A 72,089-nucleotide genomic window follows, 5' to 3' on the forward strand; every position below is an offset into this window, starting at 1 on the left:
ACTGGGGGGCAGCATTGCCGCGGAGGGGGACAGTACTGCTGAGGTGGGGGACAGCAATCCTTTGGTGAGGGGCAGCAATACTTTGGTGGGGTGCAGCATTGCTGGGATGGAGGGCAGCAATCCTTTGGTAGCGGGCAGCACAGCTTCTGCTTTGGATGATACATTCTGGTCTGGATGTGCACTGCAACGGAAAAGACACTGAAGTGAGGAACTCTAGAACCTTAGAGACACTCAACCCAGGAGAACCACTTGCCTCGTTCAAACCTGTGCCGTTTCAAACCTTTGCCTGGTGGCTTCACCGATTAAATGTGTGTGTGTGTGTCTGCAATGATGTGAGTCAGTACAAATTGTAGCTACAGTTTGTAAGCCATAGCAAGGTTTTAATTGAGACAAATAAAGAAATATAGAAGGAAGGAAGGAAAGAAGAAAGAGAGGAAAAATGGGTGAAAGGAGAAGAGAAATGGAGAGGGGTAGAAAAAACAAAAATATAAAAAATGAGAGAGAGACAGACAGACAGAGACAGGAGAGAGAAGGAAAGAATAAGAAGAAAGGTCAGGGGCAATGAGGACAAATGTATTATCCTTCCACAGCAGATACTGTGGAATTTAGAACATGATTTTCTTGGATGTGAGTCCAGTCTCAAAAATTAACCAGCTGTGTGACTTTGAGCAAGGTACTTAACTTCTCTGTACTCTTCTTAAAGTTGTTGTAAGGATTAATGAGCATATAAAACTCCACACAGACACATGTAAATACACAGGTAAATATGAGTGTAAAGATATATGTGTGTGTGTGCTCGCGTGGTCACACACACACACACACACGAGAACCAAAACACAATGAGTGCTCTTGTAAAGATTTTGACCTTTTATATAAATATCAAACAATTGTAATGGAGCTTGTTAACCACTCTGTAAGAGAATTCATAGAAAAGGCTCATCTAGAGACAAAAACGACCGTTTAGATCGAGACTAAATTCTAGGGGAGAATGCACATCTTAGAGAGGGAACTCATGGATCCCCAAACACTGAGCACACGGGGGTGGAACAATGGTCCCTTACTCCCAGAGCAGGACATGGCCGCTTTACCACCTCCTCATGTCCTTGCTGCTCTGAGCTCCCTGGGCCTCTGCCCCCTGCTCCCTGAGGAGCTCTCCTCCCTCGCTGCACTGGCCTTTCCCTTCAGGGCAGCCCTGCCCTAGACTTGGTGCCACCCTCTCCTTACCAGCTCCACTCAGATCATGGCCACAACAACAGCACCACCACACATGCCAGCAGGACCCTCAAGACAGGACTCTGGTCACACCCTGGACCCCCATCTCAGCCCACCCCACACTCTTCAGATGTTGACTTGTAGCCCAAGAGAGGTGGGTCCCAAATGATACGGACGAGAGAGGTGCCCACACGAGGCCTTTCTTTCTGACCAGTCAGTGCGCAAGTCCCAGCTGCCTGCAGAATTTTGAACCAGGTAAAACCAGGCTCACAGGAGAGGCGTTCCTTTGCCCGACATACCCTAGTTCACCAGTGGCTGGAACGAGGAGATGCTGAGGCCTTGGGGATGCTCTAAGACTGCACACATTTTACACGTCTCAAATCCCTCTTGGAAGCCATGAGGTGGCCTACGACTGGGGCGTGCTAGGCCCCAGTCACAATAGGATGCATCTGCCCTTCCTCAAGCTTCAGGTTTACTCATATCCTGGGCTGGCACACTCACTCTTGGTTTGATGGCGCTTGAGGACGCCAGTGCCTTCATGCGAGCTCTGGCCCCATTTCCCCATCACTTTACGAGCCGTGGCTTCCTCGTGTTTCGAAACCCACTCGTGATGTTTTCCCTAGAACCTTGACGTCTGGGATGGTGCTAAGCAAGCATGCAGGACACTGCTGGGTGTGGGAGCGGTGAGGGTAGTGTTCCAGGATATTCCGGTTGGTGTGGGATGGTGTGGGCAGCTCAGCGTGCACAGGGAGCCTTCTTGTAAGAGAATCAACTACTCAGGAGTGAGTGGTTCTTGGGGAGACTCAGTAAATTCAGCAAAGTTTGGGACCATGACTTAACCTAGATTCAGAGTCACATTCAGCCTGAACTGGAAACAAACTGGGCAACCCACTTTGATTTTTCACCTGCTGTAATATAAAGAAAAAATGGAGTCTGTAGCTGTCTCTGCTGCCTCTTGGTCAGCAAAACATTAGTCTTCATTCACAGAAACTGGGCGGATACAGTTGACAGTACGTATCTCTCTTACAGGTGTATAAGTCACGCAGACTGCATGCTTCTCAGGGAAATGATTATCATGGGGTGGAGAGGCTGGGGAGCTAAAAACTTTGACCTGGCGTGGGCTGCTGGCCCAGTCACTCAGTCTGGCTCCTGAAATCTGATCTCCCAGGGCTTAAGGGCTGATGCGTCCTTCCTGTTCCACTTAGAGCTTCCAGAACAAAGAAGGATGCCACAGGGCAGGAACCAGGATGAAAATGTTGAAACAACATCCACCAAAGGATGAAACATACCTTAAATAATTCCCCAATTAGTGTTCCGACTGGGGCTCTGATCTTCACCAGCTGGGTGACTTTGGGCACTATACATCTGTGAGCACCAGTTTCCTCATCTGCTAAACAGGATAACCCCATAGTGCATGTCAGCTGAAAGGCATACTTTGGACAACATGCGTAAGCATGTGCACACTGTTGGGCACAGAATAAGGGCTCAACGATGGTTGGGTGCTCCATGGAGTCAGGCTCTGAAAGCTGGGGCAAAGCCCACTCTTAGAAGTAGGGAGGAGGAGGTCATTGCCACATTTGAAGGCAAGTAGCGGCACTTGCCACAAGTGTCCTAAGACTTTGACTGACACAAATGGAAATGGGGAAGCTAGGTCCTGAGGATGGCACGTTTGATTCTCAGACCTGGAATTTAGCCACAGCTCAGCTGCAAGCACTACAGTAACCCTAGATCTTGGGAATTCACACTGCAGCATGAGAAGACAGACTTGGATATCAATGATGTCTCCTCTGGGACTCACCGTAAGGGCAGACTATGCATGGGCTCGGCCCGAGGGAAATCCAGAGGATCCCAGGCCTTCCCGGGAGAAGAACCCCTTCCGCCTGTTGTCACTCTGACAGAAGCAACCCTGATAGGCTTGGAGAGAGATTTCAGCTCAGGTCCCTAGTAGCAGAGAGGAAAGGCCACGTGGGCATGTGTTCTTGGATAACTAATAATTCATCAAGACGTAGTGAGCTCACACAACACACCAGGCCCTGGGGACGGTGGCCAGCAAGGAGGGCCAGAGCCTTCCTGGTCCCTATACTTCTTCACATCCTCTTCTCCGCATACTGCTTCCAACTCTGTAGATACTTTTCAATGGTTTGGCTTGGATTAGCTGAAGAACTCAAACCCACTTGTGGCCGTCGCAATGCCTGTCTAACTAGAGAAAATGTGAACGTCTGAAGATCCATGAGTTTGGGTGTTACATCCAGTCCATCTTTTCTGGCCTAAGGGCTCACTACCCAGAACAGATTTTGTGGGTGTGGAATCTGCTCTCTCAAGCATGCATTACGTAGTATTGCATCTAACAACAGAGGACATAGGAACATGTCCTCTAGGAGCCACAGGTACAACTAAACGCTTATCCTTGGAATGGTATTGTTCCCTGACATTCATTAGCAGCACTCTTTGTCTTCCTCCAAACCTCTGCCTCTCATATACAAACACACAGACAGACACACAGAGAGGGCAGAAGGGACAAATTGGGACCAAGGAGGTCACAGCAGAACCTGGCCACAGGCTCAGCCCACTGTATCTACGTGCCAGGCATCTGTGAATGAACACCAGGCCGGGGCCCGTGCACACATATGCAGGGGAAGGCCGAGCTGACCCTCTGGGGCCGGCCGCATCAACAGACAGGGTTCCGGACAAAGGACTCCTGGTGGCTGGAGCTAGAGGCTCTCTGCTGAAATCCATCGCCAGCTGGGCATCCCCTGGGGCACGGCAGGGTGTGTGCCATCATCTGGGCGGCTGAGAGACGCCCTCCCTGTTTAAGGGGTCTTGTCCTGGGAGGATGAGGGAGGGGCAGTCCTCCCCTGACTGTCACAATCTCTGCTCGAGTTTCTAATTCAGTCCATGAGGTCGGAGCTATTTTCATTTTACAGCTTCGAAAGTTTCTATTCGCTAAGGTTACCTAAGTAAAAAGTAGGGAACAGAGGATTAAACCCAGCCCTGCCAGGCTCCCGGATATGTGTGTGTGTGCTTTTTCTTGCACTATACTACCTTCTAGGGAATTTCTTTGTTTGGAAGATGTAACTATATTCTTCCCTGAGGAAGGCAGCCTTCTTTCAATGGCCTCAACATCATCCCCTTCATCCGGAGACCTTTCTGCTTGGAAATTCACTCAAGGTCAAGGGTCGATAATCTGCTGGAATGTTGCAGAATCCTGGGGAGGCTCAGAAATCTACGCTCTGGGGCGATGCACATGCACAAGAAAGACAATGTGAGCATGTGTGTTGGTGCATTGGAGTGTCTCTGAGTGTGTGTGGGTGAATGAAGACGTATTTCAGGTGAGAGACATCTTGTGATGGTTTGTCGGTGTGTGTTGTGTGTGACCTCACATGAGGGGTCAAGAATGGATCTATGAGGGAACATGAACTTGAGTGTGCGAGGGTGAGCATGCATAGGGCTGAAAGTCAAGTGGTATGCACAGGTGTTGCTGACTCCATGGTTAAAATGTGAAAAGAACATATGTAACAGGTGGCTCCTGGCTCTGCACTACGTGACCTGCAGGCCTGTGTGCCTGCACCCACCTGCCACGCAGCCAGCTCAGTCTTACAACATGGAGCAGCTGGGAGGCTGACGCCTGTCCCAGCGGGTCCTCTGGGACGCTGCTCCATCTTCTGTTCTCCATGGTCAGTGGAATTCTTCACACTTGGAGAATTTACACTGAATAACAACACCATGTGTGTCTTTCATACGAACGTGTAGCCCTGTATAAATACCTGTGAACGTGAGACTGTGTGAAAGTACTGCCTTTGCCTTCCCAACGGATCAGTGAGTTTTAAGTTCGGGAAAGACGGGATCCAGGCTTTATGCTTCCTGTAGCCACTAGCACGGTCAGAGCACTTGCCATGTTGCAAAGATAAAGACCACGGTTTGAATCTCACCTCCACCATGTGCAAGGTGTTGTTACACTGAACAGGTAAGGAGCTTCTCTTCACTCACCACTAGCTCTCATAGGAAGGGCAAGACCTGCTTCAATATGGTCGTATCTGTGTGTGTGTGCGCTTGGCACATGGCGTGCCCTTTCCATGCTTCCTCATCTTATCAGCCTCCTCTTGGGTGTAGGGTCTCCCTCCAAAAGACATGGCTCTGTCAGGAAGTGGAGAATAATAATAAAAGCAGGAGCTAACATTCATCCAACATTTACTATGTGTTACATCCTACTTACTATTTATTTACATTGTCTCATTGAAGACCCCTCCCCGTCAACCCCAGGTTGCAGGTATTATTCTGCCCACTATACACATGAGTAAAGTGAGGCTTAGGGAAGTATTGGATTCAGTCCATCATAGGCATGCATCTGGCACCCAAACCCACTATGACGGGATAAAGAAAAATTCCGCAAGATAGTCCACACATAACCCCGTGTGCACACAATCCTAGTGTGATAATTAGTGGAGGAGAAAATTAACTGAAGCCCAGAGAGGCAAAATTCAACCTTGTCTTAATCAACTGAGGGAGGGAGGGTGAGGAAATAGAGAATAAGAAACCAAATGAGAGTTCTGGGGCAAGGTCATGTATGTGAGGCAGGAGAGGAGCTACTTTGAGCCTGTGCGGACTGAGGTATCTGAGGGTGGGGAATTGGCTCAAAGAGCTCATCATTTTCAGGGAGTCCACTTAAGGTGTCTACAGCTTTTCAATTCATTTTGTGTGTCATCGTTGAGTTTTGTTGAATGCAACGCTGTGTTGGAAATATTTACGAAACATAGGTCTAGAAACTGGATGCGCCCCCAGCATTCCGTGGTGTCAAATAGTGAAGGTGGCTGCAGAGGCTATGTGCTCTCTCCACCACGGGACAGGAGCTGAGACTTTGAAGACTGGCCTCCTGGGAACAACTAGCACTCGCAACACTGGCTGCTGCTCTACGCAGTCCTGGAACGCACTGCTGCTTACTTACACACATCCCGCTGTCCTTCTGCTCTGAACCTCCCTGCTCCCGGTGTTCTTCGTGGAAAGACATTTTCTGGGAGCCCTGTGGTGAATGTCATTATGACACAGATGGCCAAGTTCTCCTTCCTCCCCTCAACAGCCCTCAGTGTTCTCTCTCTGTCTCCTCTGAATTCTGAGGGCAGGAATGACGTATCTGTGGCTTCCAAGTTGCCCATGAATTAGGACGTCTTCCGGTCAAACTGCTTTTTGTTGTCTTGATGGTCTGAGCTTGCTTTCATCACGGGGATTAAACCAAGAATACTGGAGCCTTGTGTGTGAGTTTGTGCTTCCACAGCATCCCTCACATTCTAAATGAAAGGAGGGGCAGGTATTTACGAAGGATGCGATGATGCATTGCTGCTTGGGATGTATGGACTGGTGATGGATAAATAGGTAGATGGATGGAGCCTAACTGGAGGGCATGAACAGTGGTGGTGGAGGACGAAGAGACCAGCCAAGCATGGAAGCAATGCTAAATTAAAACTAAACGTTTTGTCTTTAGCGTATTCTGAATTCTACAAATCTGCTATCTATGTTGGGGATAATTCACAAATTTAGTTTATGTTTTGTTCCTTTCTGATTCCTTTGGGAACTTCTGTGGATTTTCAGTGATTCCCTTGTAGCCCAGAAACGTGAAATGGGAGACAGGTACAGGAAAAGAGATGCAAAGACCTCAATGTGGGGACTCTTAGTGAGAGAAGGATTCGGTGGAAAGGTATGGGTGTAGTGGACGTAATAGAAAGAAGTTTGGATTACCTGTGGGCCTGAGGTTACCACCGTTTACTCAGGTTACCCTGATACCGCAAGGAGTTAGGGTATGGAAAGTAACAGGGCAGTGAGGGAAAAATAGCCCAGGAGAAACCCCAAGCTAGAGAATCAATGGGTGCTATGACTTTAAAAATTATTCACAGTGGATACGTGTGTGTGATGGATGTATGATATTATTTTAACATCTTTATTGTGGTATAATTGCTTTACAATGGTGTGTTAGTTTCTGCTTTATAACAAAGTGAATCAGCTATACATATACATATGTTCCCATATCTCTTCCCTCTTGCATCTCCCTCCCTCTCACCCTCCCTATCCCACCCATCCTGGCGGTCACAAAACACTGAGCCGATAATTCCTGTGCCATGTCGCTGTTTCCCACTAGCTATCTACCTTACATTTGTTACTGTATATATGTCCATGCCTCTCTCTCGCCCTGTCACAGCTCACCCTTCCCCCTCCCCATATCCTCAAGTCCGTTCTCCAGTAGGTCTGTGTCTTACTCCTGGCTTACCCCTAGGTTCTTCATGACATTTTTTCCCATAAAATTCCATATATATGTGTTAGCATACGCTATTTGTCTTTCTCTTTCTGGACTTACTTCACTCTGTATGACAGACTCTAGGTCTATCCACCTCATTACAGAGAGCTCAATTTCATTTCTTTTTATGGCTGAGTAATATTCCATTGTATATATGTGCCACATCTCCTTTATCCATTCATCCGATGATGGGCACTTAGGTTCTTTCCATCTCCGGGCTATTGTGAATAGAGCTGCAATGAACATTTTGGTACATGACTCTTTTTGAATTTTGGTTGTCTCAGGGTATATGCCCAGTAGTGGGATTGCTGGGTCATATGGTAGTTCTATTTGTAGTTTTTTAAGGAACCTCCATACTGTTCTCCATAGTGGCTGAACCAATTCACATTCCCACCAGCAGTGCAAGAGTGTTCCCTTTCCTCCACACCCTCTCCAGCATTTATTGTTTCTAGATTTTTTGAGGATGGCCGTTCTGACTGCTGTGAGATGATATCTCATTGAAGTTTTGATTTGCATTTCTCTAATTATTAATGATGTTGAGCATTCTTTCATGTGTTTGTTGGCAGTCTGTATATCCTGTTTGGAGAAATGTCTATTTAGGTCTTCTGACCATTTTTGGACTGGGTTGTTTGTATTTTGTTACTGAGCTGCATGAGCTGCTTGTAAATTTTGGAAATTAATCCTTTGTCAGTTGCTTCATTTGCAAATATTTTCTCCCATGATATATGATCTTTACATAGACTGTCTCTTACACATTTTGTTAGCTTGAACAAAATCTCGTCTTTTCCTTTACCAGTGGGAGAGTTTTTGAGGCCAGGTTCTCAATTCATTTTCACCCACATGGCCTTGGAGTATTCTCTGAATTTCCATTTATTTGCCTCTACTCTACTCTTGAGCTCCTGGCTGGGTTTCCCTTACTCTTTCTGTGCCTCCGTTTTTGAGACGGGTATCATCTCCCTTGGGTCCAAAGGCTGTTCTTATTTTGAAAGTATGGGGGGATGTGTCTCCATGCGGCTGAAGTGCCCATCTCTCCTCCTCACCCTGGCAGGACCATGGAAAATGTCCTTCAGCTCAGAAGTGCATCTCCCCATGCCTTCTGCTCAACCTGCACCCACATGCCCAGCCCTCCTAGGGCTCATATTTAGGCAGCAGGATACAAAATCTGCAGGAGTTAACGACTGTAAGATGACGAAATAATCAAACCGACACATTCATGGCAGCGAAATTGTGTTTAATTGTTTGAAAAACTGGAGCAGAGACCAAGTGTGCTAGGAAAGGATGGTCGGGCATGTTGCTTAAGTTTCCAAGAAGCCAAAAGGGCGAAGTATACAAGTCTGCAAAGAAGATTAGACGGTTTAGAACCGGATCCTTTGCTAAATGGAAATTGCAGCTGCTAATTCATAAGAAATGTTGATCCAGGAAGCTGCCATCTTGGTGCTGCCTTTTCCACAAATGTGGCTGCTTCCAGAAGCCGGGGGTGGGAGGTGCTGACAGCTAGCTGGCTGAGAGAGGGGAGTGGGCTTCATGTTCTCTGTTCTGCAGGGAGCTTGGCCTCTGGCCCATGCCTGCGGTTTACTTCTGCTTGGACTTCTGGCACTGCTGAGGGTCTGGGCACTTTGGGATAGAGGGCTCCTTGCCCTTGGGTGGAGGTTGGCAAGGCTGCTTGCTGTGCTGAGGTGGAGTTTAGCAGTGTTTTGGTGGGGGGAAACAGTACTTTACTGGGGGGCAGCATTGCCGCGGAGGGGGACAGTACTGCTGAGGTGGGGGACAGCAATCCTTTGGTGAGGGGCAGCAATACTTTGGTGGGGTGCAGCATTGCTGGGATGGAGGGCAGCAATCCTTTGGTAGCGGGCAGCACAGCTTCTGCTTTGGATGATACATTCTGGTCTGGATGTGCACTGCAACGGAAAAGACACTGAAGTGAGGAACTCTAGAACCTTAGAGACACTCAACCCAGGAGAACCACTTGCCTCGTTCAAACCTGTGCCGTTTCAACCTTTGCCTGGTGGCTTCACCGATTAAATGTGTGTGTGTGTGTCTGCAATGATGTGAGTCAGTACAAATTGTAGCTACAGTTTGTAAGCCATAGCAAGGTTTTAATTGAGACAAATAAAGAAATATAGAAGGAAGGAAGGAAAGAAGAAAGAGAGGAAAAATGGGTGAAAGGAGAAGAGAAATGGAGAGGGGTAGAAAAAACAAAAATATAAAAAATGAGAGAGAGACAGACAGACAGAGACAGGAGAGAGAAGGAAAGAATAAGAAGAAAGGTCAGGGGCAATGAGGACAAATGTATTATCCTTCCACAGCAGATACTGTGGAATTTAGAACATGATTTTCTTGGATGTGAGTCCAGTCTCAAAAATTAACCAGCTGTGTGACTTTGAGCAAGGTACTTAACTTCTCTGTACTCTTCTTAAAGTTGTTGTAAGGATTAATGAGCATATAAAACTCCACACAGACACATGTAAATACACAGGTAAATATGAGTGTAAAGATATATGTGTGTGTGTGCTCGCGTGGTCACACACACACACACACGAGAACCAAAACACAATGAGTGCTCTTGTAAAGATTTTGACCTTTTATATAAATATCAAACAATTGTAATGGAGCTTGTTAACCACTCTGTAAGAGAATTCATAGAAAAGGCTCATCTAGAGACAAAACGACCGTTTAGATCGAGACTAAATTCTAGGGGAGAATGCACATCTTAGAGAGGGAACTCATGGATCCCCAAACACTGAGCACACGGGGGTGGAACAATGGTCCCTTACTCCCAGAGCAGGACATGGCCGCTTTACCACCTCCTCATGTCCTTGCTGCTCTGAGCTCCCTGGGCCTCTGCCCCCTGCTCCCTGAGGAGCTCTCCTCCCTCGCTGCACTGGCCTTTCCCTTCAGGGCAGCCCTGCCCTAGAGTTGGTGCTACCCTCTCCTAATCAGCTCCGCTCAGCTCCTGGCCACGACAACAGCGCCACCACAGACGCCAGCAGGACCCTCAAGACAGGACTCTTGTCAAACCCTGGACCCCCATCTCAGCCCCCACCCCACACACTTCAGATGTTGACTTGTAGCCCAAGAGAGGTGGGTCCCACATGATACGGATGAGAGAGGTGCCCACACGAGGCCATTCTTTCTGACCAGCCAGCCAGTTAGCCAGCCCCAGCTGCCCGCAGAGTTTTGGACCAGGTAGAACCAAGCTCCCAAGAGCTGCGTTCCTTTGCCCGACATACCTGATTTCACCAGTGGCTGGAACGTGGAGATGCTGAGGCTTTTGAGATGCTCTAAGACTGCACACCTTTTATACGTCTCAAATCCCTCTTGGAAGCAATGAGGTGGCCTACGATTGGGGCGTGCTAGACCCTAGTCACAATAGGATGCATCTGCCCTTCCTCAAACTTGAGGTTTTACTCATCTCCTGGGCTGGCAAACTCACTCTCGGTTTGATGGTGCTTGAGGATGACAGTGCCTTCACGTGAGCCCTGGCCCTATTTCCCCATCACTTTACGAGCCGTGGCTTCCTCGTGTTTCCAAAGCCACTCGTGACGTTTCCCCTAGAAGCTTGACGTCTGGGATGGTGCTAAGCAAGCATGCAGGACACTGCTGGGTGTGGGAGCGGTGAGGGTAGTGTTCCAGGATATTCCGCGTGGTGGGGGAAGGTGTGGGCCGATCAGCATGCACAGCGAGCCTTGTTGTAAGAGAAACAACTACTGAGGGGTGAGTGGCTCTTGGGGAGACACAGTAAACTCAGCAAAGTTGGGACCATGACTAAACCTAGACTCAGAGCCACATTCAGCCTGATCTGGAAACAAACCTGGGCAACCCACTTTGATTTTTCACCTGCTGTAATATAAACAAAAAATGGGGCTGCAGCTCTCTGTGCTGCCTCTTGGTCAGCAAAACATTAGTCTTCATTCACAGAAACTGGGTGCTTACTGTTGAGAGTACGTATCTCACTTACAGGTGTATAAGTCACGCAGACTTCATGCTTCTCAGGGAAATGATTATCATAAGGAGGAGAGGCTGGGGAGCTAAGAAACTTTGACCTGGCATGGGCTGCTGGACGAGTCACCCGTTCTGGCTCCTGGAATCTGAAATCCCAGGGCTTAAGGGCTGATGCGTCCTTCCCGTTCCACTTAGAGATTCCAGAACAAAGAGGGATGCCACAGGGCAGGGACAAGGATGAAAATGTTGAAACAACATCCATCAAAGGATGAAACATACCTTAAATAATTCCCCAATTAGTGTTCCGACTGGGGCTCTGATCTTCACCAGCTGGGTGACTTTGGGCACTTTACATCTTTGCGCACCAGTTTTCTCATCTGCTACACAGGATAACCCCATACTGCATGTCAGCTGAAAGGCTTATTTTGGACAACATGTGTAAGCATGTGCACACTGTTGGGCACAGAATAAGGGCTCAGTGATGGTTGGGTGCTCCATGGAGTCGGGCTCTGAAAGCTGGGGCAAAGCCCACTCTTAGAAGTAGGGAGGAGGTCGTTGCCACATTTGAAGGCAAGAAGCGGCACTTGCTGCCAGTGTCCTAAGACCTTGACTGACACAAATGGAAATGGGCAAGCCAGGCCTGAGGGCGGAACGTTTCATTCTCAAACCTGGAATTTAGCCACAGCTCAGCTGCAAGCACTACAGTAACCCTAGATCTTGGGAATTCACACTGTAGCATGAGAAAACAACCTTGGATATCAATGGTTCCTCCTCTGGGACTCACGATAAGGCCAGGCTATGCATGGGCTCGGCCCCGAGGGAAACCCAGAGGATCCCAGGCCTTCCCGGGAGAAGAACCCCTTCTGCCTGTTGTCACTCTGACAGAAGCAACCCTGATAGGCTTGGAGAGAGATTTCAGCTCAGGTCCCTAGTAGCAGAGAAGAAAGGCCACGTGGAGCATGTGTTCTGGGATAACTAATAATTCATCAAGACGTAGTGAGCTCACACAACACACCAGGCCCTGGGGACGGTGGCCAGACTGGAGGGCCAGAGCCTTCCTGGTCCCTAAACCGTTTCACATCCTCTTCTCCGCCTACTGCTTCCAACTCTGTAGATACTTTTCAATGGTTTGGCTTGGATTAGCTGAAGAACTCAAACCCACTTGTGGCCGTAGCAATGCCTACGTAACTAGAGAAAATGTGAACCTCTGAAGATGCATGAGTTTGGGTGTTACATCCAGTCCATCTTTTCTGGCCTAAGCCCTCACTACCCAGAACAGATTTTGTTGGGTGTGGAATCTGCTATCTCAAGCATGCATTATGTAGTATTGCATCTACCAACAGAGGACATAGGAACATGTCCTCTAGGAGCCACAGGTACAACTAAACGCTTATCCTTGGGATGGTATTGTTCCCTGACATTCATTGGCATCACTCTTTCTCTTCCTCCAAACCTCTGCCTCTCATATACAAACACACAGACACACACAGACACAGAAACACACACACACACAAACAAATGCAGAAGGGACAAATGGGTCCAAGGAGGTTTCAGCAGAACTTGGGTCTAGGCTAAGCCCACTGTATCTTCTGTGCCAGCCATCTGTGAGCGAACACCAGGCCGGGACCCGTGCACTCATATGCAGGGGAAGGCCGAGCTAACCCTCTGGGCCGGCCGCATCAACAGACAGGGTTCCAGACAAAGGACTCCTGGTGGCTGGAGCTAGAGCCTCTCTGCTGAAATCCATCGCCAGCTGTACATCACCTGGGGCACGGCAGGGTGTGTGCCATCATCTGGGCGGCTGAGAGACGTCCTCCCTGTTCAAGGGGTGTTGTCTCGGGAGGATGAGGGAGGGGCAGTTCTCCCCTGACTGTCAGAATCTCCCCTCCAGTGCATAATTCAGGCTTTGAAGTCGGAGCTATTTTCATTTTACAGCTTCGAAAGTTTCCGTTCGCTAAGGTTACTTAAGGAAAAAGCAGGGAAGAGAGGATTTAACCCAGCCCTGCCAGGCTCCAGGATATGTGTGTGTGTTCTTTTTCTTGCAGCATACTACCTTCTAGGGAATTTCTTTGTTTGGAGAAGCTGGGAGGACGACGCCTGCCCACCGGGTGCCTCTGGGACGCTGCTCCATCTTCTGTTCTCCATGGTCAGTGGAAGTCTTGACACGAGGAGTATTTACTCTGAATAATAACCCCGTGTGTGTCTTTGATATGAACGTGTACCCCTGTATAAACACGTGTGAATGTGTGACTGTTTGAAGGTACTGCCTTTGCCTTCCCAACGGATCAGTGAGTTTTAAGTTCTGGAAAGACAGGATCCACGCTTTATGCTTCTTCTAGCCACTAGCACGGTCAGAGCACTTGCCATGTTGCAAAGATAAGGACCAGGGTTTGAATCTCACCTCCACCATGTGCAAGGTGTTGTTACACTGAACACGTAAGGAGCTTCTCTTCACCTTGCCACTACCTCTCATAGGAAGACCAAGACCTGCTTCCTGGTGGTATCTGTGCGTGTGAGTGCTTGGCACACACCATGCCCTTCCCATGCTTCCTCAGCTTATCAGCCTCCTCCTGGGAGTAGGGTCTGCCTCCAAGAGACATGGCTGGCAGTGTACCTTGATAGGCAAATGTCACTGTGGGCCAGAGCTGCCCAGGACTGCCTCAACAGCAGGAATCATCATGGGCAGGTATTACAAAGGGAAGTTTGTGGAAGAAAAGGGCAACCACCCAATGTGGTGAATAGACCGTGGACGAAATGCCATTTCCGCCTGTGAACACCCCTCGGATGCTTTGGTCTACACAACTCTTCCTTGTCCTGGCCCCAAGATGCGCCCTGCCCCTCACACCTTGTTCTGACTAACGGTGTGGAACCCATGTCGTCAGGTGGGAGGTAATAAGTGGAGGGTCTTGCTGCTCTGTCAGGAAGTGGAGAATAATAATAAAAGCAAGAGCTAACATTCATCCAACATTTACTATGTGTTACATTCTATTTACTATTTATTTACATTGTCTCATTGAAGACCCCTCCCCGTCAACCCCAGGTTGCAGGTATTATTCTGCCCACTATACACATGAGTAAAGTGAGGCGTAGGGAAGTATTGGATTCAGTCCATCATAGACATGCATCTGGCTTCCAAACCCACTATGACGGGATAAAGGAAAATTCCGCAAGATGGTCCACACATAACCCCGTGTGCACACAATCCTAGTATGATAATTAGTGGAGGCGAAATTAAGTGAAGCCCAGAGAGGCAAAATTCACCCTTGTCTTAATCAGCTGAGGGAGGGAGGGTGAGGAAATAGAGAATAAGAACCCAAATGAGAGTTCTGCGGCAAGGTCATGTATGTGAGGCAGGAGAGGAGCTATTTGGAGCCTGTGCGGACTGAGGTGTCTGAGGGTGGGGAACTGGCTCAAAGAGCTCATCATTTTCAGAGAGTTCACTTAAGGTGTCTACAGCTTTTCAATTCATTTTGTGTGTCATCGTTGAGTTCTGTTGAATGCAACGCTCTGTTGGAAATATTTACGACACATAGGTCTGGAAACTGGATGCGCCCCCCAGCTTTCCGTGGTGTCAAATGGTGCAGGTGGCTGCAGAGGCTATGTGCTCTCTCCACCACGGACAGGGGCTGAGACGTTGAAGACTGGCCTCCTGGGAACAGCTAGCACTCGCAGCATTGGCTGCTGCTCTACGCAGTCCTAGAACGCACTCCTGCTTATTTACACACATCCCGCTGTCTTTCTGCTCTGAAGCTCCCTTCTTCCGGTGTTCTTCCTGGAAAGACATTTTCTGGGAGCCCTGTGGTGGATGTCATTATGACACAGATGGCCAAGTCCTCCTTCCTCCCCTCAACAGCCCTCAGTGTTCTCTCTCTGTCTCCTCTGAGTTCTGAGGGCAGGAATGACGTATCTGTGGCTTCCAAGTCGCCCATGAATTAGACGTCTTCCGGTCAAACTGCTTTTTGCTGTCTTGACAGTCTGAGCTTGCTTTCCTTATGGGGATAAAACCAAGACTATTGGAGCCTTGTGTGTGAGTTTGTGCTTCCACAACATCCCACACATTCTAAACAAAGGGAGGTGCAGGTACTTACGAAGGATGCGATGATGCATTGCTGCTTGGGATGGATGGATTGGTGATGGGTAAATAGGTAGATGGATGGAGCCTCGCTGAAGGGTATGAACAGAGGTGGTGGAGGACGAAGAGACCAGCCAACCATGGAAGCATGCTAAACTAAAAGTAAAACTTTTGACTTTAGCGTATTCTGAATCCTACATGCTCTGTGATCTATGTTGGGGATAATTCACACATTTAGTGTATGTTTTGTTCCTTTCTGATTCCTTTGGGCACTTCTGTGGATTTTCAGTGATTCCCTTGTAGCCCAGAAACGTGAAATGGGAGACAGGTACAGGAAAAGAGATGCAAAGACCTCAATTTGGGGACTCTTAGTGAGAGAAGGATTCGGTGGAAAGGTATGGGTGTAGTGGACGTAAAAGAAAGAAGAAGTTTGGCTTACCCGTGGGCCTGAGGTTACCACCGGTTACTCAGGTTACCCTGATATCGCAAGGATTTAGGGAATGGAAAGTAACAGGGCAGTGAGAGAAAAATAGCCCAGGAGAAACCCTAAGCTAGAGAATCAATGGGTGCTATGACTTTAAAAATTACTCACAGTGGATATGTGTGTCTGATGGATGTATGATTTTTTTAACATCTTTATTGTGGTATAATTGCTTTACAATGGTGTGTTAGTTTCTGCTTTATAACAAAGTGAATCAGTTATACATATACATATGTTCCCATATCTCTTCCCTCTTGCATCTCCCTCCCTCCCACCCTCCCTATCCCACCCCTCCTGGCGGTCACAAAACACCGAGCCGATATTCCTGTGCCATGTGGCTGCTTCCCACTAGCTATCTACCTTATGTTTGTTACTGTATATATGTCCATGCCTCTCTAACGCCCTGTCACAGCTCACCCTTCCCCCTCCCCATATCCTCAAGTCCGTTCTCCAGTAGGTCTGTGTCTTACTACTGGCTTACCCCTAGGTTCTTCATGACATTATTTTTCCCTTAAATTCCATATATATGTGTTAGCATACGGTATTTGTCTCTCTCTTTCTGACTTACTTCACTCTGTATGACAGACTCTAGGTCTATCCACCTCATTACAGAGAGCTCAATTTCATTTCTTTTTATGGCTGAGTAATATTCCATTGTATATATGTGCCACATCTCCTTTATCCATTCATCCGATGATGGGCACTTAGGTTGTTTCCATCTCCGGGCTATTGTAAATAGAGCTGCAATGAACATTTTGGTACATGACTCTTTTTGAATTTTGGTTTTCTCAGGGTATATGCCCAGTAGTGGGATTGCTGGGTCATATGGTAGTTCTATTTGTAGTTTTTTAAGGAACCTCCATACTGTTCTCCATAGTGGCTGAACCAATTCACATTCCCACCAGCAGTGCAAGAGTGTTCCCTTTCCTCCACACCCTCACCAGCGTTTATTGTTTCTAGATTTTTTGAGGATGGCCATTCTGACTGCTGTGAGATGATATCTCATTGAAGTTTTGATTTGCATTTCTCTGATTATTAATGATGTTGAGCATTCTTTCATGTCTTTGTTGGCAGTCTGTATATCTTCTTTGGAGAAATGTCTATTTAGGTCTTCTGCCCGTTTTTGAACTGGGTTGTTTGTTTTTTTTGTTACTGAGCTGCATGAGCTGCCTGTAAATTTTGGAAATTAATCTTTTGTCAGTTGCTTCATTTGCAAATATTTTCTCCCATGATGTATGATTTTTACATACACTGTCTCTTAACATTTTGTTAGCTTGAACAAAATCTCGTCTTTTCCTTTACCAGTGGGAGAGTTTTTGAGGCCGGGTCCTCAATTCATTTTCACCCACATGCCCCTGGAGTATTCTCTGAATTTCCCTTTATTTGCCTCTGCTTTACTATTTAGCTCCTGGCTGGGTTTCCCTTACTCTTTCTGTGCCTCCGTTTTCGACCTGGGCATCATCTCCCCAGTGTCCGAAGGCTATTCTAATTTTGAAAGTATGGGGGTATATGTCTCCATGCGGCTGAAGTGCCCATCTCTCCTCCTCACCCTGGCAGAACCATGGAAAATGTCCTTCAGCTCAGAAGTGCATCTCCCAATGCCTTCTGCCCCAGCTGCACCCACATGCCCAGCCATCCTAGGGCTCTATTTAGGCAGCAGGATACAAAATCTGCAGGAGTTAACAACTGTAAGATGATGAAATAATCAAACCGACACATTCATGGCAGCGGAATTGTGTTTAATTGTTTGAAAAACTGGAGCAGAGACCACGTGTGCTAGGAAAGGGTGGTCAGGGCATGTTGCTTAAGTTTCCAAGAAGCCAAAAGGGCGACGTATACACGTCTGCAAAGAAGATTAGAAGGTTTAGAACCAGATCCTTTGCAAAATGGAAACGGCAGCTGCTAATTCATAAGAAATGTTGATCCAGGAAGCTGCCATCTTGGTGCTGCCTTTTCCACAAGTGTGGCTGCTTCCGGAAGCCGGGGGTGAGCGGTGCTGACAGCTAGCTGGCTAGAGAGGGGAGTGGGCTTCATGATCTCTGTTCTGCAGGGAGCTTGGCCTCTGGCCCATGCCTGCGGTTTATTTCTGCTTGGACTTCTGGCACTGCTGAGGGGCTGCGCACGTTGGGACAGAGGGCTCCTTGCCCTTGGGTGGAGGTTTCAAGGCTGCTTGCTGTGCTGAGGTGGAGTTTAGCAGTGCTTTGGTGGGGGGAAACAGTACTTTACTGGGGGACAGCATTGCCGCAGAGGGGGACAGTACTGCTGAGGTGGGGGACAGCAATCCTTTGGTGAGGGGCAGCAATACTTTGGTGGGGTGCAGCATTGCTGGGATGGAGGGCAGCAATCCTTTGGTAGCGGGCAGCACAGCTTCTGCTTTGGATGATACATTCTGGTCTGGATGTGCACTGCAACGGAAAAGACACTGAAGTGAGGAACTCTAGAACCTTAGAGACACTCAACCCAGGAGAACCACTTCCCTCGTTAAACCTGTGCCATTTCAACCTTTGCCTACTGGCTTCACCGATTAAATGTGTCTGTGTGTGCAATGAGGTGAGTCAGTATAAATTGTAGCTACAGTTTGTAAGCCATAGCAAGGTTTTAATTGAGACAAATAAAGAAATATAGAAGGAAGGAAGGAAAGAAGAAAGAGAGGAAAAATGGGTGAAAGGAGAAGAGTAATGGAGAGGGGTAGAAAAAACAAAAATATAAAAAATGAGAGAGAGACAGACAGACAGAGACAGGAGAGAGAAGGAAAGAATAAGAAGAAAGGTCAGGGACAATGAGGACAAATGTATTATCCTTCCACAGCAGATACTGTGGAATTTAGAACATGATTTTCTTGGATGTGAGTCCTGTCTCAAAAATGAACCAGCTGTGTGACTTTGAGCAAGGTACTTAACTTCTCTGTACTCTTCTTAAAGTTGTTGTAAGGATTAATGAGCATATAAATCTCCACGCAAACACATGTAAATACACAGGTAAATATGAGTGTAAAGATATATGTGTGTGTGTGTGCTCGCGTGATCACAAACACACACACATACACACACACGAGAACCAAAACACGTTGAGTACTCTTGTAAAGATTTTGACCTTTTATATAAATATCAAACAATTGTAATGGAGCATGCTAACCACTCAGTAAGAGAATTCATAGAAAAGACTCATCTAGAGACAAAAGGACCGTTTAGATCGATACTAAATTCTAGGGGAGAATGCACATCTTAGAGAGGGAAGTCATGGATCCCCAGGCACTGAGCACACGGGGGTGGAACAATGGTCCCCGACTCCCAGAGCAGGACATGGCCGCTTTACCACCTCCTCATGTCCTTGCTGCTCTGAGCTCCCTGAGCCTCTGCCCCCTGCTCCCTGAGGAGCTCTCCTCCCTCGCTGCACTGGCCTTTCCCTTCAGGGCAGCCCTGCCCTAGACTTGGTGCCACCCTCTCCTAATCAGCTCCGCTCAGCTCCTGGCCACGACAACAGCGCCACCACACATGCCAGCAGGACCCTCAACACAGGACTCTGGTCACACCCTGGACCCCCATCTCAGCCCCCACCCCACACACTTCAGATGTTGACTTGTAGCCCAAGAGAGGTGCGTCCCAAATGATACGGACGAGAGATTTGCCCACACAAGGCCTTTCTTGCTGACCAGCCAGCCGGTGCACAAGCCCCAGCTGCCCGCAGAGTTTTGGACCAGGTAGAACCAAGCTCCCAAGAGCTGCGTTCCTTTGCCCGACATACCTGATTTTACCAGTGGCTGGAACGTGGAGATGCTGAGGCTTTTGAGATGCTCTAACACTGCACACCTTTTATACGTCTCAAATCCCTCTTGGAAGCCATGAGGTGGCCTACGATTGGGGCGTGCTAGGCCCCAGTCACAATAGGGTGCATCTGCCCTTCCTCAAACTTGAGGTTTTACTCATCTCCTGGGCTGGCAAACTCACTCTCGGTTTGATGGTGCTTGAGGATGACAGTGCCTTCACGTGAGCTCTGGCCCTATTTCCCCATCACTTTACGAGCCGTGGCTTCCTCGTGTTTCCAAACCCACTCGTGACGTTTCCCCTGGAAGCTTGACTTCTGGGATGGTGCTAAGCAAGCATGCAGGACACTGCTGGGTGTGGGAGCGGTGAGGGTAGTGTTCCAGGATATTCCGGGTGGTGGAGGAAGGTGTGGGCCGATCAGCGTGCACAGCGAGCCTTGTTGTAAGAGAAACAACTACTGAGGGGTGAGTGGCTCTTGGGGAGACACAGTAAACTCAGCAAAGTTGGGACCATGACTAAACCTAGACTCAGAGCCACATTTAACCTGATCTGGAAACAAACCTGGGCAAATCACTTTGATTTTTCACCTGCTGTAATATAAACAACAAATGGGGCCTGCAGCTCTCTGTGCTGCCTCTTGGTCAGCAAAACATTAATCTTCATTCACCGAAACTGGGCGGTTACTGTTGAGAGTACGTATCTCACTTACAGGTGTATAAGTCACGCAGACTGCAGGCTTCTCAGGGAAATGATTATCATAAGGAGGAGAGGCTGGGGAGCTAAGAAACTTTGACCTGGCATGGGCTGCTGGACGAGTCACCCGTTCTGGCTCCTGGAATCTGAAATCCCAGTGCTTAAGGGCTGATGTGTCCTTCCCGTTCCACTTAGAGATTCCAGAACAAAGAAGGATGCCACAGGGCAGGGACAAGGATGAAAATGTTGAAACAACATCCATCAAAGGATGAAACATACCTTAAATAATTCCCCAATTAGTGTTCCGACTGGGGCTCTGATCTTCACCAGCTGGGTGACTTTGAGCACTATACATCTGTGAGCACCAGTTTCCTCATCTGCTACACAGGATAACCGCATACTGCATGTCAGTTGAAAGGCTTATTTTGGACAACAAGCGTAAGCGTGTGTACACTGTTGGGCACAGAATAAGGGCTCAACGATGGTTGGGTGCTCCGTGGAGTCGGGCTCTGAAAGCTTGGGCAAAGCCCACTCTTAGAAGTAGGGAGGAGGTCGTTGCCACATTTGAAGGCAAGTAGCGGTACTTGCCGTCAGTGTCCTAAGACCTTGACTGACACAAATGGAAATGGGCAAGCAAGTCCTGAGGACGGCACGTTTCATTCTCAGACCTGGAACTTAGCCACAGCTCAGCTGCAAGCACTACAGTAACCCTAGATCTTGGGAATTCACACTGCAGCATGAGAAGACAGCCTTGGATATCGATGGTGTCTCCTCTGGGACTCACCGTAAGGGCAGGCTATGCATGGGCTCGGCCCCGAGGGAAACCCAGAGGATCCCAGGCCTTCCCGGGAGAAGAACCCCTTCTGCCTGTTGTCACTCTGACAGAAGCAACCCTGATAGGCTTGGAGAGAGATTTCAGCTCAGGTCCCTAGTAGCAGAGAGGAAAGGCCACGTGGGGCATGTGTTCTGGGATAACTAATAATTCATCAAGACGTAGTGAGCTCACACAACACACCAGGCCCTGGGAACGGTGGTCAGCAAGGAGGGCCAGAGCCTTCCTGGTCCCTAAACCGTTTCACATCCTCTTCTCCGCCTACTGCTTCCAACTCTGTAGATACTTTTCAATGGTTTGGCTTGGATTAGCTGAAGAACTCAAACCCACCTGTGGCCGTAACAATGCCTGCGTTACTAGAGAAAATGTGAACGTCTGAAGATCCATGAGTTTGGGTGTTACATCCAGTCCATCTTTTCTGGCCTAAGCCCTCACTACCCAGAACAGATTTTGTTGGGTGTGGAATCTGCTATCTCAAGCATGCATTATGTAGTATTGCATCTACCAACAGAGGACATAGGAACATGTCCTCTAGGAGCCACAGGTACAACTAAACGCTTATCCTTGGGATGGTATTGTTCCCTGACATTCATTGGCATCACTCTTTCTCTTCCTCCAAACCTCTGCCTCTCATATACAAACACACAGACACACACAGACACAGAAACACACACACACACAAACAAATGCAGAAGGGACAAATGGGTCCAAGGAGGTTTCAGCAGAACTTGGGTCTAGGCTAAGCCCACTGTATCTTCTGTGCCAGCCATCTGTGAGCGAACACCAGGCCGGGACCCGTGCACTCATATGCAGGGGAAGGCCGAGCTAACCCTCTGGGGCCGGCCGCATCAACAGACAGGGTTCCAGACAAAGGACTCCTGGTGGCTGGAGCTAGAGCCTCTCTGCTGAAATCCATCGCCAGCTGTACATCACCTGGGGCACGGCAGGGTGTGTGCCATCATCTGGGCGGCTGAGAGACGTCCTCCCTGTTCAAGGGGTGTTGTCTCGGGAGGATGAGGGAGGGGCAGTTCTCCCCTGACTGTCAGAATCTCCCCTCCAGTGCATAATTCAGGCTTTGAAGTCGGAGCTATTTTCATTTTACAGCTTCGAAAGTTTCCGGTCGCTAAGGTTACTTAAGGAAAAAGCAGGGAAGAGAGGATTTAACCCAGCCCTGCCAGGCTCCAGGATATGTGTGTGTGTTCTTTTTCTTGCAGCATACTACCTTCTAGGGAATTTCTTTGTTTGGAGAAGCTGGGAGGACGACGCCTGCCCACCGGGTGCCTCTGGGACGCTGCTCCATCTTCTGTTCTCCATGGTCAGTGGAAGTCTTGACACGAGGAGTATTTACTCTGAATAATAACCCCGTGTGTGTCTTTGATATGAACGTGTACCCCTGTATAAACACGTGTGAATGTGTGACTGTTTGAAGGTACTGCCTTTGCCTTCCCAACGGATCAGTGAGTTTTAAGTTCTGGAAAGACAGGATCCACGCTTTATGCTTCTTCTAGCCACTAGCACGGTCAGAGCACTTGCCATGTTGCAAAGATAAGGACCAGGGTTTGAATCTCACCTCCACCATGTGCAAGGTGTTGTTACACTGAACACGTAAGGAGCTTCTCTTCACCTTGCCACTACCTCTCATAGGAAGACCAAGACCTGCTTCCTGGTGGTATCTGTGCGTGTGAGTGCTTGGCACACACCATGCCCTTCCCATGCTTCCTCAGCTTATCAGCCTCCTCCTGGGAGTAGGGTCTGCCTCCAAGAGACATGGCTGGCAGTGTACCTTGATAGGCAAATGTCACTGTGGGCCAGAGCTGCCCAGGACTGCCTCAACAGCAGGAATCATCATGGGCAGGTATTACAAAGGGAAGTTTGTGGAAGAAAAGGGCAACCACCCAATGTGGTGAATAGACCGTGGACGAAATGCCATTTCCGCCTGTGAACACCCCTCGGATGCTTTGGTCTACACAACTCTTCCTTGTCCTGGCCCCAAGATGCGCCCTGCCCCTCACACCTTGTTCTGACTAACGGTGTGGAACCCATGTCGTCAGGTGGGAGGTAATAAGTGGAGGGTCTTGCTGCTCTGTCAGGAAGTGGAGAATAATAATAAAAGCAAGAGCTAACATTCATCCAACATTTACTATGTGTTACATCCTATTTACTATTTATTTACATTGTCTCATTGAAGACCCCTCCCCGTCAACCCCAGGTTGCAGGTATTATTCTGCCCACTATACACATGAGTAAAGTGAGGCGTAGGGAAGTATTGGATTCAGTCCATCATAGACATGCATCTGGCTTCCAAACCCACTATGACGGGATAAAGGAAAATTCCGCAAGATGGTCCACACATAACCCCGTGTGCACACAATCCTAGTATGATAATTAGTGGAGGCGAAAATTAAGTGAAGCCCAGAGAGGCAAAATTCACCCTTGTCTTAATCAGCTGAGGGAGGGAGGGTGAGGAAATAGAGAATAAGAACCCAAATGAGAGTTCTGCGGCAAGGTCATGTATGTGAGGCAGGAGAGGAGCTATTTGGAGCCTGTGCGGACTGAGGTGTCTGAGGGTGGGGAACTGGCTCAAAGAGCTCATCATTTTCAGAGAGTTCACTTAAGGTGTCTACAGCTTTTCAATTCATTTTGTGTGTCATCGTTGAGTTCTGTTGAATGCAACGCTCTGTTGAAAATATTTACGACACATAGGTCTGGAAACTGGATGCGCCCCCCAGCTTTCCGTGGTGTCAAATGGTGCAGGTGGCTGCAGAGGCTATGTGCTCTCTCCACCACGGACAGGGGCTGAGACGTTGAAGACTGGCCTCCTGGGAACAGCTAGCACTCGCAGCATTGGCTGCTGCTCTACGCAGTCCTAGAACGCACTCCTGCTTATTTACACACATCCCGCTGTCTTTCTGCTCTGAAGCTCCCTTCTTCCGGTGTTCTTCCTGGAAAGACATTTTCTGGGAGCCCTGTGGTGGATGTCATTATGACACAGATGGCCAAGTCCTCCTTCCTCCCCTCAACAGCCCTCAGTGTTCTCTCTCTGTCTCCTCTGAGTTCTGAGGGCAGGAATGACGTATCTGTGGCTTCCAAGTCGCCCATGAATTAGACGTCTTCCGGTCAAACTGCTTTTTGCTGTCTTGACAGTCTGAGCTTGCTTTCCTTATGGGGATAAAACCAAGACTATTGGAGCCTTGTGTGTGAGTTTGTGCTTCCACAACATCCCACACATTCTAAACAAAGGGAGGTGCAGGTACTTACGAAGGATGCGATGATGCATTGCTGCTTGGGATGGATGGATTGGTGATGGGTAAATAGGTAGATGGATGGAGCCTCGCTGAAGGGTATGAACAGAGGTGGTGGAGGACGAAGAGACCAGCCAACCATGGAAGCATGCTAAACTAAAAGTAAAACTTTTGACTTTAGCGTATTCTGAATCCTACATGCTCTGTGATCTATGTTGGGGATAATTCACACATTTAGTGTATGTTTTGTTCCTTTCTGATTCCTTTGGGCACTTCTGTGGATTTTCAGTGATTCCCTTGTAGCCCAGAAACGTGAAATGGGAGACAGGTACAGGAAAAGAGATGCAAAGACCTCAATTTGGGGACTCTTAGTGAGAGAAGGATTCGGTGGAAAGGTATGGGTGTAGTGGACGTAAAAGAAAGAAGAAGTTTGGCTTACCCGTGGGCCTGAGGTTACCACCGGTTACTCAGGTTACCCTGATATCGCAAGGATTTAGGGAATGGAAAGTAACAGGGCAGTGAGAGAAAAATAGCCCAGGAGAAACCCTAAGCTAGAGAATCAATGGGTGCTATGACTTTAAAATTACTCACAGTGGATATGTGTGTCTGATGGATGTATGATTTTTTTAACATCTTTATTGTGGTATAATTGCTTTACAATGGTGTGTTAGTTTCTGCTTTATAACAAAGTGAATCAGTTATACATATACATATGTTCCCATATCTCTTCCCTCTTGCATCTCCCTCCCTCCCACCCTCCCTATCCCACCCCTCCTGGCGGTCACAAAACACCGAGCCGATATTCCTGTGCCATGTGGCTGCTTCCCACTAGCTATCTACCTTATGTTTGTTACTGTATATATGTCCATGCCTCTCTAACGCCCTGTCACAGCTCACCCTTCCCCCTCCCCATATCCTCAAGTCCGTTCTCCAGTAGGTCTGTGTCTTACTACTGGCTTACCCCTAGGTTCTTCATGACATTATTTTTTCCCTTAAATTCCATATATATGTGTTAGCATACGGTATTTGTCTCTCTCTTTCTGACTTACTTCACTCTGTATGACAGACTCTAGGTCTATCCACCTCATTACAGAGAGCTCAATTTCATTTCTTTTTATGGCTGAGTAATATTCCATTGTATATATGTGCCACATCTCCTTTATCCATTCATCCGATGATGGGCACTTAGGTTGTTTCCATCTCCGGGCTATTGTAAATAGAGCTGCAATGAACATTTTGGTACATGACTCTTTTTGAATTTTGGTTTTCTCAGGGTATATGCCCGGTAGTGGGATTGCTGGGTCATATGGTAGTTCTATTTGTAGTTTTTTAAGGAACCTCCATACTGTTCTCCATAGTGGCTGAACCAATTCACATTCCCACCAGCAGTGCAAGAGTGTTCCCTTTCCTCCACACCCTCACCAGCGTTTATTGTTTCTAGATTTTTTGAGGATGGCCATTCTGACTGCTGTGAGATGATATCTCATTGAAGTTTTGATTTGCATTTCTCTGATTATTAATGATGTTGAGCATTCTTTCATGTCTTTGTTGGCAGTCTGTATATCTTCTTTGGAGAAATGTCTATTTAGGTCTTCTGCCCGTTTTTGAACTGGGTTGTTTGTTTTTTTTGTTACTGAGCTGCATGAGCTGCCTGTAAATTTTGGAAATTAATCTTTTGTCAGTTGCTTCATTTGCAAATATTTTCTCCCATGATGTATGATTTTTACATACACTGTCTCTTAACATTTTGTTAGCTTGAACAAAATCTCGTCTTTTCCTTTACCAGTGGGAGAGTTTTTGAGGCCGGGTCCTCAATTCATTTTCACCCACATGCCCCTGGAGTATTCTCTGAATTTCCCTTTATTTGCCTCTGCTTTACTATTTAGCTCCTGGCTGGGTTTCCCTTACTCTTTCTGTGCCTCCGTTTTCGACCTGGGCATCATCTCCCCAGTGTCCGAAGGCTATTCTAATTTTGAAAGTATGGGGGTATATGTCTCCATGCGGCTGAAGTGCCCATCTCTCCTCCTCACCCTGGCAGAACCATGGAAAATGTCCTTCAGCTCAGAAGTGCATCTCCCAATGCCTTCTGCCCCAGCTGCACCCACATGCCCAGCCATCCTAGGGCTCTATTTAGGCAGCAGGATACAAAATCTGCAGGAGTTAACAACTGTAAGATGATGAAATAATCAAACCGACACATTCATGGCAGCGGAATTGTGTTTAATTGTTTGAAAAACTGGAGCAGAGACCACGTGTGCTAGGAAAGGGTGGTCAGGCATGTTGCTTAAGTTTCCAAGAAGCCAAAAGGGCGACGTATACACGTCTGCAAAGAAGATTAGAAGGTTTAGAACCAGATCCTTTGCAAAATGGAAACGGCAGCTGCTAATTCATAAGAAATGTTGATCCAGGAAGCTGCCATCTTGGTGCTGCCTTTTCCACAAGTGTGGCTGCTTCCGGAAGCCGGGGGTGAGCGGTGCTGACAGCTAGCTGGCTAAGAGAGGGGAGTGGGCTTCATGATCTCTGTTCTGCAGGGAGCTTGGCCTCTGGCCCATGCCTGCGGTTTATTTCTGCTTGGACTTCTGGCACTGCTGAGGGCTGCGCACGTTGGGACAGAGGGCTCCTTGCCCTTGGGTGGAGGTTTCAAGGCTGCTTGCTGTGCTGAGGTGGAGTTTAGCAGTGCTTTGGTGGGGGGAAACAGTACTTTACTGGGGGACAGCATTGCCGCAGAGGGGGACAGTACTGCTGAGGTGGGGGACAGCAATCCTTTGGTGAGGGGCAGCAATACTTTGGTGGGGTGCAGCATTGCTGGGATGGAGGGCAGCAATCCTTTGGTAGCGGGCAGCACAGCTTCTGCTTTGGATGATACATTCTGGTCTGGATGTGCACTGCAACGGAAAAGACACTGAAGTGAGGAACTCTAGAACCTTAGAGACACTCAACCCAGGAGAACCACTTCCCTCGTTAAACCTGTGCCATTTCAACCTTTGCCTACTGGCTTCACCGATTAAATGTGTCTGTGTGTGCAATGAGGTGAGTCAGTATAAATTGTAGCTACAGTTTGTAAGCCATAGCAAGGTTTTAATTGAGACAAATAAAGAAATATAGAAGGAAGGAAGGAAAGAAGAAAGAGAGGAAAAATGGGTGAAAGGAGAAGAGTAATGGAGAGGGGTAGAAAAAACAAAAATATAAAAAATGAGAGAGAGACAGACAGACAGAGACAGGAGAGAGAAGGAAAGAATAAGAAGAAAGGTCAGGGACAATGAGGACAAATGTATTATCCTTCCACAGCAGATACTGTGGAATTTAGAACATGATTTTCTTGGATGTGAGTCCTGTCTCAAAAATGAACCAGCTGTGTGACTTTGAGCAAGGTACTTAACTTCTCTGTACTCTTCTTAAAGTTGTTGTAAGGATTAATGAGCATATAAATCTCCACGCAAACACATGTAAATACACAGGTAAATATGAGTGTAAAGATATATGTGTGTGTGTGTGCTCGCGTGATCACAAACACACACACATACACACACACGAGAACCAAAACACGTTGAGTACTCTTGTAAAGATTTTGACCTTTTATATAAATATCAAACAATTGTAATGGAGCATGCTAACCACTCAGTAAGAGAATTCATAGAAAAGACTCATCTAGAGACAAAAGGACCGTTTAGATCGATACTAAATTCTAGGGGAGAATGCACATCTTAGAGAGGGAAGTCATGGATCCCCAGGCACTGAGCACACGGGGGTGGAACAATGGTCCCCGACTCCCAGAGCAGGACATGGCCGCTTTACCACCTCCTCATGTCCTTGCTGCTCTGAGCTCCCTGAGCCTCTGCCCCCTGCTCCCTGAGGAGCTCTCCTCCCTCGCTGCACTGGCCTTTCCCTTCAGGGCAGCCCTGCCCTAGACTTGGTGCCACCCTCTCCTAATCAGCTCCGCTCAGCTCCTGGCCACGACAACAGCGCCACCACACATGCCAGCAGGACCCTCAACACAGGACTCTGGTCACACCCTGGACCCCCATCTCAGCCCCCACCCCACACACTTCAGATGTTGACTTGTAGCCCAAGAGAGGTGCGTCCCAAATGATACGGACGAGAGATTTGCCCACACAAGGCCTTTCTTGCTGACCAGCCAGCCGGTGCACAAGCCCCAGCTGCCCGCAGAGTTTTGGACCAGGTAGAACCAAGCTCCCAAGAGCTGCGTTCCTTTGCCCGACATACCTGATTTCACCAGTGGCTGGAACGTGGAGATGCTGAGGCTTTTGAGATGCTCTAACACTGCACACCTTTTATACGTCTCAAATCCCTCTTGGAAGCCATGAGGTGGCCTACGATTGGGGCGTGCTAGGCCCCAGTCACAATAGGGTGCATCTGCCCTTCCTCAAACTTGAGGTTTTACTCATCTCCTGGGCTGGCAAACTCACTCTCGGTTTGATGGTGCTTGAGGATGACAGTGCCTTCACGTGAGCTCTGGCCCTATTTCCCCATCACTTTACGAGCCGTGGCTTCCTCGTGTTTCCAAACCCACTCGTGACGTTTCCCCTGGAAGCTTGACTTCTGGGATGGTGCTAAGCAAGCATGCAGGACACTGCTGGGTGTGGGAGCGGTGAGGGTAGTGTTCCAGGATATTCCGGGTGGTGGAGGAAGGTGTGGGCCGATCAGCGTGCACAGCGAGCCTTGTTGTAAGAGAAACAACTACTGAGGGGTGAGTGGCTCTTGGGGAGACACAGTAAACTCAGCAAAGTTGGGACCATGACTAAACCTAGACTCAGAGCCACATTTAACCTGATCTGGAAACAAACCTGGGCAAATCACTTTGATTTTTCACCTGCTGTAATATAAACAACAAATGGGGCCTGCAGCTCTCTGTGCTGCCTCTTGGTCAGCAAAACATTAATCTTCATTCACCGAAACTGGGCGGTTACTGTTGAGAGTACGTATCTCACTTACAGGTGTATAAGTCACGCAGACTGCAGGCTTCTCAGGGAAATGATTATCATAAGGAGGAGAGGCTGGGGAGCTAAGAAACTTTGACCTGGCATGGGCTGCTGGACGAGTCACCCGTTCTGGCTCCTGGAATCTGAAATCCCAGTGCTTAAGGGCTGATGTGTCCTTCCCGTTCCACTTAGAGATTCCAGAACAAAGAAGGATGCCACAGGGCAGGGACAAGGATGAAAATGTTGAAACAACATCCATCAAAGGATGAAACATACCTTAAATAATTCCCCAATTAGTGTTCCGACCGGGGCTCTGATCTTCACCAGCTGGGTGACTTTGAGCACTATACATCTGTGAGCACCAGTTTCCTCATCTGCTACACAGGATAACCGCATACTGCATGTCAGTTGAAAGGCTTATTTTGGACAACAAGCGTAAGCGTGTGTACACTGTTGGGCACAGAATAAGGGCTCAACGATGGTTGGGTGCTCCGTGGAGTCGGGCTCTGAAAGCTTGGGCAAAGCCCACTCTTAGAAGTAGGGAGGAGGTCGTTGCCACATTTGAAGGCAAGTAGCGGTACTTGCCGTCAGTGTCCTAAGACCTTGACTGACACAAATGGAAATGGGCAAGCCAGTCCTGAGGACGGCACGTTTCATTCTCAGACCTGGAACTTAGCCACAGCTCAGCTGCAAGCACTACAGTAACCCTAGATCTTGGGAATTCACACTGCAGCATGAGAAGACAGCCTTGGATATCGATGGTGTCTCCTCTGGGACTCACCGTAAGGGCAGGCTATGCATGGGCTCGGCCCCGAGGGAAACCCAGAGGATCCCAGGCCTTCCCGGGAGAAGAACCCCTTCTGCCTGTTGTCACTCTGACAGAAGCAACCCTGATAGGCTTGGAGAGAGATTTCAGCTCAGGTCCCTAGTAGCAGAGAGGAAAGGCCACGTGGGGCATGTGTTCTGGGATAACTAATAATTCATCAAGACGTAGTGAGCTCACACAACACACCAGGCCCTGGGAACGGTGGTCAGCAAGGAGGGCCAGAGCCTTCCTGGTCCCTAAACCGTTTCACATCCTCTTCTCCGCCTACTGCTTCCAACTCTGTAGATACTTTTCAATGGTTTGGCTTGGATGAGCTGAAGAACTCAAACCCACCTGTGGCCGTAACAATGCCTGCGTTACTAGAGAAAATGTGAACGTCTGAAGATCCATGAGTTTGGGTGTTACATCCAGTCCATCTTTTCTGGCCTAAGCCCTCACTACCCAGAACAGATTTTGTTGGGTGTGGAATCTGCTATCTCAAGCATGCATTATGTAGTATTGCATCTACCAACAGAGGACATAGGAACATGTCCTCTAGGAGCCACAGGTACAACTAAACGCTTATCCTTGGGATGGTATTGTTCCCTGACGTTCATTGGCATCATTCTTTGTCTTCCTCCAAACCTCTGCCTCTCATATACAAACACACAGACACACACAGACACAGAAACACACACACACACACACACACACACACACACATACAGAAGGCAGAAGGGACAATTGGGACCAAGGAGGTCACAGCAGAACCTGGCCACAGGCTCAGCCCACTGTATCTTCTGTGCCAGGCATCTGTGAGCGAACACCAGGCCGGGGCCCGTGCACACATATGCAGGGGAAGGCCGAGCTGAACCTCTGGGGCCGGCCGCATCAACAGACAGGGTTCCGGACAAAGGACTCCCGGTGGCTGGAGCTAGAGCCTCTCTGCTGAAATCCATCGCCAGCTGGGCATCCCTGGGGCACGGCAGGGTGCGTGCCATCATCTGGGCAGCTGAGAGACGCCCTCCCTGTTCTAGGGGTCTTGTCCCGGGAGGATGAGGGAGGGGCAGTCCTCCCCTGACTGTCACAATCTCTGCTCGAGTTTCTAATTCAGGCCTTGAAGTCAGAGCTATTTTCATTTTACAGCTGCGAAAGTTTCTATTCGCTAAGGTTACTTAAGTAAAAAGTAGGGAAGAGAGGATTAAACCCAGCCCTGCCAGGCTCCCGGATATGTGTGTGTGTTCTTCTTCTTGCACTATACTACTTTCTAGGGAATTTGTTTGGAGAAGCTGGGAGGACGACGCCTGCCCAGCGGGGGCCTCTGGGACGCTGCTCCATCTTCTGTTCTCCATGGTCAGTGGAAGTCTTCACACGAGGAGTATTTACTCTGAATAATAACCCCGTGTGTGTCTTTGATATGAACGTGTACCCCTGTATAAGCACGTGTGAATGTGTGACTGTTTGAAGGTACTGTCTTTGCCTTCCCAACGGGTCAGTGAGTTTTAAGTTCTGGAAAGACAGGATCCACGCTTTATGCTTCTTCTAGCCACTAGCATGGTCAGAGCACTTGCCATGTTGCAAAGATAAGGACCAGGGTTTGAATCTCACCTCCACCATGTGCAAGGTGTTGTTACACTGAACACGTAAGGAGCTTCACTTCACCTTGCCACTACCTCTCATAGGAGGAGCAAGACCTGCTTCCATATGGTGGTATCTGTGCGTGTGAGCGCTTGGCACACACCATGCACTTTCCATGCTTCCTCAGCTTATCATCCTCTTCCTGGGAGTAGGGTCTGCATCCAAACGACATGGCTGGTGGTGTACCTTGATAGGCAAATGTCACTGTGGGCCAGAGCTGCCCAGGGCTGCCTCAACAGCAGGAATCATCATGGGCAGCTGTTACAAAGGGAAGTTTGTGGAAGAAAAGGGCAACCACACAATGTGGTGAATAGACCCTGGACAAAATACCATTTCCGCCTGTGAACACCCCTCGGATGCTTTGGTCTACACAACCCTTCCTTGTCCTGGCCCCAAGATGCGCCCTGCCCCTCACACCTTGTTCTTACTAAAGGTGTGGAGCCCATGTCGTCAGGTGGGAGGTAATAAGTGGAGGGTCTTGTTGCTCTGTCAGGAAGTGGAGAATAATAATAAAAGCAAGAGCTAACATTCATCCAACATTTACTATGTGTTACATCCTACTTACTATTTATTTACATTGTCTCATTGAAGACCCCTCCCCGTCAACCCCAGGTTGCAGGTATTATTCTGCCCACTATACACATGAGTAAAGTGAGGCTTAGGGAAGTATTGGATTCAGTCCATCATAGGCATGCATCTGGCACCCAAACCCACTATGACGGGATAAAGAAAAATTCCGCAAGATAGTCCACACATAACCCCGTGTGCACACAATCCTAGTGTGATAATTAGTGGAGGAGAAAATTAACTGAAGCCCAGAGAGGCAAAATTCAACCTTGTCTTAATCAGCTGAGGGAGGGAGGGTGAGGAAATAGAGAATAAGAAACCAAATGAGAGTTCTGGGGCAAGGTCATGTATGTGAGGCAGGAGAGGAGCTACTTTGAGCCTGTGCGGACTGAGTTATCTGAGGGTGGGGAATCGGCTCAAAGAGCTCATCATTTTCAGGGAGTTCATTTTGTGTGTCATCGTTGGTTCTGTTGAATGCAACGCTCTGTTGGAAATATTTAGGACACATAGGTCTGGAAACTGGACTCGCCCACCAGCTTTCCGTGGTGTCAAATGGTGCAGGTGGCTGCAGAGGCTATGTGCTCTCTCCACCACGGACAGGAGCTGAGACATTGAAGACTGGCCTCCTGGGAACAACTAGCACTTGCAGCATTGGCTGCTGATCTACGCAGTCCTGGAACGCACTCCTGCTTACTTACACACATCCCGCTGTCCTTCTCCTCTGAACCTCCCTTCTCCCGGTGTTCTTCGTGGAAAGACATTTTCTGGGAGCCCTGTGGTGAATGTCATTATGACACAGATGACCAAGTCCTCCTTCCTCCCCTCAACAGCCCTCAGTGTTCTCTCTCTGTCTCCTCTGAGTTCTGAGGGCAGGAATGACGTATCTGTGGCTTCCAAGTTGCCCATGAATTAGACGTCTTCCGGTCAAACTGCTTTTTGTTGTCTTGACGGTCTGAGCTTGCTTTCATCACGGGGATTAAACCAAGAATACTGGAGCCTTGTGTGCGAGTTTGTGCTTCCACAGCATCCCTCACATTCTAAACGAAGGAAGGGGCAGGTACTTACGAAGGATGCGATGATGCATTGCTGCTTGGGATGGATGGATCAGTGATGGATAAATAGGTAGATGGATGGAGCCTAACTGGAGGGCATGAACAGTGGTGGTGGAGGACGAAGAGACCAGCCAAGCATGGAAGCAATGCTAAATTAAAACTAAACCTTTTGTATTTAGTGTATTCTGAATTCTACAAATCTGCTATCTATGTTGGGGATAATTCACAAATTTAGTTTATGTTTTGTTCCTTTCTGATTCCTTTGGGCACTTCTGTGGATTTTCAGTGATTCCCTTGTAGCCCAGAAATGTGAAATGGGAGACAGGTACAGGAAAAGAGAGGCAAAGACCTCAATGTGGGGACTCTTAGTGAGAGAAGGATTCGGTGGAAAGGTATGGGTGTAGTGGACGTAATAGAAAGAAGTTTGGATTACCTGTGGGCCTGAGGTTACCACCGTTTACTCAGGTTACCCTGATACCGCAAGGAGTTAGGGAATGGAAAGTAACAGGGCAGTGAGAGAAAAATAGCCCGGGAGAAACCCCAAGCTAGAGAATCAATGGGTGCTATGACTTTAAAAATTATTCACGGTGGATACGTGGGTGTGATGGATGTATGATTTTTTTTTAACATCTTTATTGTGGTATAATTGCTTTACAATGGTGTGTTAGTTTCTGCTTTATAACAAAGTGAATCAGCTATACATATACATATGTTCCCATATCTCTTCCCTCTTGCATCTCCCTCCCTCTCACCCTCCCTATCCCACCCATCCTGGCGGTCACAAAACACTGAGCCGATATTCCTGTGCCATGTCGCTGTTTCCCACTAGCTATCTACCTTACATTTGTTACTGTATATATGTCCATGCCTCTCTCTCGCCCTGTCACAGCTCACCCTTCCCCCTCCCCATATCCTCAAGTCCGTTCTCCAGTAGGTCTGTGTCTTACTCCTGGCTTACCCCTAGGTTCTTCATGACATTTTTTCCCATAAAATTCCATATATATGTGTTAGCATACGCTATTTGTCTTTCTCTTTCTGACTTACTTCACTCTGTATGACAGACTCTAGGTCTATCCACCTCATTACAGAGAGCTCAATTTCATTTCTTTTTATGGCTGAGTAATATTCCATTGTATATATGTGCCACATCTCCTTTATCCATTCATCCGATGATGGGCACTTAGGTTCTTTCCATCTCCGGGCTATTGTGAATAGAGCTGCAATGAACATTTTGGTACATGACTCTTTTTGAATTTTGGTTGTCTCAGGGTATATGCCCAGTAGTGGGATTGCTGGGTCATATGGTAGTTCTATTTGTAGTTTTTTAAGGAACCTCCATACTGTTCTCCATAGTGGCTGAACCAATTCACATTCCCACCAGCAGTGCAAGAGTGTTCCCTTTCCTCCACACCCTCTCCAGCATTTATTGTTTCTAGATTTTTTGAGGATGGCCGTTCTGACTGCTGTGAGATGATATCTCATTGAAGTTTTGATTTGCATTTCTCTAATTATTAATGATGTTGAGCATTCTTTCATGTGTTTGTTGGCAGTCTGTATATCCTGTTTGGAGAAATGTCTATTTAGGTCTTCTGACCATTTTTGGACTGGGTTGTTTGTATTTTGTTACTGAGCTGCATGAGCTGCTTGTAAATTTTGGAAATTAATCCTTTGTCAGTTGCTTCATTTGCAAATATTTTCTCCCATGATATATGATCTTTACATAGACTGTCTCTTACACATTTTGTTAGCTTGAACAAAATCTCGTCTTTTCCTTTACCAGTGGGAGAGTTTTTGAGGCCAGGTTCTCAATTCATTTTCACCCACATGGCCTTGGAGTATTCTCTGAATTTCCATTTATTTGCCTCTACTCTACTCTTGAGCTCCTGGCTGGGTTTCCCTTACTCTTTCTGTGCCTCCGTTTTTGAGACGGGTATCATCTCCCTTGGGTCCAAAGGCTGTTCTTATTTTGAAAGTATGGGGGGATGTGTCTCCATGCGGCTGAAGTGCCCATCTCTCCTCCTCACCCTGGCAGGACCATGGAAAATGTCCTTCAGCTCAGAAGTGCATCTCCCCATGCCTTCTGCTCAACCTGCACCCACATGCCCAGCCCTCCTAGGGCTCATATTTAGGCAGCAGGATACAAAATCTGCAGGAGTTAACGACTGTAAGATGACGAAATAATCAAACCGACACATTCATGGCAGCGAAATTGTGTTTAATTGTTTGAAAAACTGGAGCAGAGACCAAGTGTGCTAGGAAAGGATGGTCGGGCATGTTGCTTAAGTTTCCAAGAAGCCAAAAGGGCGAAGTATACAAGTCTGCAAAGAAGATTAGACGGTTTAGAACCGGATCCTTTGCTAAATGGAAATTGCAGCTGCTAATTCATAAGAAATGTTGATCCAGGAAGCTGCCATCTTGGTGCTGCCTTTTCCACAAATGTGGCTGCTTCCAGAAGCCGGGGGTGGGAGGTGCTGACAGCTAGCTGGCTGAGAGAGGGGAGTGGGCTTCATGTTCTCTGTTCTGCAGGGAGCTTGGCCTCTGGCCCATGCCTGCGGTTTACTTCTGCTTGGACTTCTGGCACTGCTGAGGGTCTGGGCACTTTGGGATAGAGGGCTCCTTGCCCTTGGGTGGAGGTTGGCAAGGCTGCTTGCTGTGCTGAGGTGGAGTTTAGCAGTGTTTTGGTGGGGGGAAACAGTACTTTACTGGGGGGCAGCATTGCCGCGGAGGGGGACAGTACTGCTGAGGTGGGGGACAGCAATCCTTTGGTGAGGGGCAGCAATACTTTGGTGGGGTGCAGCATTGCTGGGATGGAGGGCAGCAATCCTTTGGTAGCGGGCAGCACAGCTTCTGCTTTGGATGATACATTCTGGTCTGGATGTGCACTGCAACGGAAAAGACACTGAAGTGAGGAACTCTAGAACCTTAGAGACACTCAACCCAGGAGAACCACTTGCCTCGTTCAAACCTGTGCCGTTTCAACCTTTGCCTGGTGGCTTCACCGATTAAATGTGTGTGTGTGTGTCTGCAATGATGTGAGTCAGTACAAATTGTAGCTACAGTTTGTAAGCCATAGCAAGGTTTTAATTGAGACAAATAAAGAAATATAGAAGGAAGGAAGGAAAGAAGAAAGAGAGGAAAAATGGGTGAAAGGAGAAGAGAAATGGAGAGGGGTAGAAAAAACAAAAATATAAAAAATGAGAGAGAGACAGACAGACAGAGACAGGAGAGAGAAGGAAAGAATAAGAAGAAAGGTCAGGGGCAATGAGGACAAATGTATTATCCTTCCACAGCAGATACTGTGGAATTTAGAACATGATTTTCTTGGATGTGAGTCCAGTCTCAAAAATTAACCAGCTGTGTGACTTTGAGCAAGGTACTTAACTTCTCTGTACTCTTCTTAAAGTTGTTGTAAGGATTAATGAGCATATAAAACTCCACACAGACACATGTAAATACACAGGTAAATATGAGTGTAAAGATATATGTGTGTGTGTGCTCGCGTGGTCACACACACACACACACACGAGAACCAAAACACAATGAGTGCTCTTGTAAAGATTTTGACCTTTTATATAAATATCAAACAATTGTAATGGAGCTTGTTAACCACTCTGTAAGAGAATTCATAGAAAAGGCTCATCTAGAGACAAAACGACCGTTTAGATCGAGACTAAATTCTAGGGGAGAATGCACATCTTAGAGAGGGAACTCATGGATCCCCAAACACTGAGCACACGGGGGTGGAACAATGGTCCCTTACTCCCAGAGCAGGACATGGCCGCTTTACCACCTCCTCATGTCCTTGCTGCTCTGAGCTCCCTGGGCCTCTGCCCCCTGCTCCCTGAGGAGCTCTCCTCCCTCGCTGCACTGGCCTTTCCCTTCAGGGCAGCCCTGCCCTAGACTTGGTGCCACCCTCTCCTTACCAGCTCCACTCAGATCATGGCCACAACAACAGCACCACCACACATGCCAGCAGGACCCTCAAGACAGGACTCTGGTCACACCCTGGACCCCCATCTCAGCCCACCCCACACTCTTCAGATGTTGACTTGTAGCCCAAGAGAGGTGGGTCCCAAATGATACGGACGAGAGAGGTGCCCACACGAGGCCTTTCTTTCTGACCAGTCAGTGCGCAAGTCCCAGCTGCCTGCAGAGTTTTGAACCAGGTAAAACCAGGCTCACAGGAGAGGCGTTCCTTTGCCCGACATACCCTAGTTCACCAGTGGCTGGAACGAGGAGATGCTGAGGCCTTGGGGATGCTCTAAGACTGCACACATTTTACACGTCTCAAATCCCTCTTGGAAGCCATGAGGTGGCCTACGACTGGGGCGTGCTAGGCCCCAGTCACAATAGGATGCATCTGCCCTTCCTCAAGCTTCAGGTTTACTCATATCCTGGGCTGGCACACTCACTCTTGGTTTGATGGCGCTTGAGGACGCCAGTGCCTTCATGCGAGCTCTGGCCCCATTTCCCCATCACTTTACGAGCCGTGGCTTCCTCGTGTTTCGAAACCCACTCGTGATGTTTTCCCTAGAACCTTGACGTCTGGGATGGTGCTAAGCAAGCATGCAGGACACTGCTGGGTGTGGGAGCGGTGAGGGTAGTGTTCCAGGATATTCCGGTTGGTGTGGGATGGTGTGGGCAGCTCAGCGTGCACAGGGAGCCTTCTTGTAAGAGAATCAACTACTCAGGCGTGAGTGGTTCTTGGGGAGACTCAGTAAATTCAGCAAAGTTGGGACCATGACTTAACCTAGATTCAGAGTCACATTCAGCCTGAACTGGAAACAAACTGGGCAACCCACTTTGATTTTTCACCTGCTGTAATATAAAGAAAAAAATGGAGTCTGTAGCTGTCTCTGCTGCCTCTTGGTCAGCAAAACATTAGTCTTCATTCACAGAAACTGGGCGGATACAGTTGACAGTACGTATCTCTCTTACAGGTGTATAAGTCACGCAGACTGCATGCTTCTCAGGGAAATGATTATCATGGGGTGGAGAGGCTGGGGAGCTAAAAACTTTGACCTGGCGTGGGCTGCTGGCCCAGTCACTCAGTCTGGCTCCTGAAATCTGATCTCCCAGGGCTTAAGGGCTGATGCGTCCTTCCTGTTCCACTTAGAGCTTCCAGAACAAAGAAGGATGCCACAGGGCAGGAACCAGGATGAAAATGTTGAAACAACATCCACCAAAGGATGAAACATACCTTAAATAATTCCCCAATTAGTGTTCCGACTGGGGCTCTGATCTTCACCAGCTGGGTGACTTTGGGCACTATACATCTGTGAGCACCAGTTTCCTCATCTGCTAAACAGGATAACCCCATAGTGCATGTCAGCTGAAAGGCATACTTTGGACAACATGCGTAAGCATGTGCACACTGTTGGGCACAGAATAAGGGCTCAACGATGGTTGGGTGCTCCATGGAGTCAGGCTCTGAAAGCTGGGGCAAAGCCCACTCTTAGAAGTAGGGAGGAGGAGGTCATTGCCACATTTGAAGGCAAGTAGCGGCACTTGCCACCAGTGTCCTAAGACTTTGACTGACACAAATGGAAATGGGGAAGCTAGTCCTGAGGATGGCACGTTTGATTCTCAGACCTGGAATTTAGCCACAGCTCAGCTGCAAGCACTACAGTAACCCTAGATCTTGGGAATTCACACTGCAGCATGAGAAGACAGACTTGGATATCAATGATGTCTCCTCTGGGACTCACCGTAAGGGCAGACTATGCATGGGCTCGGCCCCGAGGGAAATCCAGAGGATCCCAGGCCTTCCCGGGAGAAGAACCCCTTCCGCCTGTTGTCACTCTGACAGAAGCAACCCTGATAGGCTTGGAGAGAGATTTCAGCTCAGGTCCCTAGTAGCAGAGAGGAAAGGCCACGTGGGGCATGTGTTCTTGGATAACTAATAATTCATCAAGACGTAGTGAGCTCACACAACACACCAGGCCCTGGGGACGGTGGCCAGCAAGGAGGGCCAGAGCCTTCCTGGTCCCTATACTTCTTCACATCCTCTTCTCCGCATACTGCTTCCAACTCTGTAGATACTTTTCAATGGTTTGGCTTGGATTAGCTGAAGAACTCAAACCCACTTGTGGCCGTCGCAATGCCTGTCTAACTAGAGAAAATGTGAACGTCTGAAGATCCATGAGTTTGGGTGTTACATCCAGTCCATCTTTTCTGGCCTAAGGGCTCACTACCCAGAACAGATTTTGTTGGGTGTGGAATCTGCTATCTCAAGCATGCATTACGTAGTATTGCATCTAACAACAGAGGACATAGGAACATGTCCTCTAGGAGCCACAGGTACAAACTAACGCTTATCCTTGGAATGGTATTGTTCCCTGACATTCATTAGCAGCACTCTTTGTCTTCCTCCAAACCTCTGCCTCTCATATACAAACACACAGACAGACACACAGAGAGGGCAGAAGGGACAATTGGGACCAAGGAGGTCACAGCAGAACCTGGCCACAGGCTCAGCCCACTGTATCTACGTGCCAGGCATCTGTGAATGAACACCAGGCCGGGGCCCGTGCACACATATGCAGGGGAAGGCCGAGCTGACCCTCTGGGGCCGGCCGCATCAACAGACAGGGTTCCGGACAAAGGACTCCTGGTGGCTGGAGCTAGAGGCTCTCTGCTGAAATCCATCGCCAGCTGGGCATCCCCTGGGGCACGGCAGGGTGTGTGCCATCATCTGGGCGGCTGAGAGACGCCCTCCCTGTTTAAGGGGTCTTGTCCTGGGAGGATGAGGGAGGGGCAGTCCTCCCCTGACTGTCACAATCTCTGCTCGAGTTTCTAATTCAGTCCATGAGGTCGGAGCTATTTTCATTTTACAGCTTCGAAAGTTTCTATTCGCTAAGGTTACCTAAGTAAAAAGTAGGGAACAGAGGATTAAACCCAGCCCTGCCAGGCTCCCGGATATGTGTGTGTGTGCTTTTTCTTGCACTATACTACCTTCTAGGGAATTTCTTTGTTTGGAAGATGTAACTATATTCTTCCCTGAGGAAGGCAGCCTTCTTTCAATGGCCTCAACATCATCCCCTTCATCCGGAGACCTTTCTGCTTGGAAATTCACTCAAGGTCAAGGGTCGATAATCTGCTGGAATGTTGCAGAATCCTGGGGAGGCTCAGAAATCTACGCTCTGGGGCGATGCACATGCACAAGAAAGACAATGTGAGCATGTGTGTTGGTGCATTGGAGTGTCTCTGAGTGTGTGTGGGTGAATGAAGACGTATTTCAGGTGAGAGACATCTTGTGATGGTTTGTCGGTGTGTGTTGTGTGTGACCTCACATGAGGGTTCAAGAATGGATCTATGAGGGAACATGAACTTGAGTGTGCGAGGGTGAGCATGCATAGGGCTGAAAGTCAAGTGGTATGCACAGGTGTTGCTGACTCCATGGTTAAAATGTGAAAAGAACATATGTAACAGGTGGCTCCTGGCTCTGCACTACGTGACCTGCAGGCCTGTGTGCCTGCACCCACCTGCCACGCAGCCAGCTCAGTCTTACAACATGGAGCAGCTGGGAGGCTGACGCCTGTCCCAGCGGGTCCTCTGGGACGCTGCTCCATCTTCTGTTCTCCATGGTCAGTGGAATTCTTCACACTTGGAGAATTTACACTGAATAACAACACCATGTGTGTCTTTCATACGAACGTGTAGCCCTGTATAAATACCTGTGAACGTGAGACTGTGTGAAAGTACTGCCTTTGCCTTCCCAACGGATCAGTGAGTTTTAAGTTCGGGAAAGACGGGGTCCAGGCTTTATGCTTCCTGTAGCCACTAGCACGGTCAGAGCACTTGCCATGTTGCAAAGATAAAGACCACGGTTTGAATCTCACCTCCACCATGTGCAAGGTGTTGTTACACTGAACAGGTAAGGAGCTTCTCTTCACTCACCACTAGCTCTCATAGGAAGGGCAAGACCTGCTTCAATATGGTCGTATCTGTGTGTGTGTGCGCTTGGCACATGGCGTGCCCTTTCCATGCTTCCTCATCTTATCAGCCTCCTCTTGGGTGTAGGGTCTCCCTCCAAAAGACATGGCTCTGTCAGGAAGTGGAGAATAATAATAAAAGCAGGAGCTAACATTCATCCAACATTTACTATGTGTTACATCCTACTTACTATTATTTACATTGTCTCATTGAAGACCCCTCCCCGTCAACCCCAGGTTGCAGGTATTATTCTGCCCACTATACACATGAGTAAAGTGAGGCTTAGGGAAGTATTGGATTCAGTCCATCATAGGCATGCATCTGGCACCCAAACCCACTATGACGGGATAAAGAAAAATTCCGCAAGATAGTCCACACATAACCCGTGTGCACACAATCCTAGTGTGATAATTAGTGGAGGAGAAAATTAACTGAAGCCCAGAGAGGCAAAATTCAACCTTGTCTTAATCAACTGAGGGAGGGAGGGTGAGGAAATAGAGAATAAGAAACCAAATGAGAGTTCTGGGGCAAGGTCATGTATGTGAGGCAGGAGAGGAGCTACTTTGAGCCTGTGCGGACTGAGGTATCTGAGGGTGGGGAATTGGCTCAAAGAGCTCATCATTTTCAGGGAGTCCACTTAAGGTGTCTACAGCTTTTCAATTCATTTTGTGTGTCATCGTTGAGTTTTGTTGAATGCAACGCTGTGTTGGAAATATTTACGAAACATAGGTCTAGAAACTGGATGCGCCCCCAGCATTCCGTGGTGTCAAATAGTGAAGGTGGCTGCAGAGGCTATGTGCTCTCTCCACCACGGACAGGAGCTGAGACTTTGAAGACTGGCCTCCTGGGAACAACTAGCACTCGCAACACTGGCTGCTGCTCTACGCAGTCCTGGAACGCACTGCTGCTTACTTACACACATCCCGCTGTCCTTCTGCTCTGAACCTCCCTGCTCCCGGTGTTCTTCGTGGAAAGACATTTTCTGGGAGCCCTGTGGTGAATGTCATTATGACACAGATGGCCAAGTTCTCCTTCCTCCCTCAACAGCCCTCAGTGTTCTCTCTCTGTCTCCTCTGAATTCTGAGGGCAGGAATGACGTATCTGTGGCTTCCAAGTTGCCCATGAATTAGACGTCTTCCGGTCAAACTGCTTTTTGTTGTCTTGATGGTCTGAGCTTGCTTTCATCACGGGGATTAAACCAAGAATACTGGAGCCTTGTGTGTGAGTTTGTGCTTCCACAGCATCCCTCACATTCTAAATGAAAGGAGGGGCAGGTATTTACGAAGGATGCGATGATGCATTGCTGCTTGGGATGTATGGACTGGTGATGGATAAATAGGTAGATGGATGGAGCCTAACTGGAGGGCATGAACAGTGGTGGTGGAGGACGAAGAGACCAGCCAAGCATGGAAGCAATGCTAAATTAAAACTAAACGTTTTGTCTTTAGCGTATTCTGAATTCTACAAATCTGCTATCTATGTTGGGGATAATTCACAAATTTAGTTTATGTTTTGTTCCTTTCTGATTCCTTTGGGAACTTCTGTGGATTTTCAGTGATTCCCTTGTAGCCCAGAAACGTGAAATGGGAGACAGGTACAGGAAAAGAGATGCAAAGACCTCAATGTGGGGACTCTTAGTGAGAGAAGGATTCGGTGGAAAGGTATGGGTGTAGTGGACGTAATAGAAAGAAGTTTGGATTACCTGTGGGCCTGAGGTTACCACCGTTTACTCAGGTTACCCTGATACCGCAAGGAGTTAGGGTATGGAAAGTAACAGGGCAGTGAGGGAAAAATAGCCCAGGAGAAACCCCAAGCTAGAGAATCAATGGGTGCTATGACTTTAAAAATTATTCACAGTGGATACGTGTGTGTGATGGATGTATGATATTATTTTAACATCTTTATTGTGGTATAATTGCTTTACAATGGTGTGTTAGTTTCTGCTTTATAACAAAGTGAATCAGCTATACATATACATATGTTCCCATATCTCTTCCCTCTTGCATCTCCCTCCCTCTCACCCTCCCTATCCCACCCATCCTGGCGGTCACAAAACACTGAGCCGATATTCCTGTGCCATGTCGCTGTTTCCCACTAGCTATCTACCTTACATTTGTTACTGTATATATGTCCATGCCTCTCTCTCGCCCTGTCACAGCTCACCCTTCCCCCTCCCCATATCCTCAAGTCCGTTCTCCAGTAGGTCTGTGTCTTACTCCTGGCTTACCCCTAGGTTCTTCATGACATTTTTCCCATAAAATTCCATATATATGTGTTAGCATACGCTATTTGTCTTTCTCTTTCTGACTTACTTCACTCTGTATGACAGACTCTAGGTCTATCCACCTCATTACAGAGAGCTCAATTTCATTTCTTTTTATGGCTGAGTAATATTCCATTGTATATATGTGCCACATCTCCTTTATCCATTCATCCGATGATGGGCACTTAGGTTCTTTCCATCTCCGGGCTATTGTGAATAGAGCTGCAATGAACATTTTGGTACATGACTCTTTTTGAATTTTGGTTGTCTCAGGGTATATGCCCAGTAGTGGGATTGCTGGGTCATATGGTAGTTCTATTTGTAGTTTTTTAAGGAACCTCCATACTGTTCTCCATAGTGGCTGAACCAATTCACATTCCCACCAGCAGTGCAAGAGTGTTCCCTTTCCTCCACACCCTCTCCAGCATTTATTGTTTCTAGATTTTTTGAGGATGGCCGTTCTGACTGCTGTGAGATGATATCTCATTGAAGTTTTGATTTGCATTTCTCTAATTATTAATGATGTTGAGCATTCTTTCATGTGTTTGTTGGCAGTCTGTATATCCTGTTTGGAGAAATGTCTATTTAGGTCTTCTGACCATTTTTGGACTGGGTTGTTTGTATTTTGTTACTGAGCTGCATGAGCTGCTTGTAAATTTTGGAAATTAATCCTTTGTCAGTTGCTTCATTTGCAAATATTTTCTCCCATGATATATGATCTTTACATAGACTGTCTCTTACACATTTTGTTAGCTTGAACAAAATCTCGTCTTTTCCTTTACCAGTGGGAGAGTTTTTGAGGCCAGGTTCTCAATTCATTTTCACCCACATGGCCTTGGAGTATTCTCTGAATTTCCATTTATTTGCCTCTACTCTACTCTTGAGCTCCTGGCTGGGTTTCCCTTACTCTTTCTGTGCCTCCGTTTTTGAGACGGGTATCATCTCCCTTGGGTCCAAAGGCTGTTCTTATTTTGAAAGTATGGGGGGATGTGTCTCCATGCGGCTGAAGTGCCCATCTCTCCTCCTCACCCTGGCAGGACCATGGAAAATGTCCTTCAGCTCAGAAGTGCATCTCCCCATGCCTTCTGCTCAACCTGCACCCACATGCCCAGCCCTCCTAGGGCTCATATTTAGGCAGCAGGATACAAAATCTGCAGGAGTTAACGACTGTAAGATGACGAAATAATCAAACCGACACATTCATGGCAGCGAAATTGTGTTTAATTGTTTGAAAAACTGGAGCAGAGACCAAGTGTGCTAGGAAAGGATGGTCGGGCATGTTGCTTAAGTTTCCAAGAAGCCAAAAGGGCGAAGTATACAAGTCTGCAAAGAAGATTAGACGGTTTAGAACCGGATCCTTTGCTAAATGGAAATTGCAGCTGCTAATTCATAAGAAATGTTGATCCAGGAAGCTGCCATCTTGGTGCTGCCTTTTCCACAAATGTGGCTGCTTCCAGAAGCCGGGGGTGGGAGGTGCTGACAGCTAGCTGGCTGAGAGAGGGGAGTGGGCTTCATGTTCTCTGTTCTGCAGGGAGCTTGGCCTCTGGCCCATGCCTGCGGTTTACTTCTGCTTGGACTTCTGGCACTGCTGAGGGTCTGGGCACTTTGGGATAGAGGGCTCCTTGCCCTTGGGTGGAGGTTGGCAAGGCTGCTTGCTGTGCTGAGGTGGAGTTTAGCAGTGTTTTGGTGGGGGGAAACAGTACTTTACTGGGGGGCAGCATTGCCGCGGAGGGGGACAGTACTGCTGAGGTGGGGGACAGCAATCCTTTGGTGAGGGGCAGCAATACTTTGGTGGGGTGCAGCATTGCTGGGATGGAGGGCAGCAATCCTTTGGTAGCGGGCAGCACAGCTTCTGCTTTGGATGATACATTCTGGTCTGGATGTGCACTGCAACGGAAAAGACACTGAAGTGAGGAACTCTAGAACCTTAGAGACACTCAACCCAGGAGAACCACTTGCCTCGTTCAAACCTGTGCCGTTTCAACCTTTGCCTGGTGGCTTCACCGATTAAATGTGTGTGTGTGTGTCTGCAATGATGTGAGTCAGTACAAATTGTAGCTACAGTTTGTAAGCCATAGCAAGGTTTTAATTGAGACAAATAAAGAAATATAGAAGGAAGGAAGGAAAGAAGAAAGAGAGGAAAAATGGGTGAAAGGAGAAGAGAAATGGAGAGGGGTAGAAAAAACAAAAATATAAAAAATGAGAGAGAGACAGACAGACAGAGACAGGAGAGAGAAGGAAAGAATAAGAAGAAAGGTCAGGGGCAATGAGGACAAATGTATTATCCTTCCACAGCAGATACTGTGGAATTTAGAACATGATTTTCTTGGATGTGAGTCCAGTCTCAAAAATTAACCAGCTGTGTGACTTTGAGCAAGGTACTTAACTTCTCTGTACTCTTCTTAAAGTTGTTGTAAGGATTAATGAGCATATAAAACTCCACACAGACACATGTAAATACACAGGTAAATATGAGTGTAAAGATATATGTGTGTGTGTGCTCGCGTGGTCACACACACACACACACACGAGAACCAAAACACAATGAGTGCTCTTGTAAAGATTTTGACCTTTTATATAAATATCAAACAATTGTAATGGAGCTTGTTAACCACTCTGTAAGAGAATTCATAGAAAAGGCTCATCTAGAGACAAAACGACCGTTTAGATCGAGACTAAATTCTAGGGGAGAATGCACATCTTAGAGAGGGAACTCATGGATCCCCAAACACTGAGCACACGGGGGTGGAACAATGGTCCCTTACTCCCAGAGCAGGACATGGCCGCTTTACCACCTCCTCATGTCCTTGCTGCTCTGAGCTCCCTGGGCCTCTGCCCCCTGCTCCCTGAGGAGCTCTCCTCCCTCGCTGCACTGGCCTTTCCCTTCAGGGCAGCCCTGCCCTAGACTTGGTGCCACCCTCTCCTTACCAGCTCCACTCAGATCATGGCCACAACAACAGCACCACCACACATGCCAGCAGGACCCTCAAGACAGGACTCTGGTCACACCCTGGACCCCCATCTCAGCCCACCCCACACTCTTCAGATGTTGACTTGTAGCCCAAGAGAGGTGGGTCCCAAATGATACGGACGAGAGAGGTGCCCACACGAGGCCTTTCTTTCTGACCAGTCAGTGCGCAAGTCCCAGCTGCCTGCAGAGTTTTGAACCAGGTAAAACCAGGCTCACAGGAGAGGCGTTCCTTTGCCCGACATACCCTAGTTCACCAGTGGCTGGAACGAGGAGATGCTGAGGCCTTGGGGATGCTCTAAGACTGCACACATTTTACACGTCTCAAATCCCTCTTGGAAGCCATGAGGTGGCCTACGACTGGGGCGTGCTAGGCCCCAGTCACAATAGGATGCATCTGCCCTTCCTCAAGCTTCAGGTTTACTCATATCCTGGGCTGGCACACTCACTCTTGGTTTGATGGCGCTTGAGGACGCCAGTGCCTTCATGCGAGCTCTGGCCCCATTTCCCCATCACTTTACGAGCCGTGGCTTCCTCGTGTTTCGAAACCCACTCGTGATGTTTTCCCTAGAACCTTGACGTCTGGGATGGTGCTAAGCAAGCATGCAGGACACTGCTGGGTGTGGGAGCGGTGAGGGTAGTGTTCCAGGATATTCCGGTTGGTGTGGGATGGTGTGGGCAGCTCAGCGTGCACAGGGAGCCTTCTTGTAAGAGAATCAACTACTCAGGAGTGAGTGGTTCTTGGGGAGACTCAGTAAATTCAGCAAAGTTGGGACCATGACTTAACCTAGATTCAGAGTCACATTCAGCCTGAACTGGAAACAAACTGGGCAACCCACTTTGATTTTTCACCTGCTGTAATATAAAGAAAAAAATGGAGTCTGTAGCTGTCTCTGCTGCCTCTTGGTCAGCAAAACATTAGTCTTCATTCACAGAAACTGGGCGGATACAGTTGACAGTACGTATCTCTCTTACAGGTGTATAAGTCACGCAGACTGCATGCTTCTCAGGGAAATGATTATCATGGGGTGGAGAGGCTGGGGAGCTAAAAACTTTGACCTGGCGTGGGCTGCTGGCCCAGTCACTCAGTCTGGCTCCTGAAATCTGATCTCCCAGGGCTTAAGGGCTGATGCGTCCTTCCTGTTCCACTTAGAGCTTCCAGAACAAAGAAGGATGCCACAGGGCAGGAACCAGGATGAAAATGTTGAAACAACATCCACCAAAGGATGAAACATACCTTAAATAATTCCCCAATTAGTGTTCCGACTGGGGCTCTGATCTTCACCAGCTGGGTGACTTTGGGCACTATACATCTGTGAGCACCAGTTTCCTCATCTGCTAAACAGGATAACCCCATAGTGCATGTCAGCTGAAAGGCATACTTTGGACAACATGCGTAAGCATGTGCACACTGTTGGGCACAGAATAAGGGCTCAACGATGGTTGGGTGCTCCATGGAGTCAGGCTCTGAAAGCTGGGGCAAAGCCCACTCTTAGAAGTAGGGAGGAGGAGGTCATTGCCACATTTGAAGGCAAGTAGCGGCACTTGCCACCAGTGTCCTAAGACTTTGACTGACACAAATGGAAATGGGGAAGCTAGTCCTGAGGATGGCACGTTTGATTCTCAGACCTGGAATTTAGCCACAGCTCAGCTGCAAGCACTACAGTAACCCTAGATCTTGGGAATTCACACTGCAGCATGAGAAGACAGACTTGGATATCAATGATGTCTCCTCTGGGACTCACCGTAAGGGCAGACTATGCATGGGCTCGGCCCCGAGGGAAATCCAGAGGATCCCAGGCCTTCCCGGGAGAAGAACCCCTTCCGCCTGTTGTCACTCTGACAGAAGCAACCCTGATAGGCTTGGAGAGAGATTTCAGCTCAGGTCCCTAGTAGCAGAGAGGAAAGGCCACGTGGGGCATGTGTTCTTGGATAACTAATAATTCATCAAGACGTAGTGAGCTCACACAACACACCAGGCCCTGGGGACGGTGGCCAGCAAGGAGGGCCAGAGCCTTCCTGGTCCCTATACTTCTTCACATCCTCTTCTCCGCATACTGCTTCCAACTCTGTAGATACTTTTCAATGGTTTGGCTTGGATTAGCTGAAGAACTCAAACCCACTTGTGGCCGTCGCAATGCCTGTCTAACTAGAGAAAATGTGAACGTCTGAAGATCCATGAGTTTGGGTGTTACATCCAGTCCATCTTTTCTGGCCTAAGGGCTCACTACCCAGAACAGATTTTGTTGGGTGTGGAATCTGCTATCTCAAGCATGCATTACGTAGTATTGCATCTAACAACAGAGGACATAGGAACATGTCCTCTAGGAGCCACAGGTACAACTAAACGCTTATCCTTGGAATGGTATTGTTCCCTGACATTCATTAGCAGCACTCTTTGTCTTCCTCCAAACCTCTGCCTCTCATATACAAACACACAGACAGACACACAGAGAGGGCAGAAGGGACAATTGGGACCAAGGAGGTCACAGCAGAACCTGGCCACAGGCTCAGCCCACTGTATCTACGTGCCAGGCATCTGTGAATGAACACCAGGCCGGGGCCCGTGCACACATATGCAGGGGAAGGCCGAGCTGACCCTCTGGGGCCGGCCGCATCAACAGACAGGGTTCCGGACAAAGGACTCCTGGTGGCTGGAGCTAGAGGCTCTCTGCTGAAATCCATCGCCAGCTGGGCATCCCCTGGGGCACGGCAGGGTGTGTGCCATCATCTGGGCGGCTGAGAGACGCCCTCCCTGTTTAAGGGGTCTTGTCCTGGGAGGATGAGGGAGGGGCAGTCCTCCCCTGACTGTCACAATCTCTGCTCGAGTTTCTAATTCAGTCCATGAGGTCGGAGCTATTTTCATTTTACAGCTTCGAAAGTTTCTATTCGCTAAGGTTACCTAAGTAAAAAGTAGGGAACAGAGGATTAAACCCAGCCCTGCCAGGCTCCCGGATATGTGTGTGTGTGCTTTTTCTTGCACTATACTACCTTCTAGGGAATTTCTTTGTTTGGAAGATGTAACTATATTCTTCCCTGAGGAAGGCAGCCTTCTTTCAATGGCCTCAACATCATCCCCTTCATCCGGAGACCTTTCTGCTTGGAAATTCACTCAAGGTCAAGGGTCGATAATCTGCTGGAATGTTGCAGAATCCTGGGGAGGCTCAGAAATCTACGCTCTGGGGCGATGCACATGCACAAGAAAGACAATGTGAGCATGTGTGTTGGTGCATTGGAGTGTCTCTGAGTGTGTGTGGGTGAATGAAGACGTATTTCAGGTGAGAGACATCTTGTGATGGTTTGTCGGTGTGTGTTGTGTGTGACCTCACATGAGGGGTCAAGAATGGATCTATGAGGGAACATGAACTTGAGTGTGCGAGGGTGAGCATGCATAGGGCTGAAAGTCAAGTGGTATGCACAGGTGTTGCTGACTCCATGGTTAAAATGTGAAAAGAACATATGTAACAGGTGGCTCCTGGCTCTGCACTACGTGACCTGCAGGCCTGTGTGCCTGCACCCACCTGCCACGCAGCCAGCTCAGTCTTACAACATGGAGCAGCTGGGAGGCTGACGCCTGTCCCAGCGGGTCCTCTGGGACGCTGCTCCATCTTCTGTTCTCCATGGTCAGTGGAATTCTTCACACTTGGAGAATTTACACTGAATAACAACACCATGTGTGTCTTTCATACGAACGTGTAGCCCTGTATAAATACCTGTGAACGTGAGACTGTGTGAAAGTACTGCCTTTGCCTTCCCAACGGATCAGTGAGTTTTAAGTTCGGGAAAGACGGGGTCCAGGCTTTATGCTTCCTGTAGCCACTAGCACGGTCAGAGCACTTGCCATGTTGCAAAGATAAAGACCACGGTTTGAATCTCACCTCCACCCATGTGCAAGGTGTTGTTACACTGAACAGGTAAGGAGCTTCTCTTCACTCACCACTAGCTCTCATAGGAAGGGCAAGACCTGCTTCAATATGGTCGTATCTGTGTGTGTGTGCGCTTGGCACATGGCGTGCCCTTTCCATGCTTCCTCATCTTATCAGCCTCCTCTTGGGTGTAGGGTCTCCCTCCAAAAGACATGGCTCTGTCAGGAAGTGGAGAATAATAATAAAAGCAGGAGCTAACATTCATCCAACATTTACTATGTGTTACATCCTACTTACTATTTATTTACATTGTCTCATTGAAGACCCCTCCCCGTCAACCCCAGGTTGCAGGTATTATTCTGCCCACTATACACATGAGTAAAGTGAGGCTTAGGGAAGTATTGGATTCAGTCCATCATAGGCATGCATCTGGCACCCAAACCCACTATGACGGGATAAAGAAAAATTCCGCAAGATAGTCCACACATAACCCCGTGTGCACACAATCCTAGTGTGATAATTAGTGGAGGAGAAAATTAACTGAAGCCCAGAGAGGCAAAATTCAACCTTGTCTTAATCAACTGAGGGAGGGAGGGTGAGGAAATAGAGAATAAGAAACCAAATGAGAGTTCTGGGGCAAGGTCATGTATGTGAGGCAGGAGAGGAGCTACTTTGAGCCTGTGCGGACTGAGGTATCTGAGGGTGGGGAATTGGCTCAAAGAGCTCATCATTTTCAGGGAGTCCACTTAAGGTGTCTACAGCTTTTCAATTCATTTTGTGTGTCATCGTTGAGTTTTGTTGAATGCAACGCTGTGTTGGAAATATTTACGAAACATAGGTCTAGAAACTGGATGCGCCCCCAGCATTCCGTGGTGTCAAATAGTGAAGGTGGCTGCAGAGGCTATGTGCTCTCTCCACCACGGACAGGAGCTGAGACTTTGAAGACTGGCCTCCTGGGAACAACTAGCACTCGCAACACTGGCTGCTGCTCTACGCAGTCCTGGAACGCACTGCTGCTTACTTACACACATCCCGCTGTCCTTCTGCTCTGAACCTCCCTGCTCCCGGTGTTCTTCGTGGAAAGACATTTTCTGGGAGCCCTGTGGTGAATGTCATTATGACACAGATGGCCAAGTTCTCCTTCCTCCCCTCAACAGCCCTCAGTGTTCTCTCTCTGTCTCCTCTGAATTCTGAGGGCAGGAATGACGTATCTGTGGCTTCCAAGTTGCCCATGAATTAGACGTCTTCCGGTCAAACTGCTTTTGTTGTCTTGATGGTCTGAGCTTGCTTTCATCACGGGGATTAAACCAAGAATACTGGAGCCTTGTGTGTGAGTTTGTGCTTCCACAGCATCCCTCACATTCTAAATGAAAGGAGGGGCAGGTATTTACGAAGGATGCGATGATGCATTGCTGCTTGGGATGTATGGACTGGTGATGGATAAATAGGTAGATGGATGGAGCCTAACTGGAGGGCATGAACAGTGGTGGTGGAGGACGAAGAGACCAGCCAAGCATGGAAGCAATGCTAAATTAAAACTAAACGTTTTGTCTTTAGCGTATTCTGAATTCTACAAATCTGCTATCTATGTTGGGGATAATTCACAAATTTAGTTTATGTTTTGTTCCTTTCTGATTCCTTTGGGAACTTCTGTGGATTTTCAGTGATTCCCTTGTAGCCCAGAAACGTGAAATGGGAGACAGGTACAGGAAAAGAGATGCAAAGACCTCAATGTGGGGACTCTTAGTGAGAGAAGGATTCGGTGGAAAGGTATGGGTGTAGTGGACGTAATAGAAAGAAGTTTGGATTACCTGTGGGCCTGAGGTTACCACCGTTTACTCAGGTTACCCTGATACCGCAAGGAGTTAGGGTATGGAAAGTAACAGGGCAGTGAGGGAAAAATAGCCCAGGAGAAACCCCAAGCTAGAGAATCAATGGGTGCTATGACTTTAAAAATTATTCACAGTGGATACGTGTGTGTGATGGATGTATGATATTATTTTAACATCTTTATTGTGGTATAATTGCTTTACAATGGTGTGTTAGTTTCTGCTTTATAACAAAGTGAATCAGCTATACATATACATATGTTCCCATATCTCTTCCCTCTTGCATCTCCCTCCCTCTCACCCTCCCTATCCCACCCATCCTGGCGGTCACAAAACACTGAGCCGATATTCCTGTGCCATGTCGCTGTTTCCCACTAGCTATCTACCTTACATTTGTTACTGTATATATGTCCATGCCTCTCTCTCGCCCTGTCACAGCTCACCCTTCCCCCTCCCCATATCCTCAAGTCCGTTCTCCAGTAGGTCTGTGTCTTACTCCTGGCTTACCCCTAGGTTCTTCATGACATTTTTTCCCATAAAATTCCATATATATGTGTTAGCATACGCTATTGTCTTTCTCTTTCTGACTTACTTCACTCTGTATGACAGACTCTAGGTCTATCCACCTCATTACAGAGAGCTCAATTTCATTTCTTTTTATGGCTGAGTAATATTCCATTGTATATATGTGCCACATCTCCTTTATCCATTCATCCGATGATGGGCACTTAGGTTCTTTCCATCTCCGGGCTATTGTGAATAGAGCTGCAATGAACATTTTGGTACATGACTCTTTTTGAATTTGGTTGTCTCAGGGTATATGCCCAGTAGTGGGATTGCTGGGTCATATGGTAGTTCTATTTGTAGTTTTTTAAGGAACCTCCATACTGTTCTCCATAGTGGCTGAACCAATTCACATTCCCACCAGCAGTGCAAGAGTGTTCCCTTTCCTCCACACCCTCTCCAGCATTTATTGTTTCTAGATTTTTTGAGGATGGCCGTTCTGACTGCTGTGAGATGATATCTCATTGAAGTTTTGATTTGCATTTCTCTAATTATTAATGATGTTGAGCATTCTTTCATGTGTTTGTTGGCAGTCTGTATATCCTGTTTGGAGAAATGTCTATTTAGGTCTTCTGACCATTTTTGGACTGGGTTGTTTGTATTTTGTTACTGAGCTGCATGAGCTGCTTGTAAATTTTGGAAATTAATCCTTTGTCAGTTGCTTCATTTGCAAATATTTTCTCCCATGATATATGATCTTTACATAGACTGTCTCTTACACATTTTGTTAGCTTGAACAAAATCTCGTCTTTTCCTTTACCAGTGGGAGAGTTTTTGAGGCCAGGTTCTCAATTCATTTTCACCCACATGGCCTTGGAGTATTCTCTGAATTTCCATTTATTTGCCTCTACTCTACTCTTGAGCTCCTGGCTGGGTTTCCCTTACTCTTTCTGTGCCTCCGTTTTTGAGACGGGTATCATCTCCCTTGGGTCCAAAGGCTGTTCTTATTTTGAAAGTATGGGGGGATGTGTCTCCATGCGGCTGAAGTGCCCATCTCTCCTCCTCACCCTGGCAGGACCATGGAAAATGTCCTTCAGCTCAGAAGTGCATCTCCCCATGCCTTCTGCTCAACCTGCACCCACATGCCCAGCCCTCCTAGGGCTCATATTTAGGCAGCAGGATACAAAATCTGCAGGAGTTAACGACTGTAAGATGACGAAATAATCAAACCGACACATTCATGGCAGCGAAATTGTGTTTAATTGTTTGAAAAACTGGAGCAGAGACCAAGTGTGCTAGGAAAGGATGGTCGGGCATGTTGCTTAAGTTTCCAAGAAGCCAAAAGGGCGAAGTATACAAGTCTGCAAAGAAGATTAGACGGTTTAGAACCGGATCCTTGCTAAATGGAAATTGCAGCTGCTAATTCATAAGAAATGTTGATCCAGGAAGCTGCCATCTTGGTGCTGCCTTTTCCACAAATGTGGCTGCTTCCAGAAGCCGGGGGTGGGAGGTGCTGACAGCTAGCTGGCTGAGAGAGGGGAGTGGGCTTCATGTTCTCTGTTCTGCAGGGAGCTTGGCCTCTGGCCCATGCCTGCGGTTTACTTCTGCTTGGACTTCTGGCACTGCTGAGGGTCTGGGCACTTTGGGATAGAGGGCTCCTTGCCCTTGGGTGGAGGTTGGCAAGGCTGCTTGCTGTGCTGAGGTGGAGTTTAGCAGTGTTTTGGTGGGGGGAAACAGTACTTTACTGGGGGGCAGCATTGCCGCGGAGGGGGACAGTACTGCTGAGGTGGGGGACAGCAATCCTTTGGTGAGGGGCAGCAATACTTTGGTGGGGTGCAGCATTGCTGGGATGGAGGCAGCAATCCTTTGGTAGCGGGCAGCACAGCTTCTGCTTTTGGATGATACATTCTGGTCTGGATGTGCACTGCAACGGAAAAGACACTGAAGTGAGGAACTCTAGAACCTTAGAGACACTCAACCCAGGAGAACCACTTGCCTCGTTCAAACCTGTGCCGTTTCAACCTTTGCCTGGTGGCTTCACCGATTAAATGTGTGTGTGTGTGTCTGCAATGATGTGAGTCAGTACAAATTGTAGCTACAGTTTGTAAGCCATAGCAAGGTTTTAATTGAGACAAATAAAGAAATATAGAAGGAAGGAAGGAAAGAAGAAAGAGAGGAAAAATGGGTGAAAGGAGAAGAGAAATGGAGAGGGGTAGAAAAAACAAAAATATAAAAAATGAGAGAGAGACAGACAGACAGAGACAGGAGAGAGAAGGAAAGAATAAGAAGAAAGGTCAGGGCAATGAGGACAAATGTATTATCCTTCCACAGCAGATACTGTGGAATTTAGAACATGATTTTCTTGGATGTGAGTCCAGTCTCAAAAATTAACCAGCTGTGTGACTTTGAGCAAGGTACTTAACTTCTCTGTACTCTTCTTAAAGTTGTTGTAAGGATTAATGAGCATATAAAACTCCACACAGACACATGTAAATACACAGGTAAATATGAGTGTAAAGATATATGTGTGTGTGTGCTCGCGTGGTCACACACACACACACACACGAGAACCAAAACACAATGAGTGCTCTTGTAAAGATTTTGACCTTTTATATAAATATCAAACAATTGTAATGGAGCTTGTTAACCACTCTGTAAGAGAATTCATAGAAAAGGCTCATCTAGAGACAAAACGACCGTTTAGATCGAGACTAAATTCTAGGGAGAATGCACATCTTAGAGAGGGAACTCATGGATCCCCAAACACTGAGCACACGGGGGTGGAACAATGGTCCCTTACTCCCAGAGCAGGACATGGCCGCTTTACCACCTCCTCATGTCCTTGCTGCTCTGAGCTCCCTGGGCCTCTGCCCCCTGCTCCCTGAGGAGCTCTCCTCCCTCGCTGCACTGGCCTTTCCCTTCAGGGCAGCCCTGCCCTAGACTTGGTGCCACCCTCTCCTTACCAGCTCCACTCAGATCATGGCCACAACAACAGCACCACCACACATGCCAGCAGGACCCTCAAGACAGGACTCTGGTCACACCCTGGACCCCCATCTCAGCCCACCCCACACTCTTCAGATGTTGACTTGTAGCCCAAGAGAGGTGGGTCCCAAATGATACGGACGAGAGAGGTGCCCACACGAGGCCTTTCTTTCTGACCAGTCAGTGCGCAAGTCCCAGCTGCCTGCAGAGTTTTGAACCAGGTAAAACCAGGCTCACAGGAGAGGCGTTCCTTTGCCCGACATACCCTAGTTCACCAGTGGCTGGAACGAGGAGATGCTGAGGCCTTGGGGATGCTCTAAGACTGCACACATTTTACACGTCTCAAATCCCTCTTGGAAGCCATGAGGTGGCCTACGACTGGGGCGTGCTAGGCCCCAGTCACAATAGGATGCATCTGCCCTTCCTCAAGCTTCAGGTTTACTCATATCCTGGGCTGGCACACTCACTCTTGGTTTGATGGCGCTTGAGGACGCCAGTGCCTTCATGCGAGCTCTGGCCCCATTTCCCCATCACTTTACGAGCCGTGGCTTCCTCGTGTTTCGAAACCCACTCGTGATGTTTCCCTAGAACCTTGACGTCTGGGATGGTGCTAAGCAAGCATGCAGGACACTGCTGGGTGTGGGAGCGGTGAGGGTAGTGTTCCAGGATATTCCGGTTGGTGTGGGATGGTGTGGGCAGCTCAGCGTGCACAGGGAGCCTTCTTGTAAGAGAATCAACTACTCAGGAGTGAGTGGTTCTTGGGGAGACTCAGTAAATTCAGCAAAGTTGGGACCATGACTTAACCTAGATTCAGAGTCACATTCAGCCTGAACTGGAAACAAACTGGGCAACCCACTTTGATTTTTCACCTGCTGTAATATAAAGAAAAAAAATGGAGTCTGTAGCTGTCTCTGCTGCCTCTTGGTCAGCAAAACATTAGTCTTCATTCACAGAAACTGGGCGGATACAGTTGACAGTACGTATCTCTCTTACAGGTGTATAAGTCACGCAGACTGCATGCTTCTCAGGGAAATGATTATCATGGGGTGGAGAGGCTGGGGAGCTAAAAACTTTGACCTGGCGTGGGCTGCTGGCCCAGTCACTCAGTCTGGCTCCTGAAATCTGATCTCCCAGGGCTTAAGGGCTGATGCGTCCTTCCTGTTCCACTTAGAGCTTCCAGAACAAAGAAGGATGCCACAGGGCAGGAACCAGGATGAAAATGTTGAAACAACATCCACCAAAGGATGAAACATACCTTAAATAATTCCCCAATTAGTGTTCCGACTGGGGCTCTGATCTTCACCAGCTGGGTGACTTTGGGCACTATACATCTGTGAGCACCAGTTTCCTCATCTGCTAAACAGGATAACCCCATAGTGCATGTCAGCTGAAAGGCATACTTTGGACAACATGCGTAAGCATGTGCACACTGTTGGGCACAGAATAAGGGCTCAACGATGGTTGGGTGCTCCATGGAGTCAGGCTCTGAAAGCTGGGGCAAAGCCCACTCTTAGAAGTAGGGAGGAGGAGGTCATTGCCACATTTGAAGGCAAGTAGCGGCACTTGCCACCAGTGTCCTAAGACTTTGACTGACACAAATGGAAATGGGGAAGCTAGTCCTGAGGATGGCACGTTTGATTCTCAGACCTGGAATTTAGCCACAGCTCAGCTGCAAGCACTACAGTAACCCTAGATCTTGGGAATTCACACTGCAGCATGAGAAGACAGACTTGGATATCAATGATGTCTCCTCTGGGACTCACCGTAAGGGCAGACTATGCATGGGCTCGGCCCCGAGGGAAATCCAGAGGATCCCAGGCCTTCCCGGGAGAAGAACCCCTTCCGCCTGTTGTCACTCTGACAGAAGCAACCCTGATAGGCTTGGAGAGAGATTCAGCTCAGGTCCCTAGTAGCAGAGAGGAAAGGCCACGTGGGGCATGTGTTCTTGGATAACTAATAATTCATCAAGACGTAGTGAGCTCACACAACACACCAGGCCCTGGGGACGGTGGCCAGCAAGGAGGGCCAGAGCCTTCCTGGTCCCTATACTTCTTCACATCCTCTTCTCCGCATACTGCTTCCAACTCTGTAGATACTTTTCAATGGTTTGGCTTGGATTAGCTGAAGAACTCAAACCCACTTGTGGCCGTCGCAATGCCTGTCTAACTAGAGAAAATGTGAACGTCTGAAGATCCATGAGTTGGGTGTTACATCCAGTCCATCTTTTCTGGCCTAAGGGCTTCACTACCCAGAACAGATTTTGTTGGGGTGTGGAATCTGCTATCTCAAGCATGCATTACGTAGTATTGCATCTAACAACAGAGGACATAGGAACATGTCCTCTAGGAGCCACAGGTACAAACTAAACGCTTATCCTTGGAATGGTATTGTTCCCTGACATTCATTAGCAGCCACTCTTTGTCTTCCTCCAAACCTCTGCCTCTCATATACAAACACACAGACAGACACACACAGAGGGCAGAAGGGACAAATGGGACCAAGGAGGTCACAGCAGAACCTGGCCACAGGCTCAGCCCACTGTATCTACGTGCCAGGCATCTGTGAATGAACACCAGGCCGGGGCCCGTGCACACATATGCAGGGGAAGGCCGAGCTGACCCTCTGGGGCCGGCCGCATCAACAGACAGGGTTCCGGACAAAGGACTCCTGGTGGCTGGAGCTAGAGCCTCTCTGCTGATATCCATCGCCAGCTGGGCATCCCCTGGGGCACGGCAGGGTGTGTGCCATAATCTGGGTGGCTGAGAGACGCCCTCCCTGTTTAAGGGGTCTTGTCCTGGGAGGATGAGGGAGGGGCAGTCCTCCCCTGACTGTCACAATCTCTGCTCGAGTTTCTAATTCAGGCCATGAGGTCGGAGCTATTTTCATTTTACAGCTTCGAAAGTTTCTATTCGCTAAGGTTACTTAAGTAAAAAGTAGGGAACAGAGGATTAAACCCAGCCCTGCCAGGCTCCCGGATATGTGTGTGTGTGCTTTTTCTTGCACTATACTACCTTCTAGGGAATTTCTTTGTTTGGAAGATGTAACTATATTCTTCCCTGAGGAAGGCAGCCTTCTTTCAATGGCCTCAACATCATCCCCTTCATCCGGAGACCTTTCTGCTGGAAATTCACTCAAGGTCAAGGGTCGATAATCTGCTGGAATGTTGCAGAATCCTGGGGAGGCTCAGAAATCTACGCTCTGGGGCGATGCACATGCACAAGAAAGACAATGTGAGCATGTGTGTTGGTGCATTGGAGTGTCTCTGAGTGTGTGTGGGTGAATGAAGACGTATTTCAGGTGAGAGACATCTTGTGATGGTTTGTCGGTGTGTGTTGTGTGTGACCTCACATGAGGGGTCAAGAATGGATCTATGAGGGAACATGAACTTGAGTGTGCGAGGGTGAGCATGCATAGGGCTGAAAGTCAAGTGGTATGCACAGGTGTTGCTGACTCCATGTTAAAATGTGAAAAGAACATATGTAACAGGTGCTCCTGGCTCTGCACTACGTGACCTGCAGGCCTGTGTGCCTGCACCCACCTGCCACGCAGCCAGCTCAGTCTTACAACATGGAGCAGCTGGGAGGCTGACGCCTGTCCAGCGGGTCCTGGGACGCTGCTCCATTTCTGTTCTCCATGGTCAGTGGAATTCTTCACACTTGGAGAATTTACACTGAATAACAACACCATGTGTGTCTTTCATACGAACGTGTAGCCCTGTATAAATACCTGTGAACGTGAGACTGTGTGAAAGTACTGCCTTTGCCTTCCAAACGGATCAGTGAGTTTAAGTTCGGGAAAGACGGGGTCCAGGCATGTCCTGTAGCCACTAGCACGGCAGAGCTTGCCATGTGCAAAGATAAAGACCACGGTTTGAATCTCACCTCCACCATGTGCAAGGTGTTGTTACACTGAACAGTAAGGAGCTTCTCTTCACTCACCCTAGCTCTCAAGAAGGGCAAGACCTGCTTCAATATGGTCGTATCTGTGTGTGTGTGCGCTTACATGGCGTGCCTTCCATGCTTCCTCATCTTATCAGCCTCCTCTTGGGTGTAGGGTCTCCCTGCTGCTCTGTCAGGAAGTGGAGAATAATAATAAAAGCAGGAGCTAACATTCATCCAACATTTACTATGTGTTACATCCTACTTACTATTTATTTACATTGTCTCATTGAAGACCCCTCCCCGTCAACCCCAGGTTGCAGGTATTATTCTGCCCACTATACACATGAGTAAAGTGAGGCTTAGGGAAGTATTGGATTCAGTCCATCATAGGCATGCATCTGGCACCCAAACCCACTATGACGGGATAAAGAAAAATTCCGCAAGATAGTCCACACATAACCCCGTGTGCACACAATCCTAGTGTGATAATTAGTGGAGGAGAAAATTAACTGAAGCCCAGAGAGGCAAAATTCAACCTTGTCTTAATCAACTGAGGGAGGGAGGGTGAGGAAATAGAGAATAAGAACCAAATGAGAGTTCTGGGCAAGGTCATGTATGTGAGGCAGGAGAGGAGCTACTTTGAGCCTGTGCGGACTGAGGTATCTGAGGGTGGGGAATTGGCTCAAAGAGCTCATCATTTTCAGGGAGTCCACTTAAGGTGTCTACAGCTTTTCAATTCATTTTGTGTGTCATCGTTGAGTTCTGTTGAATGCAACGCTGTGTTGGAAATATTTACGAAACATAGGTCTGGAAACTGGATGCGCCCCCAGCATTCCGTGGTGTCAAATAGTGCAGGTGGCTGCAGAGGCTATGTGCTCTCTCCACCACGGACAGGGGCTGAGACGTTGAAGACTGGCCTCCTGGGAACAACTAGCACTCGCAGCATTGGCTGCTGCTCTACGCAGTCCTGGAACGCACTGCTGCTTACTTACACACATCCCGCTGTCCTTCTGCTCTGAACCTCCCTTCTCCGGTGTTCTTCGTGGAAAGACATTTTCTGGGAGCCCTGTGGTGGATGTCATTATGACACAGATGGCCAAGTCCTCCTTCCTCCCCTCAACAGCCCTCAGTGTTCTCTCTCTGTCTCCTCTGAATTCTGAGGGCAGGAATGACGTATCTGTGGCTTCCAAGTTGCCCATGAATTAGACGTCTTCCGGTCAAACTGCTTTTTGTTGTCTTGATGGTCTGAGCTTGCTTTCATCACGGGGATTAAACCAAGAATACTGGAGCCTTGTGTGTGAGTTTGTGCTTCCACAGCATCCCTCACATTCTAAACAAAGGGAGGGGCAGGTATTACGAAGGATGCGATGATGCATTGCTGCTTGGGATGTATGGACTGGTGATGGATAAATAGGTAGATGGATGGAGCCTAACTGGAGGGCATGAACAGTGGTGGTGGAGGACGAAGAGACCAGCCAAGCATGGAAGCAATGCTAAACTAAAACTAAACGTTTTGTCTTTAGCGTATTCTGAATTCTACAAATCTGCTATCTATGTTGGGGATAATTCACAAATTTAGTTTATGTTTTGTTCCTTTCTGATTCCTTTGGGAACTTCTGTGGATTTTCAGTGATTCCCTTGTAGCCCAGAAACGTGAAATGGGAGACAGGTACAGGAAAAGAGATGCAAAGACCTCAATTGGGGACTCTTAGTGAGAGAAGGATTCGGTGGAAAGGTATGGGTGTAGTGGACGTAATAGAAAGAAGTTTGGCTTACCTGTGGGCCTGAGGTTACCACCGTTTACTCAGGTTACCCTGATACCGCAAGGATTTAGGGAATGGAAAGTAACAGGGCAGTGAGAGAAAAATAGCCCAGGAGAAACCCCAAGCTAGAGAATCAATGGGTGCTATGACTTTAAAAATTATTCACAGTGGATACGTGTGTGTGATGGATGTATGATTTTTTTAACATCTTTATTGTGGTATAATTGCTTTACAATGGTGTGTTAGTTTCTGCTTTATAACAAAGTGAATCAGCTATACATATACATATGTTCCCATATCTCTTCCCTCTTGCATCTCCCTCCCTCTCACCCTCCCAATCCCACCCCTCCTGGCGGTCACAAAACACTGAGCCGATATTCCTGTGCCATGTCGCTGTTTCCCACTAGCTATCTACCTTACATTTGTTACTGTATATATGTCCATGCCTCTCTCTCGCCCTGTCACAGCTCACCCTTCCCCCTCCCCATATCCTCAAGTCCGTTCTCCAGTAGGTCTGTGTCTTACTCCTGGCTTACCCCTAGGTTCTTCATGACATTTTTTCCCTTAAATTCCATATATATGTGTTAGCATACGCTATTTGTCTTTCTCTTTCTGACTTACTTCACTCTGTATGACAGACTCTAGGTCTATCCACCTCATTACAGAGAGCTCAATTTCATTTCTTTTTATGGCTGAGTAATATTCCATTGTATATATGTGCCACATCTCCTTTATCCATTCATCCGATGATGGGCACTTAGGTTGTTTCCATCTCCGGGCTATTGTGAATAGAGCTGCAATGAACATTTTGGTACATGACTCTTTTTGAATTTGGTTTTCTCAGGGTATATGCCCAGTAGTGGGATTGCTGGGTCATATGGTAGTTCTATTTGTAGTTTTTTAAGGAACCTCCATACTGTTCTCCATAGTGGCTGAACCAATTCACATTCCCACCAGCAGTGCAAGAGTGTTCCCTTTCCTCCACACCCTCTCAGCATTTATTGTTTCTAGATTTTTTGAGGATGGCCGTTCTGACTGCTGTGAGATGATATCTCATTGAAGTTTTGATTTGCATTTCTCTAATTATTAATGATGTTGAGCATTCTTTCATGTGTTTGTTGGCAGTCTGTATATCCTGTTTGGAGAAATGTCTATTTAGGTCTTCTGCCATTTTTGGACTGGGTTGTTTGTTTTTGTTACTGAGCTGCATGAGCTGCTTGTAAATTTTGGAAATTAATCCTTTGTCAGTTGCTTCATTTGCAAATATTTTCTCCCATGATATATGATTTTACATAGACTGTCTCTTACACATTTTGTTAGCTTGAACAAAATCTCGTCTTTTCCTTTACCAGTGGGAGAGTTTTTGAGGCCAGGTTCTCAATTCATTTTCACCCACATGCCTGGAGTATTCTCTGAATTTCCATTTATTTGCCTCTACTCTACTCTTGAGCTCCTGGCTGGGTTTCCCTTACTCTTTCTGTGCCTCCGTTTTGAGACGGGTATCATCTCCCTTGGGTCCAAAGGCTGTTCTTATTTTGAAAGTATGGGGGATGTGTCTCCATGCGGCTGAAGTGCCCATCTCTCCTCCTCACCCTGGCAGGACCATGGAAAATGTCCTTCAGCTCAGAAGTGCATCTCCCCATGCCTTCTGCTCAACCTGCACCCACATGCCCAGCCCTCCTAGGGCTCATATTTAGGCAGCAGGATACAAAATCTGCAGGAGTTAACGACTGTAAGATGACGAAATAATCAAACCGACACATTCATGGCAGCGAAATTGTGTTTAATTGTTTGAAAAACTGGAGCAGAGACCAAGTGTGCTAGGAAAGGATGGTCGGGCATGTTGCTTAAGTTTCCAAGAAGCCAAAAGGGCGAAGTATACAAGTCTGCAAAGAAGATTAGACGGTTTAGAACCGGATCCTTTGCTAAATGGAAATTGCAGCTGCTAATTCATAAGAAATGTTGATCCAGGAAGCTGCCATCTTGGTGCTGCCTTTTCCACAAATGTGGCTGCTTCCAGAAGCCGGGGGTGGAGGTGCTGACAGCTAGCTGGCTGAGAGAGGGGAGTGGGCTTCATGTTCTCTGTTCTGCAGGGAGCTTGGCCTCTGGCCCATGCCTGCGGTTTACTTCTGCTTGGACTTCTGGCACTGCTGAGGGTCTGGGCACTTTGGGATAGAGGGCTCCTTGCCCTTGGGTGGAGGTTGGCAAGGCTGCTTGCTGTGCTGAGGTGGAGTTTAGCAGTGTTTTGGTGGGGGGAAACAGTACTTTACTGGGGGGCAGCATTGCCGCGGAGGGGGACAGTACTGCTGAGGTGGGGGACAGCAATCCTTTGGTGAGGGGCAGCAATACTTTGGTGGGGTGCAGCATTGCTGGGATGGAGGGCAGCAATCCTTTGGTAGCGGGCAGCACAGCTTCTGCTTTGGATGATACATTCTGGTCTGGATGTGCACTGCAACGGAAAAGACACTGAAGTGAGGAACTCTAGAACCTTAGAGACACTCAACCCAGGAGAACCACTTGCCTCGTTCAAACCTGTGCCGTTTCAACCTTTGCCTGGTGGCTTCACCGATTAAATGTGCGTGTGTGTGTCTGCAATGATGTGAGTCAGTATAAATTGTAGCTACAGTTTGTAAGCCATAGCAAGGTTTTAATTGAGACAAATAAAGAAATATAGAAGGAAGGAAGGAAAGAAGAAAGAGAGGAAAAATGGGTGAAAGGAGAAGAGAAATGGAGAGGGGTAGAAAAAACAAAAATATAAAAAATGAGAGCGACACAGACAGACAGAGACAGGAGAGAGAAGGAAAGAATAAGAAGAAAGGTCAGGGCAATGAGGACAAATGTATTATCCTTCCACAGCAGATACTGTGGAATTTAGAACATGATTTTCTTGGATGTGAGTCCTGTCTCAAAAATGAACCAGCTGTGTGACTTTGAGCAAGGTACTTAACTTCTCTGTACTCTTCTTAAAGTTGTTGTAAGGATTAATGAGCATATAAAACTCCACACAAACACATGTAAATACACAGGTAAATATGAGTGTAAAGATATATGTGTGTGTGTGCTCGCGTTGTCACACACACACACACACACGAGAACAAAACACCAAGAGTACTCTTGTAAAGATTTTGACCTTTTATATAAATATCAAACAATTGTAATGGAGCATGTTAACCACTCTGTAAGAGAATTCATAGAAAAGAGGCATCTAGAGACAAAACGACCGTTTAGATCGATACTAAATTCTAGGTGAGAATGCACATCTTAGAGAGGGAGGTCATGGATCCCCAGGCACTGAGCACACGGGGGCGGAACAATGGTCCCATTACTCCCAGAGCAGGACATGGCCGCTTTACCACCTCCTCATGTCCTTGCTGCTCTGAGCTCCCTGGGCCTCTGCCCCCTGCTCCCTGAGGAGCTCTCCTCCCTCGCTGCACTGGCCTTTCCCTTCAGGGCAGCCCTGCCCTAGACTTGGTGCCACCCTCTCCTAATCAGCTCCGCTCAGCTCCTGGCCACGACAAGAGCGCCACCACACATGCCAGCAGGACCCTCAAGACAGGACTCTGGTCACACCCTGGACCCCCATCTCAGCCCCCACCCCACACACTTCAGATGTTGACTTGTAGCCCAAGAGAGGTGGGTCCCAAATGATACGGACGAGAGAGGTGCCCACACGAGGCCTTTCTTTCTGACCAGCCAGCCAGTGCAAGCCCAGCTGCCCGCAGCAGAGTTTGGACCAGGTAGAACCAAGCTCCAAGAGCTGCGTTCCTTTGCCCGACATACCTGATTTCACCAGTGGCTGGAACGTGGAGATGCTGAGGCTTTTGAGATGCTCTAACACTGCACACCTTTTATACGTCTCAAATCCCTCTTGGAAGCCATGAGGTGGCCTACGATGGGGCGTGCTAGGCCCCAGTCACAATAGGATGCATCTGCCCTTCCTCAAACTTGAGGTTTTACTCATCTCCTGGGCTGGCAAACTCACTCTCGGTTTGATGGTGCTTGAGGATGACAGTGCCTTCACGTGAGCCCTGGCCCTATTTCCCATCACTTTACGAGCCGTGGCTTCCTCGTGTTTCCAAACCCACTCGTGATTTTCCCTAGAACCTTGACGTCTGGGATGGTGCTAAGCAAGCATGCAGGACACTGCAGGGTGTGGGAGCGGTGAGGGTAGTGTTCCAGGATATTCCGGTGGTGGGGAAGGTGTGGGCCGATCAGCGTGCACAGCGAGCCTTGTTGTAAGAGAAACAACTACTGGGGGTGAGTGGCTCTGGGGAGACACAGTAAACTCAGCAAAGTTGGGACCATGACTAAACCTAGACTCAGAGCCACATTCAGCCTGATCTGGAAACAAACCTGGGCAACCACTTTGATTTTTCACCTGCTGTAATATAAACAAAAAATGGGCTGCAGCTCTCTGCTGCCTCTTGGTCAGCAAAACATAGTCTTCATTCACAGAAACTGGGCGGATACTGTTGACAGTACGTATCTCACTTACAGGTGTATAAGTCACGCAGACTGCAGGCTTCTCAAGGAAATGATTATCATAAGTGGAGAGGCTGGGGAGCTAAGAAACTTTGACCTGGCATGGGCTGCTGGACGAGTCACCCGTTCTGGCTCCTGAATCTGAAATCCCAGGGCTTAAGGGCTGATGCGTCTTCCGTTCCACTTAGAGATTCCAGAACAAAGAAGGATGCCACAGGGCAGGGACAAGGATGAAAATGTTGAAACAACATCCATCAAAGGATGAAACATACCTTAAATAATTCCCCAATTAGTGTTCCGACTGGGGCTCTGATCTTCACCAGCTGGGTGACTTTGGGCACTATACATCTTGCGCACCAGTTTCCTCATCTGCTACACAGGATAACCCATACTGCATGTCAGCTGAAAGGCTTATTTTGGACAACATGTGTAAGCATGTGCACACTGTTGGGCACAGAATAAGGGCTCAACGATGGTTGGGTGCTCCATGGAGTCGGGCTCTGAAAGCTGGGCAAAGCCCACTCTTAGAAGTAGGGAGGAGGTCGTTGCCACATTTGAAGGCAAGTAGCGGCACTTGCCACCAGTGTCCTAAGACCTTGACTGACACAAATGGAAATGGGCAAGCCAGTCCTGAGGACGGCACGTTTCATTCTCAGACCTGGAATTTAGCCACAGCTCAGCTGCAAGCACTACAGTAACCCTAGATCTTGGGAATTCACACTGCAGCATGAGAAGACAACCTTGGATATCAATGGTGCCTCCTCTGGGACTCACCGTAAGGCCAGCTATGCATGGGCTCGGCCCGAGGAAACCCAGAGGATCCCAGGCCTTCCCGGGAGAAGAACCCCTTCTGCCTGTTGTCACTCTGACAGAAGCAACCCTGATAGGCTTGGAGAGAGATTTCAGCTCAGGTCCCTAGTAGCAGAGAGAAAGGCCACGTGGAGCATGTGTTCTTGGATAACTAATAATTCATCAAGACGTAGTGAGCTCACACAACACACCAGGCCCTGGGAACGGTGCCAGCAAGGAGGGCCAGAGCCTTCCTGGTCCCTAAACCGTTTCACATCCTCTTCTCCGCCTACTGCTTCCAACTCTGTAGATACTTTTCAATGGTTTGGCTTGGATTAGCTGAAGAACTCAAACCCACTTGTGGCCGTAGCAATGCCTACGTAACTAGAGAAAATGTGAACGTCTGAAGATGCATGAGTTTGGGTGTTACATCCAGTCCATCTTTTCTGGCCTAAGCCCTCACTACCCAGAACAGATTTTGTTGGGTGTGGAATCTGCTATCTCAAGCATGCATTATGTAGTATTGCATCTACCAACAGAGGACATAGGAACATGTCCTCTAGGAGCCACAGGTACAACTAAACGCTTATCCTTGGGATGGTATTGTTCCCTGACATTCATTGGCATCACTCTTTCTCTTCCTCCAAACCTCTGCCTCTCATATACAAACACACAGAAAACAACAGACACAGAAACACACACACACACACAAACAAATGCAGAAGGGACAAATGGGTCCAAGGAGGTTTCAGCAGAACTTGGGCCTAGGCTAAGCCCACTGTATCTTCTGTGCCAGCCATCTGTGGCGAACACCAGGCCGGGACCCGTGCACACATATGCAGGGGAAGGCCGAGCTGACCCTCTGGGGCCGGCCGCATCAACAGACAGGGTTCCGGACAAAGGACTCCTGGTGGCTGGAGCTAGAGCCTCTCTGCTGAAATCCATCGCCAGCTGGGCATCCCTGGGGCACGGCAGGGTGTGTGCCATCATCTGGGCAGCTGAGAGACGCCCTCCCTGTTCAAGGGGTCTTGTCTCGGGAGGATGAGGGAGGGGCAGTCCTCCCCTGACTGTCACAATCTCCCCTCGAGTTGCTAATTCAGGCTTGAAGTCGGAGCTATTTTCATTTTACAGCTTCGAAAGTTTCCGTTCGCTAAGGTTACTTAAGGAAAAAGCAGGGAAGAGAGGATTTAAACCCAGCCCTGCCAGCTCCAGGATATGTGTGTGTGTTCTTTTTCTTGCACAACTACCTTCTAGGGAATTTCTGTGTTTGGAGAAGCTGGGAGGACGACGCCTGCCCAGCGGGGGCCTCTGGGACGCTGCTCCATCTTCTGTTCTCCATGGTCAGTGGAAGTCTTCACACGAGGAGTATTTACTCTGAATAATAACCCCGTGTGTGTCTTTGATATGAACGTGTACCCCTGTATAAACACGTGTGAATGTGTGACTGTTTGAAGGTACTGCCTTTGCCTTCCCAACGGATCAGTGAGTTTTAAGTTCTGGAAAGACAGGATCCACGCTTTATGCTTCTTCTAGCCACTAGCACGGTCAGAGCACTTGCCATGTTGCAAAGATAAGGACCAGGGTTTGAATCTCACCTCCACCATGTGCAAGGTGTTGTTACACTGAACACGTAAGGAGCTTCTCTTCACCTTGCCACTACCTCTCATAGGAAGAGCAAGACCTGCTTCCATATGGTGGTATCTGTGCGTGTGAGTGTGGCACACACCATGCCCTTCCATGCTTCCTCAGCTTATCAGCCTCCTCCTGGGAGTAGGGTCTGCCTCCAAAGACATGGCTGGCAGTGTACCTTGATAGGCAAATGTCACTGTGGGCAGAGCTGCCCAGGACTGCCTCAACAGCAGGAATCATCATGGGCAGGTGTTACAAAGGGAAGTTTGTGGAAGAAAAGGGCAACCACCCAATGTGGTGAATAGGCCCTGGACAAAATACATTTCCGCCTGTGAACACCCCTCGGATGCTTTGGTCTACACAACTCTTCCTTGTCCTGGCCCCAAGATGCGCCCTGCCCCTCACACCTTGTTCTTACTAACGGTGTGGACCCATGTCGTCAGGTGGGAGGTAATAAGTGGAGGGTCTTGCTGCTCTGTCAGGAAGTGGAGAATAATAATAAAAGCAAGAGCTAACATTCATCCAACATTTACTATGTGTTACATCCTATTTACTATTTATTTACATTGTCTCATGAAGACCCTCCCCGTCAACCCCAGGTTGCAGGTATTATTCTGCCCACTATACACATGAGTAAAGTGGGCCTAGGGAAGTATTGGATTCAGTCCATCATAGGCATGCATCTGGCACCCAAACCCACTATGACGGGATAAAGGAAAATTCGCAGATGGTCCACACATAACCCCGTGTGCACACAATCCTAGTATGATAATTAGTGGAGGCGAAAATTAAGTGAAGCCAGAGAGGCAAAATTCAACCTTGTCTTAATCAGCTGAGGGAGGGAGGGTGAGGAAATAGAGAATAAGAACCCAAATGAGAGTTCTGGGCAAGGTCATGTATGTGAGGCAAGAGAGGAGCTATTTGGAGCCTGTGCGGACTGAGGTATCTGATGGGGAACTGGCTCAAAGAGCTCATCATTTTCAGAGAGTTCACTTAAGGTGTCTACAGCTTTTCAATTCATTTGTGTGTCATCGTTGAGTTCTGTTGAATGCAACGCTCTGTGGAAATATTTAGGACACATAGGTCTGGAAACTGGATGCGCCCCCCAGCTTTCCGTGGTGTCAAATGGTGCAGGTGGCTGCAGAGGCTATGTGCTCTCTCCACCACGGACAGGGGCTGAGGTTGAAGACTGGCCTCCTGGGAACAGCTAGCACTCGCAGCATTGGCTGCTGCTCTACGCAGTCCTAGAACGCACTCCTGCTTACTTACCACATCCCGATGTCTTTCTGCTCTGAACCTCCCTTCTTCCGGTGTTCTTCCTGGAAAGACATTTTCTGGGAGCCCGGTGGTGGATGTCATTATGACACAGATGGCCAAGTCCTCCTTCCTCCCCTCAACAGCCCTCAGTGTTCTCTCTCTGTCTCCTCTGAATTCTGAGGGCAGGAATGACGTATCTGTGGCTTCCAAGTCGTCCATGAATTAGAACGTCTTCGGTCAAACTGCTTTTGTTGTCTTGACGGCTGAGCTTGATTTCCTTATGGGGATTAAACCAAGAATATTGGAGCCTTGTGTGTGAGTTTGTGCTTCCACAACATCCCACACATTCTAAACAAAGGGAGGTGCAGGTACTTACGAAGGATGCGATGATGCATTGCTGCTTGGGATGGATGGATGGTGATGGGTAAATAGGTAGATGGATGGAGCCTCGCTGAAGGGTGAACAGAGGTGGTGGAGGACGAAGAGACCAGCCAACCATGGAAGCATGCTAAACTAAAACTAAAACTTTTGACTTTAGCGTATTCTGAATTCTACATGCTCTTGATCTATGTTGGGGATAATTCACAACATTTAGTTTATGTTTTGTTCCTTTCTGATTCCTTTGGGCACTTCTGTGGATTTTCAGTGATCCCTTGTAGCCCAGAAACGTGAAATGGGAGACAGGTACAGGAAAAGAGATGCAAAGACCTCAATTTGGGGACTCTTAGTGAGAGAAGGATTCGGTGGAAAGGTATGGTGTAGTGGACGTAATAGAAGAAGAAGTTTGGCTTACCTGTGGGCCTGAGGTTACCACCGGTTACTCAGGTTACCCTGATATCGCAAGGAGGATTTAGGGAATGGAAAGTAACAGGGCAGCAGTGAGAGAAAATAGCCCAGGAGAAACCCAAGCTAGAGAATCAATGGGTGCTATGACTTTAAAAATTATTCACAGTGGATACGTGTGTGTGATGGATGTATGATTTTTTTAACATCTTTATTGTGGTATAATTGCTTTACAATGGTGTGTTAGTTTCTGCTTTATAAACAAAGTGAATCAGCTATACATATACATATGTTCCATATCTCTTCCCTCTTGCATCTCCCTCCCTCCAACCTCCCTATCCAACCCCTCTGGCGGTCACAAAAACACCGAGCAGATCTCCTGTGCCATGCGCTGCTTCCAATAGCTATCTACCTTACATTTGTTACTGTATATATGTCCATGCCTCTCTCTCGCCCTGTCACAGCTCACCCTTCCCCTCCCCATATCCTCAAGTCCGTCCTCCAGTAGGTCTGTGTCTTACTCCTGGCTACCCTAGGTTCTTCATGACATTTTTTCCCTTAAATTCATATATATGTGTTAGCATACGTATTTGTCTCTCTCTTTCTGACTTACTTCACTCTGTATGACAGACTCTAGGTCTATCCACCTCATTACAGATAGCTCAATTTCATTTCTTTTTATGGCTGAGTAATATTCCATTGTATATATGTGCCACATACTCCCTTATCCATTCATCCGATGATGGGCACTTAGGTTGTTTCCATCTCGGGCTATTGTAAATAGAGCTGCAATGAACATTTTGGTACATGACTCTTTTGAATTTTGGTTTCTCAGGGTATATGCCAGTAGTGGGATTGCTGGGTCATATGGTAGTTCTATTTGTAGTTTTTTAAGGAACCTCCATACTGTTCTCCATAGTGGCTGAACCAATTCACATTCCCACCAGCAGTGCAAGAGTGTTCCCTTTCCTCCACACCCTCACCAGCATTTATTGTTTCTAGATTTTTTCAGGATGGCCATTCTGACTGCTGTGAGATGATATCTCAATGAAGTTTTGATTTGCATTTCTCTAAATTAATGATGTTGAGCATTCTTTCATGTGTTTTTGGGGCAGTCTGTATATCTTCTTTGGAGAAATGTCTATTTAGGTCTTCTGCCCATTTTGGGACTGGGTTGTTTGTTTTTTTGTTACTGAGCTGCATGAGGTGCTTGTAAATTTTGGAAATTAATCCTTTGTCAGTTGCTTCATTTGCAATATTTTCTCCCATGATATAGATTTTACATTAGACTGTCTCTTACACATTTTGTTAGCTTGAAACAAAATCTCGTCTTCCTTACCAGTGGGAGAGTTTTTGAGGGCGGGTCCTAAATCATTTTCACCACATGCCCTGGAGTATTTCTGAATTTCCATGTATTTGCCCTACTCTAATCTTTAGCTCCTGGCTGGGTTTCCTACTCTTCTGTGCCCCGTTTTCGAGACGGGCATCATCCCAGTGTCCAAAGGCTGTTCTCAATTTGCAAGTATGGGGAAAATGTGTCTCCATGCGGCTGAAGTGCCAACTCTCCTCCTCACCCTGGCAGGGACCAAGGATAATGTCCTTCAGCTCAGAAGTGGCATCTCCCCATGCCTT

The 72,089-nt window shown here is 47.9% G+C and overlaps 3 long non-coding RNA genes across 3 annotated transcripts; all 3 read right to left on the bottom strand.

The window, feature by feature from the left end:
• Window positions 1–8,709: 8,709 nt before the first annotated feature.
• On the bottom strand, window positions 8,710–11,298 carry LOC117313886 (uncharacterized). Its single transcript, XR_004528472.2, has 2 exons — window positions 10,726–11,298; window positions 8,710–9,393 (listed from the first exon to the last, which is right to left on the bottom strand). It is a non-coding gene; the product is annotated as an uncharacterized lncRNA (long non-coding RNA).
• Window positions 11,299–26,724: 15,426 nt separating this feature from the next.
• LOC117313887 (uncharacterized) lies at window positions 26,725–29,170 on the bottom strand. The gene is made up of 2 exons (XR_004528473.2): window positions 28,746–29,170; window positions 26,725–27,406 (listed from the first exon to the last, which is right to left on the bottom strand). It is a non-coding gene; the product is annotated as an uncharacterized lncRNA (long non-coding RNA).
• Window positions 29,171–63,283: 34,113 nt separating this feature from the next.
• Window positions 63,284–65,410, bottom strand: LOC117313888 (uncharacterized). The gene is made up of 2 exons (XR_004528474.1): window positions 65,298–65,410; window positions 63,284–63,966 (listed from the first exon to the last, which is right to left on the bottom strand). It is a non-coding gene; the product is annotated as an uncharacterized lncRNA (long non-coding RNA).
• Between the last annotated feature and the right edge of the window lie 6,679 nt (window positions 65,411–72,089).

Source organism: Tursiops truncatus, chromosome 10, assembly GCF_011762595.2.
Source record: "Tursiops truncatus isolate mTurTru1 chromosome 10, mTurTru1.mat.Y, whole genome shotgun sequence".
In the NCBI taxonomy this organism is placed as follows: Eukaryota; Metazoa; Chordata; class Mammalia; order Artiodactyla; family Delphinidae; genus Tursiops; species Tursiops truncatus.